This window comes from Bufo bufo, chromosome 3 (genome assembly GCF_905171765.1).
Source record: "Bufo bufo chromosome 3, aBufBuf1.1, whole genome shotgun sequence".
Classification (NCBI taxonomy): Eukaryota; Metazoa; Chordata; class Amphibia; order Anura; family Bufonidae; genus Bufo; species Bufo bufo.
In genome coordinates this window covers 246,722,006-246,794,094 of record NC_053391.1, presented here as the reverse complement: position 1 = coordinate 246,794,094, position 72,089 = coordinate 246,722,006, and the positions used below count along the sequence as shown (strand labels likewise).

General features: G+C 43.6%; 1 protein-coding gene across 1 annotated transcript; it reads right to left on the bottom strand.

Moving 5' to 3' along the window:
- Positions 1 to 14,362: 14,362 nt before the first annotated feature.
- Positions 14,363 to 54,839, bottom strand: SYPL2 (synaptophysin like 2). The gene is made up of 6 exons (XM_040424074.1): positions 54,256 to 54,839; positions 54,098 to 54,166; positions 50,818 to 50,948; positions 34,532 to 34,730; positions 15,547 to 15,738; positions 14,363 to 14,752 (listed from the first exon to the last, which is right to left on the bottom strand). Exons 1-6 carry the CDS (start codon positions 54,319 to 54,321, stop codon positions 14,621 to 14,623), a joined length of 789 nt encoding a protein of 262 aa, XP_040280008.1. The 5' UTR covers positions 54,322 to 54,839; the 3' UTR covers positions 14,363 to 14,620.
- Positions 54,840 to 72,089: the final 17,250 nt, after the last annotated feature.

Genomic DNA, 72,089 nt, shown 5'->3' with positions numbered 1-72,089 from the left:
CTTCAACCTCAGTGAGTGCTCTTGAAGGTGGCCACTGAGATGGGATGGTTGGACTTATGGCGGGAAAGACATCTCCTAACGGTGCAGTACTCTTGCTTCACTCCTTCAAGAGGAGCTTTATCCAGGATAGATTACATCATGGGAAACGCACTGACTCTTACTGAGTTAGAAAGTATTGAGTACTGCCCGCAGGGGCCCTCTGATCACGCACCGCTGTTAGCAAGGTTTTTAGTGGCGGATGGTCTGGCGAGAGGGAACAAAATGCATATACACCCCTTCTGGCTCACCCTCATGGGTTCCAACGATCGGATCCCAGATCAACTCTGCATGTTTTTTGAGGTACAGGGCGATATAACAGATGAGTTACTAATTTGGGAAACGTTAAAAGCTTACTTGAGAGGATGCATTAAGTCGTCCCTAGCATTTATTAAAAGAGAGACCCACCGAAGGGAGGTAGAGCTTCAGGAATCCTGTAAAGAGGCTGAGAATGCCTTTACTGGGAACCCCACTGAATCCAATAGGTTAATATGGCTCCTTGGAGGAAGTCAGTACTTGCAGCACTTGCAAGAGAAGAGCGACCGCAAGCTATTCTTCTTTAAACAGCAGTCTTTTGAGCAGGGAGGTCAGGCAGGTAAGCTATTGGCTCACATTGCCCGAAACAACTCTTCGGCACCTCCGGTTATACATATTAGAGGATTTGATGGAGGGATAATAGAAACGTCACCGGGCATCCTTGCTAGGTTCCAGGAATTCTATCAGGACTTGTATAGTTCAGTGATACATTATTCTTCCCAAGAGCAGGAGGTGACACATCCCCGATTATGTGACGAGGATAGGGAGATGCTAGAGGGAGATTTTACATTAGAGGAGATACAAGAGGCTATGCGGGGACTCACGACTGGAAAGGCACCCGGCTCTGACGGCATCCCAATCGAGGTGTACAATAGATATGGTGACATCCTGGCCCCTAGAATGAAAATAATGTTGCAATCGGCAAAGGCACAACAGAGACTGCCAGACTCATTTTATGATGCCACCATAGTGGTCATCCTGAAACCAGACAAGGACCCTTTAGAGTGTGGGTCGTACAGGCCCATCTCCTTTTTAAACTTAGATTACAAGGTACTTACGAAAATTGCCAATAGATTGAATAGGGTCATAGCATCTATTGTACACCTGGATCAGTCCGGATTCATACCGGGGAGGTCTACATCCACTAACATCAGGAGGACGCAAGTTGTTACGCAAATAGGTAAAGCTTTGGATAAGCCGTGGGTTATGGCATCCTTGGACACAGCCAAAGCCTTTGACTCTGTAGAATGGCCATATCTGCTGGAAGCACTGAACTGTTTTGGCTTTGATCCAGTGTTTGCACAGTGGGTACGTATGCTATATAAGCACCCTAAAGTTAACATACTGGTGAACGGCTCACACTCAGGGCAGTTTAATCTTGGCAGAGGAACCAGGCAAGGGTGCCCTCTGTCGCCCCTCCTGTTTGCAGTAGCAATAGAACATTTAGCACTTAGGCTGAGGCAGGATGGGGTTTACAGTGGAGTTTCCCTAGGAGGCAGGGAGGATCGTGTCGGATTATATGCCGACGATCTGATCCTTTTTATGGACAGGGCGGATCAATCACTGCCCAGAGCGATTGAGCTAATTGAAACCTTCGGACGATTTTCTGGATTGCATATTAATTGGTCCAAGTCGGCTCTGATGCCCCTTAAACCTGAAGGTTGGCCTACAACATACTGCAATCTCCCAGTGGTAGACCGATTTAAATACCTAGGAATCATAATAACCAGAGACCCTCCCTTAGCATATACTTTGAATACGGAGCCTCTAGCCTCTACATTTGCTAAGAAATTTGCGGCATGGCAATCCCTTCAGATCTCGTTGATGGGTCGTCTGAACCTCATAAAGATGGTCCTCCTGCCTAAGGCTCTGTATGTACTGGAGCATGCTAGCACGACCGTCCCGAGACGGTTCTTTGACCGCCTGCACTCCATGATGTCTACCTTCATTTGGGGAACGACTAGAAGGAAATTGGCGCTCCGTACTTTGCAGAGGCTCAAGCTGCAGGGGGGAGCGGCACTCCCGGATTTGTTCCTGTATTTCCTAGCGGGTTAGTTACGTTACCTCACGACATGGGTTTCCTCGCAATCTCTCCCCAATGCTGAATTTTATCTGCAATATTTTTTGCAGATTCAGTCCCTATGGCCAGTACTGGAAGATATTAGTTTGTTCCATGGAAGGGCCCTTCTAATACATAGATTGGCCCACCAGGTATGGGAAGCAGCAAAGCTCAAGTCCTATAATGACCTGCCGGACGCAATACCCCTGTGGGAGAACCCTATGTTTCGGCATTTGAAAGGACATGAAGGTACTGCATTGTGGAAGGAACATGGGGTACAGACACTAGGTGATCTATATGAGGGAGGATTTGTGAGGTCCTTTTCTCAACTCTAAGACAAATTTGAGATCCCGAGGCATATGTTCTTCAGATACCTTCAGATTAGACATGCCCTCTCTGCACAGTTTGGTAGGGGCTCCAGAAAGATCTCCAATTACCCATTAATTGGAGTGTTGTCCACACAGGGTCCTAGAGGCCTCATATCAGCTATCTATACATATCTCATAAACACGAAAATGAGCATGTCCCCCCTGACCGTAGAAGACAAATGGAGGGAATGCATCCCATCCCTCTCCGAGACAGAATGGGCTGAGGCTCTAGCAGCTCCTATAAGAGTTTCTCCCTCAGTTAATAACAAGATGGTACTGCTGCATATTCTTCATAGGAGTTACCTTACCCCTAGCAGGTTATTCAGAATGGGTAGAATGGAGAACAGTAACTGCCTCAGATGTTATCAGGCCAATGCCAACTTCTGGCACATGATTTGGGAATGTAGACATATACAAAGATTTTGGCAAGATGTGACATCATTCCTGTCAGATTTTGTGCCAGGAAATGTCCCTCTTTGTCCCAAGATGTGTTTGCTGGGTATTGTAGATGATGAGCAGTGGTCTCATCACCACAGGATATTCCTGGAGGAAACTCTATTCCTTGCTAGGAAGGCGATTGCACTTAGATGGATGGCCGACAGGATGCCTAATCTAAACCATTGGAAACAGATAGTTAATCAGATCATACCTCTGGAAAAAGTAGTTTACATACATAGGGGATGCCCCCAGAAATTTCAGAAAGTATGGGGGGAGTGGTGTTCGTCCACTAATATGTTAAATACTTGATGAGGCTCCATATATGTATGTTTCGATTGGAGATATGGAATGCTATTGCAATCAAAAGCCGCTTGAGAAAGGGCCCCTGGGATGCCACATGTAATGATGATCAGAAAATGTTCTAATATTTGTCAGAGACCCTGCTGCATTCAGGGGAAAACCTCTAAGAACCATGTACCACGGGTTGTTGTTCCTTTTTGTTTTATGTCAATATGTGTTTTGATTTTGCATTCTCATTTGCTGAATTTAATGTCATGTGACATATGTCATGTAATTTACCTTTGCACCTTTATACTCCAATAAAACGAGTAAAAAAAATAAATGGTGTACAAAGACCTTAATGTACCCTTCTTTGGCACACAAAAATTAGAAACTCTACTGAATTCCAAGAACCGATCTCTTTCCTCTCTGAGCGTCACATTTTCACATTTTAACCGTTCATATTGTGATTTAAAATCTGCTTCATTGATCAAAGACCTTGGCTGTCCCTGGCTTCTCTGCCTTTGCAAAGAACCATGTCTGGGACCATTACCCCACCTTGCTGAATAAACCACTTCACTTCTAGGTGTGGTTCTGGGGTACTTAACATACCTGTGTCTGTTGCCATTAGCAACGCCACAATATCGCGCAATGTGCCCATATTCCCTGCATGCAAAACAACAAATAGCTTGCCTCCCTGCACAATATCTTGTCTGGGCACATGGTGATTTGACTTGGCGCACAACATAAACCATTCCACCATGACTAGATCCCACACTCCTATCTGTATTGAGTCCACTTACCATGGACTCATCTGAGGAATCTTCTGGCCTTGTGTTAATACTTCCAACTCAAGGGTCAGACACATTGTCCATCTCCATCCCTGAGTTGGTTCTAATATCTGAACCACAGTCCTCAGACTTCCCCATGCTTACAGCCCATACATTTCCTCTAATCCCAGACACATTACTCTCCAACGGTTGTTTCAATAACTCTGGCAATTCCCATACAGCACCCTGTGTATGCGTCAGGCTTTCAGATAAACATTCATTTTCCTTGCGCAGCTCAGTATTACACCTCACAGTACATTCATAATTAGCGCTAGCTTCAGCTGCCTGCTGGACAAGAGTTCTCAATTTAACAATTTCCACTTTTAAATCTTCCACTTCTCCTTCCAAACTCAGCTTCAGCATACAAGACTCCTGATATTTATCCGCTATCCACCCAGCAGCAAAAATCAGAGCATACTTGCCTTTCCTTTTGCGCCATTTTTTGGTACCGATCAGGTTTGCTACACAATTCTGATCCTGCAGCCATGGATCAGTAGATCCCTGCATAACTTGAAGAATGGCCGCCGTGTCCTTCAACTTTGCAATTTCTTTAAAAATACTTTCCATTGCACAAGAAAACAAAACACTGGTACCAAGCACCTCCTTTCTTCACTGTAGTACCCGTATTAATTATGCCAAACAAGTCTACAATTCAGTGTAACAGCCACAGATATACAAACATTAAGCAGAATCCTCAACTATAGGACGATTTCACCGCTAAACTGCCACTAATGCTCACACAATGATTCCTGTATCAGACTGGTCACTGCGCTATACCATAACCAAACACTCAACTGATATCCAGCACAAAACTTATCAAAACAAAATCAGACTGTACATAGAAAGATACAAAAATACAAGATAATTATTCTGGACAAAACTAACATTTCAGACAAAAACAACCAAATCGCTTTCCATAGCAAACTAACCAAGATGGCCTACAAACCACATGTCTTAAAGATGGCCGACAAGCCACATGGCCTTCACACAAAGGAAATCAAGATAGTATCTACAATATCCAGCAATAGGAACAGTTTCTATATTCCCTGTTTCCCAAGCAGAAATTTTCTCTGACGCAGCAGACAAAACTACAGTTTACTATTCTCTCCCTTTTACCTGCTGTGCAGAGAAAAAAATCAGTTGAATCCTTCCAAGCTCGCCATCTTTTGTAGAAATATTAATAGTTGTAATCTGCTCTCCAATATCTTTGTGTAAGGAAATGTAAACCCCCTTTCCCTCAGCCGCAGTCAGAGGCAGACACAGGTGTTACCATCTTGAATTCTGAGCAACTCCTCCTTCCCCGACCCAGTCTGTTTCTTTTATTTACTCACAAAAGGTGTAAAAGGGGCTGGCCCATAACAAGGATGCAGGAAGTGATGACACAGGAAGACAAGACACCATCATTTAGAATACCCTAGCCAACAAACACATGTATGCAATAATCTACCATTACCACTGGAGCGAACCTTATCTAGCCTTGCTCAGTGATCAATGCCAGATAAAGTTACTATGATCCTCATGCATGTTTATTTACAGGACAACGTCATTATCTCCAGAGGCTGATCAGGCGCACTAGAGACAACAAACGCACGTTCCTTTCGTTATATTGTTCTCTTAACAAATGCATCCACGCCAAGCCAATAAATACGCGTCTTGCGCGGGGGCCCTAGCCGGCGTCCATACATCAGCCAACAAAACTCTGCTCTGCTGAACCCATCAGTCTCCCCCGGCCCACAGCCCAGTGCCTAGCACATGGACCATTCGCCGACGGAGACCTCTGCGCCCAGCAGCTGTGACAGGACATACACGGGAAGATATCCACTCCAATGGTTTACCCTGACACTGAGAGACATGATGACAATACACAATATATTAAATACACATCCTAATAAAATTTCCACAACACCCTTGACTGACGGGTAAGGTAGTGTACTGTTTAGTAAGTCTAGGTTTCTTCTTGTTCCATCAAGACTTAGAAAGTATTGACTCTAATTTAGTGAAAAAAGGACAGGGCAGATGGATAGGGAGAGTTTGGAGGTAATACAGAACCTTGGGTAATATAATAGTTTTAATTAAGGAATGTCTGCCGAACCAGGATGTGAATGGTATATCCCATGAGTCTAATAAACGTCTGATGTCATCAGGTAAGCCCTGAAAATTCTCTTCATATATCCGGGTAGGATCAGATGTCAGCTTGATGCCTAAAAACTTCAGGCTCGAAGCAGACCACTGATACGGGGTATTGAGCTCCAGTCTCTTCTGCCACTGAATGTCCAGTGTCACGTTTAAGACTTGAGACTTGGTAGGGTTAACCAGGAAGTTAGCTAAATCCCCAAAGAGATCAAATATGGATTGTATAGCCATGAAAGCTACGTCTCGATTTGTCGTCAGCGAACGCTGCTAATTGGTGGTGAACCCCCTGTAGCTCAACACCCCATATTCTGCAATCTTGTCTTATAGCCTGAAAAAGACACTCAACTGTCAGGACAAAGAGCAAGGGTGACAAAGGGCAACCCTGTCTTGTCCCATTGGAGATCTGCAGGGGGGGAGAGAGTGTGCCATTAACCACCACTTTAGCAGAGGGCTTAGAATACATAGCCATGATAGCATTGACGAAATCTGCGGGAATTCCAAACTTTGTCAAAGCCTTTTGCATAAACAGCCAATCAATGCGGTCGAACGCTTTTTCGGCGTCTGTACCCAGCAATACTAAAGGCACAGAACGGCTACTTGCGTATTGAATGATGATTATAAGACGAGTGGTGTTCATTCTCCCCTCTCTCCCCGCTACAAACCCAACTTGTTCACTGCAGATAAGATTTGGCAATAGCGGTTTCAGCCAGAGCGCCAAAAGTTTGGCAAACATTTTCAGATCGTTGTTTAGGAGTGAGATAGGCCTCTAGCTGGCACAGACCGTTTTATCTTTTCCTTCCTTAGGAATTATAGTAATGTGAGCCATCAACATCTGTTTCGGCAGAGATTTCCCTTTGAACGTATCATTACATAACGCTAAGAACTGGGGGAGCAGGACTGTCTGAAACTTACGGTAATAGACCATTGGAAGGCCATCAGGGCCCGTCCTTTTATGCATCGGGATAGATTTAACCACATCTGTCAATTCCTGTAGTGTAAATGGTTTCAATAGAGAGGCAGCCTGCGGGTCCCTAAGGCCCCTTTCACAAGGGCGTTGCAGAAAAATGTGCGGGTGCGCTACGGGAACACCCGCGATTTTTCCGCGCGAGTGCAAAACATTGTAATGCGTTTTGCACTCGCATGAGAAAAATCACGCATGTTTGGTACCCAAACCCGAACTTCTTCACAGAAGTTCGGGCTTGGGATCGGTGTTCTGTAGATTGTATTATTTTCCCTTATAACATGGTTATAAGGGAAAATAATAGCATTCTGAATACAGAATGCATACTAAAATAGCGCTGGAGGGGTTAAAAAAATATATAATAATTTAACTCACCTTAGTCCACTTGATCGCGGAGCCAGGCATCTCCTTCTGTTTCCTTTGCTGAACAGGACCTGTGGAGACATCACTCCGGTCATCACATGATCCATCACCATGGTAAAAGATCATGTGATGGATCATGTGATGACCGGAGTGACGTCACCACAGGTCCTGGAATGAATGCTCACCACAGGTCCTGTTCAGCAAAGAAGGAGACAGACGAGATGCCGGCAGCGCGAGCAAGTGGATTAAGGTGAGTTAAATTTTATTTTTTATTTTTTTAACCCCTCCAGCGCTATTTTACTATGCATTCTGTATTCAGAATGTTATTATTTTCCCTTATAACCATGTTATAAGGGAAAATAATAATGATCGGGTCTCCATCCCGATCGTCTCCTAGCAACCGTGCGTGAAAATCGCACCGCATCCGCACTTGCTTGCGGATGCTTGCGATTTTCACGCAACCCCATTCACTTCTATGGGGCATGCGTTGCGTGAAGAAAGCTGAATATAGAGCATGCTGCGATTTTCACACAACGCACAAGTGATGCGTGAAAATCACCGCTCATGTGAACAGCCACATAGAAATGAATGGGTCGGTATTCAGTACTCAATACTCGCCCGTGTGAAAGGGGCCTAAGTGTGGGAAGGTTCAGAGAAGCTAACCAGTCGTCAATCCTCTTAGATCTTTTTTCCCTTTCTTGTGATGTGTCAGTTGAACGTATGTTATATAGGGATTCGTAAAATTCTTTGAACCGCATCGCTATCTCCCCCATATTTCTGGCTAATGAGGACGTTGTTGTGCGGATCATTTGTATATATGATTTAGCTTTCCGCTTTATAATCTGTGCGAGTAAAAATTTTGAAGCTTTATCTCCATGCGCGTAATATTTAAAGCGCGCAGAAAGGAACAGCTTTGCTGTCCTTTGGTTCAGGATGTTTTTAAGGGAGGAGCGCAATCGATTTAACTGTTCTAGCACCTCCTCAGATCGGTTCTTTTTATGGGAGGCTTCCAAAGATTGTATCTTTTTCATGAGGGATGCCACTTGTATTTCCCTTTGTTTTTTTAGGAAGGAACCCAAACTAATAAAATGACCTCTTATCACAGACTTATGTGCTTCCCAAACTATACCTTGTGATACGTCCGGGGTTGTATTGAGCTGAAAATATTCTTCCAGCCGTTCTGTAGCCTTCTGAACATGCTCCGGTGAGTCAAGCAATGTTTCATTGAGCCTCCAGTTCGACACATGTTTAGGCAAAGACCCAAAACCCATTTCTACATATACTGGAGCATGATCTGACAGTAATAACGTGCCAATAGAGGCGCTCAGACAAGAGGTCAGCTTATGAGTAGGCACAAATAAATAGTCGAGTCGTTGATATGACCTATGCACCACCGAATAGTGAGAGTAGTCCTTATCAGTGGGATTTAGAGTCCTCCAGACATCCACTAGTCCCAAGGAGCTAATAGTTGAATGAACCCGTTTTAAGGCTGTTCGTGAAGTGGAAGAGATGCCCGACGAGGAATCTAGCAATGGGTGTAATGTGAGATTTAGGTCTCCCCCCAGTATCAAGGTACCCTCAGTAAAGTCCCTCAGAAGGTCCAGAGAAGTACATATCCATTTGGTTTGCAACAAATTTGGTGCATACAGGTTACCAAACGTATAGGTACAGTTCCCAATTGTGCCCTTTATGAAAAGGAATCTACCCTCCGGGTCCGCTAACGTAGAGCTCACAGTCAAAGGGAAGTTTTTGTATAGGGCAATTGATACCCCTTTAGAAGCCGAGGAGGGCCATGTACTGTGGTACCACCTATTGTAAGTGAGATGGCTTAACCGCGGCACATGGTCCTTCTTAAAATGTGTTTCTTGTAGCATCATGACGCTCACCTTTTGTTTACGCATAAGTTGAACTATCTGACTTCTTTTGGCAGGTGAGTTTAACCCTCTGACATTGAAGGAGCATATCTTTATGGTAGCCATATCACGCCATCACGGAGGTCCAGTAAACAGCTATCCCGGCCTAGGAGGGAAGAGTATCGAAACGGTTGCTGCAGGGAATAAAATGGAGTGGGGAGGGGAGAGGAATGGAATATGAAATACGAAAAGACAAAGAGAATAACATTAGTGAAAAGATCCAATGATATCTCCAGACATGTAACACTAATGAACGGTAATAATAAGTGAACCATAGTGAAAACAATGTCTCCTTACAAGAGGAGGCACTCTGGGGGGAGAGAATTGGTCTGAGAACGCGGCTAATCCACGCACACGAGCAGGTAGATTTTTCTAATAACACAGAGAGAGAAGGCAGATTGAACATTGATAACAAGAAGGCCTGTATGCGGTGGGCGTGCCTGAGATGCACGTCCGACCCATATAGGATCCCAAGCTCAACATCTCATTGAGGAAGATCTTTAAGCATAAGTTACATCCACTTAAGTAATTCTTAAACCTCAGAACTATTTAAACTATCATATATCTCAAGAAAATGGAGGAACGGGGGCGGGGGGAGGGGGGGAAATAGGGTAAAAGGGAAGAGGAGAGGGGGAGGAAAAGAAAGTGGGAAGTTGGGGGGAGGAAGAGGGAGGGGGGAGGAGCATATGATTCCTTCGTTTTAGTTGGATAACTAGATAACCACCTATAACGTTACCTAGCATTGAAAATATACACTCACCTAAAGAATTATTAGGAACACCATACTAATATGGTGTTGGACCCCCTTTTGCCTTCAGAACTGCCTTAATTCTACGTGGCATTGATTCAACAAGGTGCTGATAGCATTCTTTAGAAATGTTGGCCCATATTGATAGGATAGCATCTTGCAGTTGATGGAGATTTGAGGGATGCACATCCAGGGCACGAAGCTCCCGTTCCACCACATCCCAAAGATGCTCTATTGGGTTGAGAACTGGTGACTGTGGGGGCCATTTTAGTACAGTGAACTCATTGTCATGTTCAAGAAACCAATTTGAAATAATTCAAGCTTTGTGACATGGTGCATTATCCTGCTGGAAGTAGCCATCAGAGGATGGATACATGTTCTTATTCTGTTTACGACAAATTCAGACTCTACCATTTGAATGTCTCAACAGAAATCGAGACTCATCAGACCAGGCAACATTTTTCCAGTCTTCAACAGTCCAATTTTGGTGAGCTCATGCAAATTGTAGCCTCTTTTTCCTATTTGTAGTGGAGATGAGTGGTACCCGGTGGGGTCTTCTGCTGTTGTAGCCCATCTGCCTCAAGGTTGTGCGTGTTGTGGCTTCACAAATGCTTTGCTGCATACCTCGGTTGTAACGAGTGGTCATTTCAGTCAACGTTGCTCTTCTATCAGCTTGAATCAGTCGGCCCATTCTCCTCTGACCTCTAGCATCCACAAGGCATTTTTGCCCACAGGACTGCCGCATACTGGATGTTTTTCCCTTTTCACACCATTCTTTGTAAACCCTAGAAATGGTTGTGCGTGAAAATCCCAGTAACTGAGCAGATTGTGAAATACTCAGACCGGCCCGTCTGGCACCAACAACCATGCCACGCTCAAAATTGCTTAAATCACCTTTCTTTCCCATTCTGACATTCAGTTTGGAGTTCAGGAGATTGTCTTGACCAGGACCACACCCCTAAATGCATTAAAGCAACTGCCATGTGATTGGTTGACTAGATAATTGCATTAATGAGAAATAGAACAGGTGTTCCTAATAATTCTTTAGGTGAGTGTATGTGATAACATAAGAACAACATCAGAACTGACATTTAGTTAATCTCGAGATCTTCCTTGATCTCCTCAGCGCCCTGCTACAGAGCTGGTAAATGCGGTGAATGGTATGAGAAAAGAGTCTCATTCTGGAAGTAGTGATAACTTCTTTGGCGTCATCCTGGGTAGGTTCCTCTTGTGGCGTTGAGGTCTGGAGGACGAGGCAGGAGTCCAAGTAGCTAATGCTGGAACGGCAGGGAGATCAGTAAGATTTCTTACGATGGTCCAGTCCTGAATATCCAGTGGTTCTATTTCCAAGGTGTTGTAAATCTGAATAAGGTCTGGAGCATTCACCAACAGCCCGAACGGGTGAAGCCAGCGATAAGTAATGTTCCTACTTTGTAGAATTTCCAAAAGAGGTTTCAGAGCTCGTTGCTTTTGCAGTGTCATAGGTGTCATAGGTGACAAGTCCTGAAATAAGGTTATTGTAGAACCGAAAGAGGATACTGGGTGTTTGTCCCTTGCAGCTTTGAGCAGCTTTTCTTTCACACTGAAGCTGGTAAGTCGACATATTATATCCCTCGGTAATTCTTGAGGCTTGGGAGGGGGGCGTAGTGCCCTGTGTGCCCTGTCCATTGTAAAATCATCTATGGCGTCCGGGCCTAGTATTTTGTAAAACAATTCCAATAAGGAGGCCATGATAGCGTCTGAAGGCAGGGTCTCCGGGACACCTTTACTGTGCAAATTGTTTCTGCGCCCACGATTGTCCTGATCTTCAATCAGATTATACAGCTGCTTGATATGGGCTTGAGCATGGTCAAAGCTGTTAGTGCTGCTCCTAGGGCTTGTGTAATAAAGTCCCTGGACACTGGGAGGTTATCTCTGGGACGTCTGGCATAGACTTCACTGTCCCTACCTCCATCAGAGTCGACCGAGGCGTCCGTGTGCTCTCCTCGCTCAGAGGCATCTCGCTCCGGCGCCATCTTTGATTCAACTCGTGTCGGCCCGACGCCTTTCCTCAGAAATTTCTCCATTTCTCTGTGGTTAGGGTGAGTCCCACGCGTGCCTGGTGTGTTTCTGGCCTTATATCTGCTGATTTTCCCCATCTCTGGGCTCCGTTTGTGGCTTAAAAAGTTTGTGTGCCCGTAGCCAGAAGCATAGCTCACACAGACATGTGCGTCTCGCTCCGCTGCCAAGCTCCGCCCCCTAGACCTACCTTTTTAAATGGAGGTTCTGCAGCAGCTGGGTTGTTTATCACACAGTACTGTGATACAGCAGCTGCCAGACATCTTTTATAAGAAGTAAGAACTTTGGGGGTCATTTATTATACTGAAATATACCTATATTAGGCGTATTTCAGGTGCAGATGGCAGCACAATGGTTAATTGCACAACTATCTGCAACTTCGGTCCGCTCACGCCAGGTCTAAAACTGTGGGTGTGGTTCTTGGAAGCTGTCTTACATTTAGTACTGGCGCTGGATGCCTGCGCCTCTTATAACTTCAGCAGATCCACCGCCAGCTTAGGGCTTTATTATGTACTTCTTTGTTTCAATCATTGACATAACTTGGATGTAGGCAATTTCACACATGGATTCCTTATGTCCACCAGAGGACCCAAACCCCTATATCATCAATAAAGTCTAATAGGATTTGAATCAAAGAAATAGACCTTAATGTCAAGTGATTAGCTCCAACTGGGATTTTTCTCCTGGAACTTTGGGGCCCACTATGGCTTCAGTAGAGAGGCAGCCTGCGGGTCCCTAAGGCCCCTTTCACACGGGCGTTGCGGGAAAATGTGCGGGTGCGCTACGGGAGTACATTCAGTTTTTTTGTGGAACCATTGAAATTAATGGTTCCATATACGGAATGCAATAAATGGCCCGTATATGGAACGCAAAAAATGTTCGTGTGAACGAGCCCTTAGATGTTGATTTGGCATGGATCGACCTGCAAATTTGACATGGATTTTTGGCATGGATCTGCACATAAAAACTGTGCATGAAACATGAAAAAAAATGCACGGACACATACGGAGCAGTTTTTTTAAACTTCCCATTCATTTCAGTGGGAGATTAAAGGACTTCTGTCACCCCACTAAAGTCCTAATTTTTTTTTGGGCTAGTTAAATTCTTTATACTGCGATATATGAATATATAATGCTCTTACTCACTTTCCTTCAGCAGTTTCTTAAAAAAACGGACTTTTATAATATGTAAATGAGCTCTCTACCAGCAAGTAGGGCGGATACAGCTGCATCCTCCTTTCATAATGACGCCCCCTCCTCATGTTGATTGACAGGGCCAGCGAACGTACTCGTCCTCTGGCTGGCCCTGTCTGCGTTCTAAATCTCGCGCCTTCGCTGTACCTGTCTTCAGTCGGCACAGGTGCACTGAGAGGAGGACGCTCGCTCGGCCGCTCCATCCTCAATGCGCCTGCGCCATTGACGTCACATCTACACCCGGCGCAGGCGCACTGAGGAAGGAGCGGCCGAGCGAGCGTCCTCCTCTCGGTGCGCCTGCGTCGACTGAAGACAGGTACGGCGCAGGCGCCAGATTTTGAACGCAGACAGGGTCAGCCAGAGGACGAGCACGTTCGCTGGCCCTGTCAATCAACATGAGGAGGGGGCGTCATTAAGAAAGGAGGATGCGGCTGCTACCAGCAAGTAGCCACCCTACTTGCTGGTAGAGAGCTCATTTACATATTATAAAAGTCCATTTTTTTTAAGAAACTGCTGAAGGAAAGTGAGTAAGAGCATTATATATTCATATATCGCAGTATAAGGAATTTAACTAGCCCAAAAAAAAATATGACTTTAGTGGGGTGACAGAAGGCCTTTAAGTGTGCATTCGGCCCCAAGATAGGGCATGCTGCTTCTTTTTTCCACATGGAAAAAAAAGTAAGTGCTGCTTCCCATTGAAATGAATGGGAGGCTGTTTTGTGGCATTTTTGGAACTGATTTTAAGGGCAGACGTGCTCCAAAATCAGCGCCAAAAAACTGCGTGACCTGGTACTAATAAATGTCTATGTGTTTTGTCAGACCGGTTTTGTGTTACTTAATTGACTGTTAAACACTTCATAGTTGTAGACCTGCTACAACTAACTCCTCCATTGGAAGCATTCACCTGACAGGTAGACCTGCTTGAGGTAAGAGTCTGAACATAGAGAGAAAGCGGACATCATTTTATTTAAAAGATAGCACCAGAGGAGGTAAAACCTTCTAGACGCATTAATGACTTTGGAAAACAGAAAGATGGAAAAAAATGATTGTATTGGAGTGGATAACTTTGGTTCAAGATGACAACCAAATGCTGGGGAACAGTAAGTAAGAACAAGACAAGAGTCCATTGAGAAGTCCACACTAATGAACAAGTAGAGTGACAGTTAGAGAAAGACATCCCGATCTAGGTGGGAAGTGATGAGGGATCACTGGAGATCTTCAGCCTCCCCACGCTCAGCAGACTCCTCTTTACTGGCCGCTTGTTTGCTCCATGCAGTTTCCTTGAACACAAACCATGCATTGGCTGCCCAGGTGAAAAAATTCAAAAATCCAAAGAGCTGTAGGTGAAAGCAAAGAAAATTAAGTCTAATTGTAAGCTGTTGTATACCAAACGGGCATAACTAGAGTCCTATGAGCATGTGGGGACAGTTGTGACTAGAACAGGCTGTTTTTGCTGACTATAATAAAGAATGCCTCTACTTTTGTGCCATTAAGCAAAAGCATGCTGGGGCACAATAATTTTAAAGGGATTTTCTAACACCATGATTTCCTTTATAAACCGCTTAACATGGTATAAAATAACAAAGACTAACAAAAAAGATGAACAATCACCTTCCCAATCCCCTGCTACTCCCATGTTAAAGCTTTCCTGTTTTCCCGACAGTCACCTGGCTCCAGTGACGTTGCATTGAGATGACAGGAGACTGCTGTAGTGAATCACTGGCAATAGAGGTAACCTCAGTGATATCAACACATCACCAATACAACCAGTGATTGCATCAGTCAAGTGTCAACACACCACGTCGTTGCTGGAGCCTGGTAAGCATAGACTGGCGGGCTACCAGGGAAGCATCAGCATGGGAGAGGCTTTGGATAGGTGAGGTGAGTATTCCTGCTCCTGTTATTTTATACCATTGTAAACTGTTTGTAAAATATTTTATGTGGTTGGAAATCTCCTTTAACTGCTTTCTGCTGTATATCTCTGAGGATAGGTCATCAATATTATGCCACTGCACAACCCCTTTAAGATTAATCATTGTAATGTTCTCTTAAGATTAATAATAATTCTAACATTTTCTTTTCGGTACATTTTTAGGTAGACAGCACTGATTTAATTTTTAAGTACTCTTACCACAGATATATTGGCGAGGCCATAGAATGGTGTAACACCAGCAGAGCAAGATGCGATTTCTAACTGGCACACTGGCATTGATGAAAGGATGCTAGATGGGTGAGTAGCTAATTTCACATCCGTGAGACCCTTTCCCCAGGCTGAAGCAGCTACAAGCCACAAGAAGGTAAAGACTCCTGTCACACAGAAATCCTGCAAAATGATATTAACATAATGAAGGCCTTTGGTCTTGGGTGATAGAGCAGTTCTAGTGTAAATAGGGTATACACAGCAGTGAAATGTAACATACTATACACTGTATAAGAAAATATAACAGTAAATGCAAATAAAGAGATCAAATATTTGTCTTTAACCACTTAAGGACCACAGGTTTATACCCCCCTAGTGACCAGGCCCTTTTTTCCAAATCGGCACTCCACAAATTTAGCGGTTTATTGCTCGGTCATGCAGCTTACCACCCAAATGAATTTTACCTCCTTTTCTTCTTACTAATAGAGCTTTCATTTGGTGGTATTTCATTGCTGCTGACATTTTTACTTTTTTTGTTATTAATCGAAATTTAACGATTTTTTTGCAAAAAAATGACATTTTTCACTTTCAGTTGTAAAATTTTGCAAAAAAACGACATCCATATGTAAATTTTTTTCTAAATTTATTGTTCTACATGTCTTTGATAAAAAAAAAATGTTTGGGTAAAAAAAAATGGTTTGGGTAAAAGTTATAGCATTTACAAACTACAAAATGTGAATTTCCGCTTTCTGAAGCAGCTCTGACTTTCTGAGCACCTGTCATGTTTCCTGAGGTTCTACAATGGCCAGACAGTACAAACACCCCACAAATGACCCCATTTCGGAAAGTAGACACCCTAAGGTATTCGCTGATGGGCATAGTGAGTTCATAGAACTTTTTATTTTTTGTCACAAGTTAGCGGAAGATGATGATTTTTTTTTTTTTTCTTACAAAGTCTCATATTCCACTAACTTGTGACAAAAAATAAAAACTTCCATGAACTCACTATGCCCATCACGAAATACCTTGGGGTGTCTTCTTTCCAAAATGGGGTCACTTGTGGGGTAGTTATACTGCCCTGGCATTTTAGGGGCCCAAATGCGTGCGAAGTAGTTTGAAATCAAAATCTGTAAAAAATGGCCGGTGAAATCCGAAAGGTGCTCTTTGGAATGTGGGCCCCTTTGCCCACCTAGGCTGCAAAAAAGTGTCACACATGTGGTATTGCCGTACTCAGGAGAAGTTGGGCAATGTGTTTTGGGGTGTCATTTTACATATAACCATGCTGGGTGAGAGAAATATCTTGGCAAAAGACAACTTTTCCCATTTTTTTATACAAAGTTGGCATTTGACCAAGATATTTATCTCACCCAGCATGGGTATATGTAAAATGACACCCCAAAACACATTGCCCAACTTCTCCTGAGTACGGCGATACCACATGTGTGACACTTTTTTGAAGCCTAGGTGGGCAAAGGGGCCCACATTCCAAAGAGCACCTTTAGGATTTCACCGGCCATTTTTTACAGATTCTGATTTCAAACTCCTTACCACACATTTGGGCCCCTAGAATGCCAGGGCAGTATAACTACCCCACAAGTGACCCCATTTTGGAAAGAAGACACCCCAAGGTATTCCGTGAGGGGCATGGCGAGTTCCTAGAATTTTTTATTTTTTGTCACAAGTTAGTGGAAAATGATGATTTTTATTATTTTTTTTTTCTTACAAAGTCTCATATTCCACTAACTTGTGACAAAAAATAAAAAATTCTAGGAACTCGCCATGCCCCTCACGGAATACCTTGGGGTGTCTTCTTTCCAAAATGGGGTCACTTGTGGGGTAGTTATACTGCCCTGGCATTTTAGGGGCCCGAATGCGTGAGAAGTAGTTTGAAATCAAAATCTGTAAAAAATGGCCGGTGAAATCCGAAAGGTGCTCTTTGGAATGTGGGCCCCTTTGCCCACCTAGGCTGCAAAAAAGTGTCACACATCTGGTATTGCCGTACTCAGGAGAAGTTGGGCAATGTGTTTTGGGGTGTCATTTTACATATACCCATGCTGGGTGAGAGAAATATCTTGGCAAAAGACAACTTTTCCCATTTTTTATCCAAAGTTGGCATTTGACCAAGATATTTATCTCACCCAGCATGGGTATATGTAAAATGACACGCCAAAACACATTGCCCAACTTCTCCTGAGTACGGCGATACCAGATGTGTGACACTTTTTTGCAGCCTAGATGCGCAAAGGGGCCCACATTCCTTTTATGAGGGCATTTTTAGACATTTGGATCCCAGACTTCTTCTCACGCTTTAGGGCCCCTAAAATGCCAGGGCAGTATAAATACCCCACATGTGACCCCATTTTGGAAAGAAGACACCCCAAGGTATTCAATGAGGGGCATGGCGAGTTCATATAAATTTTTTTTTTTTTTTGGCACAAGTTAGCGGAAATTGATATATATCTTTTTTCTCACAAAGTCTCCCCTTCCGCTAACTTGGGACAAAAATTTCAATCTTTCATGGACTCAATATGCCCCTCACGGAATACCTTGGGGTGTCTTCTTTCCGAAATGGGGTCACATGTGGGGTATTTATACTGCCCTGGCATTCTAGGGGCCCTAAAGCGTGAGAAGAAGTCTGGAATATAAATGTGTAAAATTTTTTACGCATTTGGATTCCGTGAGGGGTATGGTGAGTTCATGTGAGATTTTATTTTTTGACACAAGTTAGTGGAATATGAGACTTTGTAAGAAAAAAAATAATAATTTCCGCTAACTTGGGCCAAAAAAATGTGTGAATGGAGCCTTACAGGGGGGTGATCAATGACAGGGGGGTGATCAGAGAGTCTATATGGGGTGATCACCCCCCTGTCATTGATCACCCCCCTATAAGGCTCCATTCAGATGTCCGTATGTGTTTTGCGGATCCGATCCATGTATCCGTGGATCCGTAAAAAACAAATGGACATCTGAATGCAGCCTTACAGGGGGGTGATCAATGACAGGGGGGTGATCAATGACAGGGGGGTGATCAGGGAGTCTATATGGGGTGATCACCCCCCTGTCATTGATCACCCCCCTATAAGGCTCCATTCAGATGTCCGTATGTGTTTTGCGGATCCGATCCATGTATCCGTGGATCCGTAAAAAACATACGGACATCTGAATGCAGCCTTACAGGGGGGAGATGAATGACAGGGGGGTGATCAATGACAGGGGGGTGATCAGGGAGTCTATATGGGGTGATCACCCCCCTATAAGGCTCCATTCAGATGTCCGTATGTGTTTTGCGGATCCGATCCATGTATCCGTGGATCCGTAAAAAACATACGGACATCTGAATGCAGCCTTACAGGGGGGTGATCAATGACAGGGGGGTGATCAATGACAGGGGGGTGATCAGGGAGTCTATATGGGGTGATCACCCCCCTGTAAGGCTCCATTCAGACGTCTGTATGTGTTTTGCGGATCCGATCCATGTATCCGTGGATCCGTAAAAAACATACGGACATCTGAATGCAGCCTTACAGGGGAGTGATCAATGACAGGGGGGTGATCAATGACAGGGGGGTGATCAGGGAGTCTATATGGGGTGATCACCCCCGTCATTGATCACCCCCCTGTAAGGCTCCATTCAGACGTCCGTATGTGTTTTGCGGATCCGATCCATGTATCAGTGGATTCGTAAAAATCATACGGACGTCTGAATGGAGCCTTACAAGGGGGTGATCAATGACAGGGGGGTGATCAATGACAGGGGGGTGATCAGGGAGTCTATATGGGGTGATCAGGGGTTAATAAGGGGATAATAAGTGACAGGGGGGGGTAGTGTAGTGGTGTTTGGTGCTACATATTGCTGAGCTGCCTGTGTCCTCTGGTGGTCGATCCAAACAAAAGGGACCACCAGAGGACCAGGTAGCAGGTATAATAGACGCTGTTATCAAAACAGCGTCTAATATACCTGTTAGGGGTTAAAAAAATCGCATCTCCAGCCTGCCAGCGAACGATCGCCGCTGGCAGACTTGAGATCCACTCTCTTACCTTCCGATCCTGTGAACGCGCGCGCCTGTGTGCGCGCGTTCACAGGAAATCTCGGCTCACGCGAGATGACGCCAATCGGCGTTAGCATAGCCTGGGAGAGCCGCCGCAATGACGCCTTTCAGCGTTAGGTGTGCGGCAAGTGTGTAACTGTCATTTTTTGTAATTTTTGTAATGTATAGGGGCAGTGATTCTAACCATTTTTGTAATATACTTTAATTACTGAAATTGTACATTTCTATTAGAAAAATAGCTCTAAAGTGGTCTATTTTGAGCCTTAGCAACGCTCCTCTGTCTTCTGTTTACATAACACAGTCAGCCTGGAGAATATCTCCAGTTATGTAAACAAAAGACAGAGGAGCGTTGCTAAGGCTCACAATAGGCCACTTTAGAGCTATTTTTCTAATAGAAATGTACAATTTCAGTAATTAAAGTATATTACAAAAATTGTCAGTATCACTGCCCCTATACATTACCAAAATAAAAAAAGAATGACAGTTACACTTTAACCACCTCCGGACCGCTGTACGCACAGACGCGTCCTGGAGGTGGTTGATTCATTCCTCCTGGACGCGCCGGCGCGTCCTCTCGCGAGACGCGAGATTTCCTGTGAACGCGCGCACACAGGCGCGCGCGCTCACAGGAACGGAAGGTAAGAGAGTTGATCTCCAGCCTGCCAGCGGCGATCGTTCGCTGGCAGGCTGGAGATGTGTTTTTTTTAACCCCTAACAGGTATATTAGACGCTGTTTTCATAACAGCGTCTAATATACCTGCTACCTGGTCCTCTGGTGGTCCCCTTTGTTTGGATCGACCACCAGAGGACACAGGTAGCTCAGTAAAGTAGCACCAAGCACCACTACACTACACTACACCCCCCCCCCCCGTGACTTATTAACCCCTTATTAGCCCCTGATCACCCCTGATCACCCCATATAGACTCCCTGATCACCCCCCTGTCATTGATTACCCCCCTGTCATTGATCACCCCCCTGTAAAGCTCCATTCAGACGTCTGCATGATTTTTACGGATCCTCTGATAGATGGATCGGATCCGCAAAACGCATCCGGACGTCTGAATGAAGCCTTACAGGGGCATGATCAATGACTGTGGTGATCACCCCATATAGACTCCCTGATCACCCCCCTGTCATTGATTACCCCCCTGTCATTGATCACCCCCCTGTAAAGCTCCATTCAGATGTCCGCATGATTTTTACGGATGCACTGATAGATGGATCGGATCCGCAAAACGCATCCGGACGTCTGAATGAAGCCTTACAGGGGCATGATCAATGACTGTGGTGATCACCCCATATAGACTCCCTGATCACCCCCCTGTAAAGCTCCATTCAGATGTCCTCATGATTTTTACGGATGCACTGATAGATGGATCCGATCCGCAAAACGCATCCGGACGTCTGAATGAAGCCTTACAGGGGCATGATCAATGACTGTGGTGATCACCCCATATAGACTCCCTGATCACCCCCCTGTCATTGATTACACCCCTGTCATTGATCACCCCCCTGTAAAGCTCCATTCAGATGTCCGCATGATTTTTACGGATGCACTGATAGATGGATCGGATCCGCAAAACGCATACGGACGTCTGAATGAAGCCTTACAGGGGCATGATCAATGACTGTGGTTATCACCCCATATAGACTCCCTGATCACCCCCCTGTCATTGATTACACCCCTGTCATTGATCAACCCCCTGTAAAGCTCCATTCAGATGTCCGCATGATTTTTACGGATGCACTGATAGATGGATCGGATCCGCAAAACGCATCCGGACGTCTGAATGAAGCCTTACAGGGGCGTGATCAATGACTGTGGTGATCACCCCATATAGACTCCCTGATCACCCCCCTGTCATTGATTACACCCCTGTCATTGATCACCCCCCTGTAAAGCTCCATTCAGATGTCTGCATGATTTTTACGGATGCACTGATAGATGGATCGGATCCGCAAAACGCATCCGGACGTCTGAATGAAGCCTTACAGGGGCATGATCAATGACTGTGGTGATCACCCCATATAGACTCCCTGATCACCCCCCTGTCATTGATTACCCCCCTGTAAAGCTCCATTCAGATGTCCACATGATTTTTACGGATGCACTGATAGATGGATCGGATCCGCAAAACGCATCCGGACGTCTGAATGAAGCCTTACAGGGGCGTGATCAATGACTGTGGTGATCACCCCATATAGACTCCCTGATCACCCCCCTGTCATTGATTACACCCCTGTCATTGATCACCCCCCTGTAAAGCTCCATTCAGATGTCCGCATGATTTTTACGGATGCACTGATAGATGGATCCGATCCGCAAAACGCATCCGGACGTCTGAATGAAGCCTTACAGGGGCATGATCAATGACTGTGGTGATCACCCCATATAGACTCCCTGATCACCCCCCTGTCATTGATTACCCCCCTGTAAAGCTCCATTCAGATGTCCGCATGATTTTTACGGATGCACTGATAGATGGATCGGATCCGCAAAACGCATCCGGACGTCTGAATGAAGCCTTACAGGGGCGTGATCAATGACTGTGGTGATCACCCCATATAGACTCCCTGATCACCCCCCTGTCATTGATCACCCCCCCTGTCATTGATCACCCCCCCTGTCATTGATCACCCCCCCTGCCAGGCTGCATTCAGATGTCCGTATGATTTTTACGGATCCACGGATACATGGATCGGATCCGCAAAACACATACGGACATCTGAATGGAACCTTATAGGGGGGTGATCAATGACAGGGGGGTGATCACCCCATATAGACTCCCTGATCACCCCCCTTTCATTGATCACCCCCCTGTCATTGATTACACCCCTGTCATTGATCAACCCCCTGTAAAGCTCCATTCAGATGTCCGCATGATTTTTACGGATGCACTGATAGATGGATCGGATCCGCAAAACGCATACGGACGTCTGAATGAAGCCTTACAGGGGCATGATCAATGACTGTGGTGATCACCCCATATAGACTCCCTGATCACCCCCCTGTCATTGATTACCCCCCTGTAGAGCTCCATTCAGATGTCCGCATGATTTTTACGGATCCACTGATAGATGGATCGGATCCGCAAAACGCATCCGGACGTCTGAATGAAGCCTTACAGGGGCGTGATCAATGACTGTGGTGATCACCCCATATAGACTCCCTGATCACCCCCCTGTCATTGATTACACCCCTGTCATTGATCACCCCCCTGTAAAGCTCCATTCAGATGTCCGCATGATTTTTACGGATCCACTGATAGATGGATCGGATCCGCAAAACGCATACGGACGTCTGAATGAAGCCTTACAGGGGCATGATCAATGACTGTGGTGATCACCCCATATAGACTCCCTGATCACCCCCCTGTCATTGATTACCCCCCTGTAGAGCTCCATTCAGATGTCCGCATGATTTTTACGGATGCACTGATAGATGGATCGGATCCGCAAAACGCATCCGGACGTCTGAATGAAGCCTTACAGGGGCATGATCAATGACTGTGGTGATCACCCCATATAGACTCCCTGATCACCCCCCTGTCATTGATTACCCCCCTGTAAAGCTCCATTTAGATGTCCGCATGATTTTTACGGATGCACTGATAGATGGATCGGATCCGCAAAACGCATCCGGACGTCTGAATGAAGCCTTACAGGGGCATGATCAATGACTGTGGTTATCACCCCATATAGACTCCCTGATCACCCCCCTGTCATTGATCACCCCCCTGTCATTGATCACCCCCCTGTCATTGATCACCCCCCTGTCATTGATCACCCCCCTGTCATTGATCACACCCCTGTCATTGATCACCCCCCCTGTCATTGATCACCCCCCCTGTCATTGATCACCCCCCTGTCATTGATCACCCCCCTGTAAGGCTCCATTCAGACATTTTTTTGGCCCAAGTTAGCGGAATTTTTTTTTTTTTTTTCTTACAAAGTCTCATATTCCACTAACTTGTGTCAAAAAATAAAATCTCACATGAACTCACCATACCCCTCACGGAATCCAAATGCGTAAAAATTTTTAGACATTTATATTCCAGACTTCTTCTCACGCTTTAGGGCCCCTAGAATACCAGGGCAGTATAAATACCCCACATGTGACCCCATTTCGGAAAGAAGACACCCCCAGGTATTCCGTGAGGGGCATATTGAGTCCATGAAAGATTGAAATTTTTGTCCCAAGTTAGCGGAACGGGAGACTTTGTGAGAAAAAAATTAAAAATATCAATTTCCGCTAACTTGTGCCAAAAAAAAAAAATTTCTATGAACTCGCCATGCCCCTCATTGAATACCTTGGGGTGTCTTCTTTCCAAAATGGGGTCACATGTGGGGTATTTATACTGCCCTGGCATTCTAGGGGCCCCAAAGCGTGAGAAGAAGTCTGGTATCCAAATGTCTAAAAATGCCCTCCTAAAAGGAATTTGGGCACCTTTGCGCATCTAGGCTGCAAAAAAGTGTCACACATCTGGTATCGCCGTACTCAGGAGAAGTTGGGGAATGTGTTTTGGGGTGTCATTTTACATATACCCATGCTGGGTGAGAGAAATATCTTGGTCAAATGCCAACTTTGTATAAAAAAATGGGAAAAGTTGTCTTTTGTCAAGATATTTCTCTCACCCAGCAAGGGTATATGTAAAATGACACCCCAAAACACATTCCCCAACTTCTCCTGAATACGGCGATACCACATGTGTGACACTTTTTTGCAGCCTAGGTGGGCAAAGGGGCCCATATTCCAAAGAGCACCTTTAGGATTTCACAGGTCATTTACCTACTTACCACACATTAGGGCCCCTGGAAAATGCCAGGGCAGTATAACTACCCCACAAGTGACCCCATTTTGGAAAGAAGACACCCCAAGGTATTCCGTGAGGGGCATGGCGAGTTCCTAGAATTTTTTATTTTTTGTCACAAGTTAGTGGAAAATGCTGATTTTTTTTTTTTTTTCATACAAAGTCTCATATTCCACTAACTTGTGACAAAAAATAAAAACTTCCATGAACTCACTATGCCCATCAGCGAATACCTTGGGGTCTCTTCTTTCCAAAATGGGGTCACTTGTGGGTAGTTATACTGCCCTGGCATTCTAGGGGCCCAAATGTGTGGTAAGGAGTTTGAAATCAAATTCTGTAAAAAATGACCTGTGAAATCCGAAAGGTGCTCTTTGGAATATGGGCCCCTTTGCCCACCTAGGCTGCAAAAAAGTGTCACACATCTGGTATCTCCGTACTCAGGAGAAGTTGGGGAATGTGTTTTGGGGTGTCATTTTACATATACCCATGCTGGGTGAGAGAAATATCTTGGCAAAAGACAACTTTTCCCATTTTTTTATACAAAGTTGGCATTTGACCAAGATATTTATCTCACCCAGCATGGGTATATGTAAAAAGACACCCCAAAACACATTCCTCAACTTCTCCTGAGTACGGAGATACCAGATGTGTGACACTTTTTTGCAGCCTAGGTGGGCAAAGGGGCCCATATTCCAAAGAGAACCTTTCGGATTTCACAGGTCATTTTTTAGAGAATTTGATTTCAAACTCCTTACCACACATTTGGGCCCCTAGAATGCCAGGGCAGTATAACTACCCCACAAGTGACCCCATTTTGGAAAGAAGAGACCCCAAGGTATTCGCTGATGGGCATAGTGAGTTCATGGAAGTTTTTATTTTTTGTCACAAGTTAGTGGAATATGAGACTTTGTATGAAAAAAAAAAAAAAATAAATCATCATTTTCCACTAACTTGTGACAAAAAATAAAAAATTCTAGGAACTTGCCATGCCCCTCACGGAATACCTTGGGGTGTCTTCTTTCCAAAATGGCGTCACTTGTGGGGTAGTTATACTGCCCTGGCATTCTAGGGGCCCAAATGTGTGGTAAGGAGTTTGAAATCAAATTCTGTAAAAAATGACCTGTGAAATCCGAAAGGTGCTCTTTGGAATATGGGGTCCTTTGCCCACCTAGGCTGCAAAAAAGTGTCACACATCTGGTATCTCCGTACTCAGGAGAAGTTGGGGAATGTGTTTTGGGGTGTCATTTTACATATACTCATGCTGGGTGAGAGAAATATCTTGGCAAAAGACAACTTTTCCCATTTTTTTATACAAAGTTGGCATCTGACCAAGATATTTCTCTCACCCAGCATGGGTATATATAAAATGACACCCCAAAACACATTCCCCACCTTCTCCTGAGTACGGAGATACCAGATGTGTGACACTTTTTTGCAGCCTAGGTGTAAAAAGTGGCCTGGTCTTTCAGGGTGTTTAAGCACTGGGGGCTGAGGTGGTTAAATTCTTCAAATCCATTACTTTTTTTTTTTAATGAAATATATTTTTTATTGAAATAACATTTTGTCATATACAAAAGATAAAGAAATGACATATATTTGTGTTGATAAATGATAAAGCAAGATAAGAGTACAAATATTGCCCTTTTTCATAAACAGTTGTACAGTGATGTCTATATAAATAGCAACGTACATAAGCCAAACCAGATAAGTCCCCCCCCCCTCCCCCAACAATAACCATGCAAATCCATTACTTAGAATGTCCTATAATGTCTTTTTTATTAAAGGGAACATGTCACCTGGTTTAGGACTATCAGCATGATGTTATGCAGCTGGGATTTAGGGTCCCAAACCTGCGCATGTCAAACCTGTTTGGCTCTATAAAGTTCAGTAAATGAAGATGTACCATATTTTTCGCTTTATAAAACGCACCTGATGGTTTTTGAGGAGGAAAATAAGAAAAAAATATTTTGAACCAAAAGGTGTGCTGGGTTTTGAACTAATGGTGGTCTGAGGATGACGCACTGTTATGGGGATCTGTGGATGACGCACTGTTATGGGGTATCTGTGGATGACACACTGTTATGGGGGATCTGTGGATGACACACTGTTATGGGGGATCTGTGGATGACACACTGTTATGGGGGATCTGTGGATGACACACTGTTATGGGGGATCTGTGGATGACACACTGTTATGGGGGATCTGTGGATGACACTGTTATGGGGGATCTGTGGATGACACTGTTATGGGGGATCTATGGATGACACTATAATGGGGAATCTGTGGATGATACTGTTATGGGGGAATCTGTGGATATAACCCCCATCATCCTAAAGAATACACTGAAGTACTGTAGGTACTGTACATTGGTATATTCTTAAGTATGAGGGGAGTTATAGTGACATTAAATATGAACACTGTCCAGGGACTGTACCAATATAAGCTTACGGTAACTGATATGACTACCGTATAACCCCCCTCATCCATAGGAATGCACCCATTCCTATGGATGAGGGGGGTTATAGTCATATTTCATATATACACATGCCAATTACAGAACAGTCCCTGGACTGTCCATATTAAATATGACTATAACCCCCCTCATCCATAGGAATCCACCCATATACTGCAGTTCATGGGTGCATTCCTATGGATAAGGGGGGTTATAGTCATATTTAAAGGGGTTTTCTCATCTCAGACAATGGGGGCATATTGCTAGGATATGCCCCCATTGTCTTATAGGTGCGGGTCTCACCACTGGGACCCGCACCTATATCGAGACCGGAGCCCCGAAAGTGAAGGAGAGCGCACTGTGCATGCACAGCCGCCCTCGATTCATTTCTATGGGGCCGCCGAAAATAGCCGAGCGCTGGCTTGGCTAGTGCCGTATGCGCGGCACGCTCCCATTCACTTCTATGGGAGAGGCGGGGATTAGCGCTTGGTGGTGGACGGACCCCAGGAAATCTGGGGTCCTCCAGCCACAGCGCTCCCCGCTCCATTCTCGATATAGGTGTGGGTCCCAGTGGTGGGACCCGCACCTATCAGACAATGGGGGCAAATCCTAGCGATATGCCCCCATTGTCTAAGATCAGAATACCCCTTTATTATAGACCAGGCATGCTCAACCTGCGGCCCTCCAGCTGTTGTAAAACTACAACTCCCACAAAGCCCTGCTGTAGTGTGATAGCTGTAGGCTGTTCAGGTATGCTGGGAGTTTTGCAACAGCTGGAGGGCCGCAGGTTGAGCATGCCTGATATAGACACATGCCAATTACAGAACAGTGTTTATTTTAAATATGTATATAACCCCCCCCACATCCATAGGAATCCACCCATATACTGCAGTACATGAGTGGTTTCCTATGGATGAGGGGGGTTATAGTCATATTTAATATAGACATGTAGGGAGCTGATTCGGGGGGGTGGGGGGTGGAGCAGGATGCGCTCACCACCAATCAACTGGATAGCCAGGCAGCACAGAGGAGAAGGGATCCTCCTGCTGCTTCGGCTGTGGTGAGTAAAGGACGTGTGGGCTGGCGGCAGTACAGCGCATACAGAGAGGCCGCCAGCCCGCCCAACAATAGTAATAGTGAATGGAAACGAGGGCTGCTGCCATTATTTCACTTTTAGTGAAGCCGCCAGCCTGCCCAAGGTGATTTATGCGCGGGCTGGAGGTTTCACTGAAGACTAACTTCTGCTGCCAGCCGGCGCTAACTCCCGGCCGCCCACCCACAGTTTCATGGCAGCTCAGGAGCCGTTAGTGAGAACTCCTGAGCTGCTGTAGCCTGCACATTTGGGGTCACCTTTCGTTTATAAGATGCACTGACTTTTTCCCTCCACTTTGGAGGGAAAAAAATGTGTCTTATAAAACGAAAAATACGGTAACTTACCATAAGATGAGTCCAGGACTCATCTCCAGTGGCACTGTGTGCATGCAGATTGCACAGATGAAAAACGGTACATCTTGCTTCACTACACTTGCCAAACTCATCAGAAGCATGTGCAGTGAAGTAAGGGTACCACCCAATTATCCAGGCAAACACAAATGGTCCTACCTGGCTCTTAAATGTGAAAATAAGAAAAAAAAAAGATATTGAATAAATTTTCTAATAAATTATATACAGTATAATAGTGTATTGAAAAGTGAATTTTATGTGTTTGCCTAGAAGATCTGTAAAGGGGTTGTCTGAATGGTTAAAATGTTCTTTTAATGCTCAGAAAATTAAAATGGAGTGCGGTAGCTAAGTCATCCCACTTCTCTTTCATGGCTAGTAAAGAAACTGTCACGGATGGTGTTGCAGAAAACTGGAAGTTATAAATAAACATCCGACTGACTTGATCCCAAACTAAGGAACATATGGGTGAGCCCTATAAAACCCCTAGAGCTCTCCCTGACTGCTTTTCCCATGCAAAGATCTTTATGATAGATGATTGCATGCCCTCGTACCTAGACTGAGTGACACCTGAAAACCCTATAATAGTGAGAAGACACGACCACCGACTCCCTGCACTAAATACGGAGGGAGTCAGGGTCACCTAGAATCAAGCCAGCACGGAAACACAAATAAATGAAAAGACTTATCTGAGGAACCAGCAGTTGCAGCCTCTTGCAGTGAACACAATCCAGGAAGTAGTATAAACCGCAAAGTGAGGCAGTATGGGAGGGAATATAAAGGGAGGCAATCAGTGTAAATAGATGACAGCTGGGAGAAGGAAAAGAGATGACAAAGTGAAACCAAAACAAAGAACATCATGCAAGAGGTACAGAAGAACGTCTGCCACAGCTTCTCAGAGAGTTGGCGGTGACAGTACCCCTCCCTCTACGAGTGGACTCCGGACACTCAGAGCCCACCTTCTCAGGATGGGACCTATGGAAAGCCCTGATAAGACGAGTGGCCTTAATGTCCGCCATTGGGACCCACATCCTCTCCTCAGGACCATAACCCTCCAAATGAACGAGGTACTGGAGAGAACCGTGGATAATGCGAGAATCCACAATCCTAGAGACCTGAAATTCAAGATTACCATCAACAACAATCGGAGGAGGAGGCAAAGAGGAGGGTACAGTGGGTTGGACATACGGTTTTAATAGGGACCTGTGAAAAACATTATGGATCTTCCAAGTCTGAGGAAGATCAAGACGGAAGGCAACGGGATTGATGACGGACAGGATCTTGTAAGGCCCAATAAACTTAGGACCCAACTTCCAGGAGGGAACCTTCAGTTTGATATTCTTTGTAGACAACCACACCAGATCACCCACATTCAGGTCCGGACCAGGCACACGTCTCTTATCCGCCACACGCTTATATCTCTCACTCATCCTCTTCAGATTACCCTGAATCTTTTGCCAAATAAATGACAAAGACGAGGAAAATCTCTCCTCATCAGGTAAACCAGAAGACCTCTCTCCAGAGAATGTCCCAAACTGCGGATGAAACCCATATGCACCAAAAAATTGTGACTTATCCGAGGACTCCTGGCGACGGTTATTTAAAGCAAACTCAGCAAGGGACAAAAATGAACACCAATCCTCCTGATTCTCTGCCACAAAACAGCGCAGATATGTCTGCAGATTCTGATTGACGCATTCGGTCTGGCCATTCGACTGTGGGTGAAAAGCAGAAGAGAACGACAACCGAACCCCCTAGCGAGAACAGAAGGCCTTCCAGAATCTGGAAACAAACTGCGTGCCCCTATCAGAAACTATGTCTGAAGGAATGCCATGCAATTTGACAATGTGATCAACAAATGCTTGCGCCAGCGTTTTAGCATTGGGTAACCCAGGAAAGGGAATGAAATGCGCCATTTTGCTAAAACGGTCCACTACTACCAGAATCACAGTCTTCCCCGAGGAACGAGGCAGGTCTGTAATGAAGTCCATGGACAGATGCGTCCAAGGACAGGAAGGAATGGGTAACAGGAGGAGAGAACCCGATGGCCGTGAATGAGGGACCTTGGCACGAGCGCAGGTCTCGCAGGCTGCCACAAAACCCTCAACCGTCTTACGAAGAGCCGGCCACCAGAATCTCCGAGCAATGAGATCCACTGTGGCTCTACTCCCCGGGTGCCCAGCAAGGACAGTATCGTGGTGCTCCTTAAAAACCTTGTGTCGTAAAGCGAGAGGCACAAACAACCTCCCAGGAGGACAAAGATCAGGAGCCTCTGCCTGGGCTGCCTGAACCTCTGCCTCCAAATCAGGATAAAGAGCAGAGACGACCACCCCTTCAGCCAAAATGGGACCCGGGTCTTTAAAGTTCCCCCCTCCCGGAAAACAACATGACAGGGCATCAGCCTTCACATTTTTAACCCCAGGGCGGAACGTGACAACAAAATGAAACCTAGAAAAGAATAAAGACCATCAGGCCTGTCTCGTGTTCAGACGCTTGGCTGATTCCAAGTAGGCCAGATTCTTATGGTCGGTAAACACGGTAATAGGGTGTCTGACTCCCTCTAGCCAATGGCGCCATTCCTCAAAAGCTAATTTGATGGCCAACAACTCCCTATCTCCCACATCGTAATTTCTCTCTGCGGAGGAGAGTTTCTTTGAGAAAAAGGCACACGGTTGCCATTTGGCAGGAGATGGACCCTGAGACAAGACAGCACCCACACCCACCTCAGAAGCGTCCACCTCAACAATGAAAGGCAGAGAGACATCAGGTTGTACCAAGATGGGAGCGAAAGCAAAACTCTCTTTGATACTAGAAAAGGCCTTAAAGCGCATCTACCGACTAGGAGGAAAAATCGACCCCCTTTTTAGTCATATCAGTGAGTGGCTTAACAACAGAGGAATAATTCAAAATGAACTTCCTGTAATAATTGGCAAAACCCAAAAACCGCATCAGCGCCTTCTGATTCTCAGGAAGCTCCCAATCAAGCACAGCGCGGACCTTCTCAGGGTCCATGCGAAAACCAGAAGCGGAGAGAAGAAAACCCAGAAATTGAATTTCTGGAACCGCAAACACACATTTTTCCAGTTTAGCGTACAATTTATTCTCCCGCAGAATGAGCAAGACCTGACGTAGGTGGTCCCTATGAGTTTTTGAAATCAAGAGAAAAAATCTAAATGTCATCTAGATACACCAGTACAAATTTCCCCAATAAATGATAAAAAATGCTGTTCACAAAATGTTGGAAGACGGTTGGAGCATTGATCAAACCAAAGGGCATAACCAAATTCTCAAAATGACGCTCAGGGGTATTGAAGGCCGTCTTCCATTCGTCCCCTTCCCTGACCCTGACTAGGTTGTATGCCCCTCTTAAATCCAACTTAGAAAAAACTTGAGCCCCAACAATCTGGTTAAACAGGTCCGGGATCAGAGAAAGCAGATAAGGGTCACGAATTGTGATACAGTTCAGCTCCCTGAAATCCAGATATGCTCTTAAAGAACCATCTTTTTTCTTAACAAAAAAAAAAAAACAGCGGCAACAGGTGACTTCGAGGGTCGGCTGTGTCCCTTTCTCAGGCTCTCAGAGATATAAGTACCATAGCGACTCTTTCAGGTTGGGAGAGATTATATAAACGTGATTTTGGCAGCTTGGCGCCTGGGATGAGATTAATAGGGCAATCGTACTCCCAGTGAGGGGGCAGCTCCTGGACACCACTCTCTGAAAACACATCCGAAAATTCAGAGAGAAAAGATGGTACAGTCTTGGTAGAAACCTCTGAAAGAGACGCCGTGAGGCAATTCTCTCTGCAAAAGTCACTCCAACCATTTATTTGCTTTGCTTGCCTATCAATGGTGGGGTTATGTTTAGTGAGCCAGGGTAGCCCCAACACTAGAGGAGTAGGTAATCCGCTTAGGATGAAACATGACATATCCTCAACATGAGCATCACCCACAGTCAAACGGATATTGTGAACTATGCCCTTTAACGATTTTTGAGAAAGTGGAGCGGAATCGATAGCAAAAACAGGTATATCCTTTCCCAAAGTGCATACCTGGAAACCATGTGTTATAGCAAATTGATTATCAATGAGATTGACAGCTGCTCCACTATCTACAAAAATCTCACAAACAATGTTCTTGCTATCTAGCGCCACCCTGGCAGGTAGGACAAAACGGGAACTACAAGCAAATGGCAAACCTTCAATTTCCGCATCAACCTTGCCAACAGTAACAGATGGAAAGTTTTTAGAGGGTTTTTTTCTTTTTGTTTCTTTATTACCCTCAGAAAACTCCCTGAATCTCCTAGAGGGGCAAACATTTGCCAAATGATTTATACCTCCACAACAGAAACAAACCCTCCTCTGAGAGCTGAATCCTCTACTATCAGAGGCAAGCAAACCCAGCTTCATGGCCTCCTCCTCAGAGGGGATTGAGATAGACTGAGCCCCCTGCGCACTGGATGAGACAGTGATCTCTCCTCTCTCTCTAAGACGCCTGTCAATACGAACAGCTCGAGACATGGCAGACTCCAAGGAGGCAGGTCTCTCATGAAAGGCAAAAGCATCTTTCAATCCCTCCGAAAGACCATGGCAAAATTGACTTCGGAGTGCAGCATCATTCCAACCAGTATCAGCTGCCCATCTCCGAAATTCTGAACAATATATCTCTCCGGACTGTTTACCCTGGCATAAAAGACGCAGTTTAGATTCAGCCAGAGCAATACGATCCGGGTCATCATATACCTGCCCCAGGGCTACAAAAAATTCATCCACCGATCGGAGGGGCCGTGCCCCCACCGGCAGCGATGAGGCCCAAGACTGAGCGTTATCCCTGAGCAGCGAGATGATGATCCCCACCCTCTGCTCCTCATCACCAGAGGAATGGGGAAGTAGGCGAAAATTGAGTTTGCAAGCCTCTCTAAAAAAACAAAATTCTCACTACCCCCGGAGAACGTATCCGGAAGCGAGATCTTAGGCTCGGAACAAACTCCATAAACGCAAGCAGAACCAGTCACCTGAAACTGAGACACAGTTTTATGGAGATCTGCTACCTCCAGTGAATGACCCTGCATGTGGTCAATCAAGGCTGAAACCGGATCCATGCTTAAGACGGTTATGGCGGTTTATAATGTCACGGATGGTGTTGCAGAAAACTGGAAGTTATAAATAAACATCCGACTGACTTGATCCCAAACTAAGGAACATATGGGTGAGCCCTATAAAACCCCTAGAGCTCTCCCTGACTGCTTTTCCCATGCAAAGATCTTTATGATAGATGATTGCATGCCCTCGTACCTAGACTGAGTGACACCTAAAAACCCTATAATAGTGAGGGGACACGACCACCGGCTCCCTGCGCTAAATACGGAGGGAGTCAGGGTCACCTAGAATCAAGCCAGCACGGAAACACAAATAAAGGAAAAGACTTATCTGAGGAACCAGCAGTTGCAGCCTCTTGCAGTGAACACAATCCAGGAAGTAGTATAAACCGCAAAGTGAGGCAGTATGGGAGGGAATATAAAGGGAGGCAATCAGTGTAAATAGATGACAGCTGGGAGAAGGAAAAGAGATGACAAAGTGAAACCAAAACAAAGAACATCATGCAAGAGGTACAGAAGAACGTCTGCCACAGCTTCTCAGAGAGCTGGCGGTGACAGAAACAGAGGAAGGGGATAGCTTATCTATTGTACTTAGCCACACAGCCAGCCCCTTCAGGCTTTATTTCTGTGTCATGCACCTGGAAGTGCAATGGGACAGGCAGGCATTGGGGCTACTATATAGCATGATATATGTTACTAAATTTCTTCTAGGCATTATTCACTGAAATCTATCTGTATAGTGCCACCTGCTGTTTGCCCTTTTTCTAAATTCTCTGTCCAGCTCACTGAGGTTGACATACATGCTCAGTTCCATCCTTCAACTGCCATAAGCTGCATCAGAAAGTGCACACCCCCTGAGCTAGCAGAGCAATTGCAGCAATTAATGGGGGATATCTGAATCCATGTCAGGGACATAGCTGGTTCTAAATTTGTTAGAAAGAACTTACATGTAGTATATATCTGCTTTTCATTTTTCACATTACTCATGGAATAACCCATTTAATCTGCCTTGAAGTCAATCGTTTCCAACAATTATAAATGCATCTCATTAGTATTTTTAAAAGTTTCATCCAGCTCTCCCTTTTTTTTTTTAGTTCCCTATTAATAGTTCTTACTAGAGCCACTTACCACAATTGGAACTCTCCGTATCTGAGTGTATCGTTCATGGAAGACCAAGTAAATTACCAGTGCAAACATGGAATACAAGAAAGCAAACACTGACAAAGTAACAAAGAATTCAGCTGGTGCAGAGAAGTCTCCTGAGAGATGCAAAATACGTCTTTCAGTTTCCACACAGTGTGGCATCTCATAGCGCTGTCGATACAGCCTAAGGACATATACAAAAATACAATCAGATATATAATGCAGGAGTAGAAAAAAGTGTATCAAGAGCTACTATTCACATTTTATTATATACGGTAAGCATGTAGTTATGCAATCAAAATAGTAAACAAATGATAAATATAAATGGTGACATAATATTGAATGGCATAACAGCATATGAAATGTCTAGTCTTAAGATTTATATTCTTCAACAATGAAATTGCAATGCTAAGAAAGGAAAATCATGTGATTATGGAAATCACAGAATCGGTGGACATGTAATGATATGTAAAGTACGGTATATGGGGCGGCTCACCCTGATTTAGGATTTCTACGGTCCTCCAACTAAGGTTGATGCACCCAAATCAAGAGATTAGGAATGTGGCAGGATTGAAATATTTAGAAGGGCACTCAACACATGGAGTCACATCGAAATCGGAAAATTCTAATATAATACGATTTATTGAACATAATCTAAAATAGATGACAATGGCAATATAAAATCAGCAACAATGAAACAAAATACGATGTGTCATAGAAGCATAAAATGGTAGTCAATAGAGCAATATAGATAATATAAAAGTGATGTAAAAAAGGGGGGTTTCAATTAAAATGTCCAGTACCACAAAAAACGCAGGTCAACACCACATCCAGATTAGGTTCCTAAATCTGCAGGAACCTATGGAGGACTTTCAATAATATTGTGGTAAATAATGATATGATCTAAGGCCGTCTATGTTAAAACCATTTCGTGGCATCCCACATTTTCGAATGGTGATAAAAAATCGGCACAGCAGCAATATTCGATGAGTTAGATATAGGAGTCTTTACTTATCTTGTATGTATAAGAGCTTGTCTGAAGCCTTCTGCTAGTAATCGCTGTAGCAGTAGTCAGGCTGTACACTGTAGGGTATGAAGATTTTGTGTTTGACGTCCCACGTGTATCGGACTTAACTTTCGGCGTCCCACGTGTCACTACCTTCAAACACGGATTTGGTAGTTATCAACCCAGACACTACGATAATCGAGTCCCGCACATTGGATGGATCTTTTTTCGGGTACAGCAAAAGTAAGTGCTTGCCTCTTCCTCGATCCTGTGGGCGTTACTCTCCAGGTACAGCAAACAGGATCGAGGAAGAGGCAAGCACTTACTTTTGCTGTACCCGAAAAAAGATCCATCGAATGTGCGGGACTCGATTATCGTAGTGCCTGGGTTGATAACTACCGAATCCGTGTTCGAATTTAGTAACACATGGGACGCCAAAAGTTAAGTCCGATACACGTGGGACGCCGAACATAAAATCTTCATACCCTACAGTGTATAGCCTGACTACTGCTACAGCGATTACTACCAGAAGGCTTCAGACAAGCTCCTATACATAAAAGATAAGTAAAGACTCCTATATCTAACTCATCGAATATTGCTGCTGTGCTGTCTTTTTATCACCATTCGAAAATGTGGGACGCTACAAAATGGTTTTAAAGAGGACCTTTCACCTGAAAATGCAAGTTAAACTAAAGATATACCCTTACTTGCCGGCCCCCGGTGATGCTTATTCAGTTGTTCATTTTGCACTCAGTGCCCCTGTTTGTCCGCGGTGCCCACCCGCAATATTTCCCGCCTTCTATGCTAATGAGCCATCCGGCTCAACTGGGTGGGCCTGCAATAGTTCTCCCGGGCGTGTCTTCTCCCTGGCACGGAGCGCATCCAATCAGCGCGCTCCGCTCTTAGCCAGGGAGAAGAAGCTCCAGTTCTCGCGAGATTCTTGCGGCTCAGGATGGATGTTCTTGCAAATCTCGTTCATCGGTGACATGACCTAAGTGCAGCTCAGCCCCTTTAACCTCTTAAGGACACCGGGTGTACAGGTACGCCCTGATGTCCTGGTACTTAAGGACACAGGGCGTACCTGTACGTCCTGTGTATTTCCAATCACCGTTGCGCAGTGGGCGGTGATCTGAACAAGGTGCCTGCGATCACCGCAGGTCAATTCAGACCTGCGGTATGCGACTTTTACGGGAGTTGCGGCGGGTGGTCGGAGGTGCCATTAGGTCCCCCTGCGGCTGTAAGGGGGACCCGATGGCATGGAAGGCAGCGCGATGCCTTCCTTAGGCATCGGCGCTGCCTTCTGGTGACGAACCTGTGAGATCCAGCCCCCTGGATCTCACAGGCCGGAAGCTGTATGAGTAATACACACTTTATTACTCATACAGCCAATGCATTCCAATACAGAAGTTTTCCCCCCAAAAAATTAAGTTTCAAGTAAAAAAACAAACAAACATCATTTCCCCAAATAAAGTAAAAAAAATTGGTAGAAAATAGGAAAAAATAAATAAAGTAGACATATTAGGTGTCGCCGCGTTCATATCGACCGGCTCTATAAACATATCACATGACCTAACCCCTCAGATGAACACCGTAAAAAATAAAAAATAAAAACTGTGCTAAATAAAATAAAAATGGTCACCTTACATCACAAAAAGTACAACAGCAAGCGATTAAAAAGGCGTATGCCCACCAAAATAGTACCAATCTAACCGTCACCTCATCCCACAAAATATTAGCCCCTACCTAAGACAATCGCCCAAAAAAAAATATATGGCTCAGAATATGGAGACACTAAAACATCATTTTTTTTGTTTTAAAAAAGCTGTTGTGAAAAACTTAAGTAAATAAAAAAAAAGTATACATATTAGGTATCGCCGTGTCCGTAATAACCTGCTCTATAAAAATATCACATGACCTAACCCCTCAGATGAACACCGTAAAAAAAAAAATATAAAAACGATGTAAAAAAAAGCAATTTTTTGTCACCTTACATCACAAAAAGTGTAATGGCAAGCGATCAAAAAGTCATATGCACCCCAAAATAGTGCCAATCAAACCGTCATCTCATCCCGCAAAAAATTAGATCCAACCTAAGAAAATCGCCCGTAAAAAAAAAATATAGCTCAGAATATGGAGAGCCTAAAACATAATTTCTTTTGTTTTAAAAAAGCTGTTATTGTGTAAAACTTAAGTAAATTAAAAAAAGTATACATATTAGGTATCGCCGTGTCCGTAATAACCTGCTCTATAAAAATACCCCATGACCTAACCCCTCAGGTGAACACCGTAAAAAAAATATAAAAAACGATGTAAAAAAAGCAATTTTTGTCACCTTACATCACAAAAAGTGTAATAGCAAGCGATCAAAAAGTCATATGCACCCCAAAATAGTGCTAATCAAACCGTCATCTCATCCCGAAAAAAATGAGATCCTACCTAAGACAATCTCCCAAAAACTGAAAAAACTATGACTCTCAGACTATGGAGACACTAAAACATGATTTTTTTTTTGTTTCAAAAATGATATTATTGTGTAAAACTTACATAAATAAAAAAAAAGTATACATACTGGGTATCACTGCGTCTGTAATAACCTGCTCTATAAAAATATCACATGACCTAACCCCTCAGATGAACACCGTAAAAAAAAAAAAAAAAAATGGTGTAAAAAAGGCCATTTTTGTCACCTTACATCACAAAAAGTGTAATAGCAAGCGATCAAAAAGTCATACGCACCCCAAAATTGGGCCAATCAAACCATCATCTCATCCCGCAAAAAATCATACCCTACCCAAGATAATCGCTCAAAAACTGAAAAAACTATGGCTCTCAGACTATGGAAACACTAAAACATTATTTTTTTGGTTTAAAAAATCAAATCATTGTGTAAAACTTACCGTACATAAATAAAAAAAATTGTATACATATTAGGTATCGCCGCATCCGTAATACCATGCTCTATAAAAATATCACATGACCTAACCCCTCGGGTGAATACCGTAAAAAAAAAAAGTGTAAAAAAAGCTATTTTTGGTCACCTTACATCACAAAAAGTGTAATAGCAAGCGTTCAAAAAGTCATACGCACCCCAAAATAGTGAAAAACTGAAAAAACTATGGCTCTCAGACTATGGAGACACTAAAATATGATTTTTTTTGTTTCAAAAATGAAATCATTGTGTAAAACTTACATAAATAAAAAAATTGTATACATATTAGGTATCTCGGTGTCCGTGACAACCTGCTCTATAAAAATACCACATGATCTAAACTGTCAGATGAATGTTGTAAATTAAAAAAAAGGTGCCAAAACAGCTATTTCTTGTTACCTTGCCTCACAAAAAGTGTAATATAGAGCAACCAAAAATCATATGTACCCTAAACTAGTACCAACAAAACTGCCACCCTATCGCGTAGTTTCTAAAATGGGGTCACTTTTTTGGAGTTTCTACTCTAGGGGTGCATGAGGGGGGCTTCAAATGGGACACGGTGTCAAAAAACCAGTCCAGCGAAATCTGCCTTCCAAAAACCGTATGCCATGTGCCCATACAGCAGTTTACGACCACATATGGGGTGTTTTTGCAAACTACAGAATCAGAGCCATAAATATTGAGTTTTGTTTGGCTGTTAACCCTTGCTTTGTAACTGGAAAAAAATTAATAAATGGAAAATCTGCCAAAAAAGTGAAATTTTTAAATTGTATCTCTATTTTCCATTAATTATTACGGAACACCTAAAGGGTTAACAATGTTTGTAAAATCAGTTTTGAATATCTTGAGGGGTGTAGTTTCTAGAATGGGGTCAATTTTGGGTGGTTTCTATTATCTAAGCCTCACAAAGTGACTTCAGATCTAAACTGGTCCTTAAAAAGTGGATTTTGAAAATTTCTGAAAAATTTCAAGATTTGCTTCTAAACTTCAAAGCCTTGTAACACCCCCAAAAAATAAAATATAATTCCCAAAATGATCCAAACATGAAGTAGACATATGGGGAATGTAAAGTAATAACTATTTCTGGAGGTATTACTATGTATTATAGAAGTAGAGAAATTGAAACTTAAAAATTTGCTAATTTTTCCAAATTTTTCGTAAATTTTGTATTTTTTTATAAATAAAAATGATTTTTTTTTTCACTTCATTTTACCAGTGTCATGGAGTACAATGTGTGGCGAAAAAACAATCTCAGAATGGCCTGGATAAGTCAAAGCGTTTTAAAGTTATCCCCACATAAAGTGACACTGGTCAGATTTGCAAAAAATGGCCTGGTCCTTAAAGGGAACCTGTCACCAGGATTTTGTGCATAGAGCTGGGGACATGGGCTGCTAGATGGCCGCTAGCACATCTGCAATACCCAGTCTCCATAGCTCTCTGTGCTTTTATTGTGTTAAAAAACCGTCTTGATCCATATGCAAATGAAACTGATATGAGTCCTGTGTCCGGAGATGAGTCCAATTTTCTGAGCGCAGCACCGCCCCGCGTCCTCCGAATCTCCTCCTTGCTGGCTGACGTCACAGAGCTGGAGCGCCGAAATCTCGCGATGCGCGAGCTAGCGCATGCGCAGTGTCGGCATCATGTTCATTCCCTGTGCTGGCATCAGCCTAGAAACGAACTATGCATGCGCTTGCTAGCGCATCGCGAGATTTCGGCGCTCCAGCTCTGTGACGTCAGCCAGCAAGGAGGAGATTCGGAGGACGCGGGGCGGGGCGGTGCTGGGCTCAGAAAATTGGACTCATCTCCGGACACAGGACTCATATCAGGTTCATTTGCATATGGATCAAAACGGTTTTTTAACACAATAAAAGCACAGAGAGCTGTGGGGACTGGGTATTGCAGATGTGCTAGCGGCCATCTAGCAGCCCATGTCCCCAGCTCTATGCACAAAATCCTGGTGACAGGTTCCCTTTAAGGTGAAAATGAGCCCGGTCCCTAAGGGGTTAAAGTGAATGGCGTTGAATGTGATACCAAGCATAGCTGCTATATAATGTACGGCACTGTTCTTGGTAAGCTGTGAGAAGAACGTGGCACTCACAGGAGCGCCGGTGCCTACTCAAACAGCTGTTTGGCGGGATCAGCTGATCAGAGGATAGGTCATCAGTATTAAAATGTTGAAAAACCCTCTAAAATGTGATTTTATAAAGTACCTACACCTTGTAGAGTGCAATGTATTACTTTAGTTAAGTGTATCAAAGAAATTTTGAGAGCATGAGGAAAATCTCAAAGTTCTGTTTTACAGTGAATATCCACCCTGTTATTTTGGTACAGAATTCCTGATCCTTACTAGGGGGAGCTTGGACAGAACAAAAAATAAATAAAAACATATATTGTTGCAAGAAAAGTAAATAAATGTTTTTGAGTTACCTGGATTTCTGTCTTTATTACAAAAAAATGGGCACAAAATAAGTGAACCTCTTAAAGGGTTTTTCCATTATTTTAATATTGATGACCTATCCTCAAGATAGGTCATCAATATCAGATCGTTGGGCGTCTGACACCTGGCACCCCTGCCGATCAGCTGGATATAAAGAAGGCCGCTCTCCATACCATTAATTTCAATGGGACGACTTCTTTCTATACACTTGAGTAGGAACGAGCTGTCCCTTTGAAATGAATGTAATTAATTACGTCTGTTCACAGCTGCACTGTCAACAGCGAGCAGGTAAACCGTGAAGGGGATTCTGCGCTCGCACATAGCGTGGCCTTCTCTTCAAAGAAATGGTAGGTGGAGGTGCTGGGTGTTGGACCCCCACCAATCTGATTTTGATGACCTATCCTGAGGATAAGTCATCAATATTAAAATCCCGGGAAAACCCATTTAATAGCTTCTCCAAGAGCTAATTGGCTAAAAGTACTTCAATTATAGGGTATCTGTTACCATGAAAATACAATGTAAGCTACAGGTAGCATGTTATAGAACAAGAGGAGCTGAGCTTATTGATACATAGTTTTATGGAAAATATTCAGTATAACTTATAATGCATTCATTTATATATCAATGCTATTTCTGGGCTTTGGAGTCAAGTATGCGGTCCTATCAGTGATTGACAGCCTTCCCTCTATGACTGCTCAGTACATACAGATAGCTGTCAATCCCTGATAGGCCTGCCTCCTTGACTTCAAAGCCCAGAATCCAGTTTTAATTATTACATTTATGTAGAGAATAGGATGTTGAACAATTTTCTAATATACATCAATTTAAAATTTTGCTTACAGACCTTTATTATATCCATACACTAACCTCTTTAGTCCTGTAAAATGCATCCATAGCAGAGCTAGTATCGTGACCTGACTTTCAGTTAGCTGCCCAGGTATATAAGGTGCGTAGTAGTGTATTGGGGAGTAGAACATGTACAGTGTATACACTATTAGTAACTGCAGCAGCATCTCATCATGTCTGTCAATGTTTGTGTACAAGCAGATCTGTGTAGAACATCACCTAGAGACAGGCAGCCATTTTACAACATCACCATCAGCTAGAGGTAGACTGCCATGTAAATACACATAGTAATGTAGTTACTATAATAACCACAATAAAATCATTATTCCAGCACTAGTCCTATTTACTTATCACATGAATGTGTCCTGTGTGCAGACCCAGCACATGTATTTCATGTAACACTATTGCTTACTGAATGTCAGGGATTATACGATGTGAAGAGTGTCACATGACTGATGCCATGTTTCACTTAGGTCATGGATACATTACACAGGACTGATACCATTCTGCTGCATAGGGGTAAACTGCCTTCTATCTTCATTCAGCAGGACCTACGCTGACATCACCACACTCACCACGTGGAGAGCGCAATTACATCATCAAAGGTCCTTTTGCAGGTCCTGAAAGAAGAAGAAAGAAGACATGCCGACTGCGCAAACAAGAGGATGAGGTGGTTTTTTAACCCCTCAAGCCACATTTTACTATGCATTCTGTATTAAGAATGCTATTATTTTCCCTTATAACCATGTAATAAGGGAAAATAATAAAATTAATAGAACACCTAACCCAAACCCGAACTTCAGTGAAAAAGTCCAGGTTCACACATTCAGTTTTTTATCACGTGCGTGCAAAACGGATTGCACTCGCGCAGAAATAAACTGAACATCGGAACGCAATCGCAGTCAAAACTGCCTTCTCGCGCGGGTATCCCGCAATGCACATACAATGCATCCGGAGAAAAGCCGGGACGCCTGTGTGAAAGAGGCCTAAGGGTACCAGCAAAAGACCTGCAAACTGCAAAAATCTCTGTTCATATGTTCATTATTACAAATCCACTAGACAAGAATGGTGTTCATAGAAGGACACCAAGAAGGTATCATATAAGATAGGGAATACTGCAGCCTTGTACTTCCACCCACACCACTTTCCCTACCTACTTGGACGTTCCATCCTAAATGACGGTTGATGGTTCCTAACTTACAGTAAATAAGTACAGGGACCTGAAGAAAAAGAGGTGCAAATACCAGCAGACAAAGACAGAATCAGAAGGTAAAATGTCAGAGCCAAAACAGGATACAATCATGAGTCAAATAACAGGAAGGGTCAATACCAGAATATAATTGGCAGTAACAGTTACAGGCAAGCCTGATTGGCCCGGCGTCCCTGCTCCCTGATAGGCCAATCAACCTGAGGGTACATTCACACGACCATATATTTTATCCTCGCCCGATCCCCATCCGTTCCGCATTTTGCGGAATAGATGCGGATCCATTAATTCCTATGGGTGAATAAAATGTGCGGACAACGTTCAGTATATTGTCCGCATCCGTGCTTCCACATTTCTAGTCTGCAAAAATATGAAGCTTGTACTACTATTGTCCGCACAGATCAGTCCGCAGCCCCATTCAAGTCAATGGATCCGCAAATTGCCGATGACATACGGAATGGTTTCCGTATGTCATCCGTCTTTTGCGGATGTGTTACCGTTTTATTGAAGGCCTTAACAATTCTTTTATTTTTTCTCTCTCTCTTTTTTTTTCCTTCAGTTTTTTTGCGGACAGTAAAAAACAGAAGACATACGGAACACAAGCGGTTGTGTGACTGTACTCTGACTGACAGAATGACTCCAGCTATGCCGCAACAGAGAGGCAGATAAGTAAATGACAGAAGTAACTGTAACTCTTGCTATAAAAATAAAAAATAAAACTGTGCGGCCTGTCTCAAGTTTAACCTAGACCACCTAAATGTTCAAAAATGGTTCTGGTACAATGTTCTATATAGATAGATAAGACAAAAGTGGATTTTTTTTTTTACCACAAATTTACAATGCTATGTTTGGTGGAAAAAGGTCCACCATCAGGGCAGTACTTGCGTTACTGCAGACAGAGGCCCGGCCACCTAGGGTCTGTGACATGGTCAGTCTCATAAGAATTCATTTCACTGCAGTGAATACTAATGATGCTGTGTGGGTTGGGTTGGTATGGGGACCCTCTCCCAACACAGATATTTACAAAAGAAATTATTTTACAGGTCTCTGTTTGGAATTGAACCCTAGACCTTCTGAATTTATAGGCTCAAATATTAGCTTCAAAATAATAAAAAAATAATTTTTTTAAATGTTAAATGTTAAAGAAGTTTCAATCACCCCCCTTTCCGTATAATAAAAAAATAAATACCTGAAATAACAATAAATCACGGGTCATCATCATGGGTATTACCGCGACCGAAAACGCCCATACTATTAAAATATTTTTAAAAAATTCAAATACGGAGAATGGCGTAACGGAAAAAAGGGTAAAAATGGCAGATTTGCAATTTTTTCATTGCTTCTCTTACCCAAAAAGATGTAATAAAATGTGATCAAAAAGTCACACACACTCCAAAATGGTATCAATAAAAACTACAGCGTGTCCAGCAAAAAATTAGCCCCTACACAGCTCAGTAGACATAAGTATAAAAAAGTTATGGGGGTCAGAATATGGTGATGTAAAAAATTTTTTTTTTTAAGTTTTATTTTATTTTTACACTATTTAGAGCTATAAATCCTATACATATGGGGCATCGTGGTAATCGTACTGACCCAGAGAATGAAGGGCATGGGTCAGTTCTGCCACAAACAAAATGCAGTGGGAACATAACCCGTAAAGCGGTTGCTATAAAAATGTAAACTGTTGCTATAAAAATAAAAAATAAAACTGTGCGGCCTGTCTCAAGTTTAACCTAGACCACCTGAATGTTCAAAAATGGTTCTGGTACAATGTTCTATATAGATAGATAAGACAAAAGTGGAATTTTTTTTTTACCACAAACTTACAATGCTATGTTTGGTGGAAAAAGGTCCACCATCAGGGCAGTACTTGCGTTACTGCAGACAGAGGCCCGGCCACCTAGGGTCTGTGACATGGTCAGTCTCATAAGAATTCATTTCACTGCAGTGAATACTAATGATGCCGTGTGGGTTGGGTTGGTATGGGGACCCTCTCCCAAAAAAGATATTTACTAAAGAAATTATTTTACAGGTCTCTGTTTGGAATTGAACCCTAGACCTTCTGTAGGGCAGGCAGCAGATTTACCGCTATACCATAGAACTGCACTGTTATAAAGGAAGGATTTTCTGTGCTTGATTATCTGAAATGATGTGCGAACATGCTGCCTGCTCGCACGTGCAGTGGGCGTCATGGCCGGCAGGTCTCTGCTGATTCAAACAGCAGAGACCTGCGGCTAATTACCGTGACCGGCAATAATGCCGATACCGGTAATTAAGGGATTTAGCTGCCATGATCAATTGAGATCACGGCATCTAAATGCGCAAAAACCCAGAAGCTCGCGCTTCCAGGCTTCCTACCGACACCTCTAGCGGCCAATGGACTGTCGGTAGTTGCTCTGAATACTATCAGACTCGCTGAAGAGGTTGATAGTATTCATGCTGCAATTCTTATTTTGGCCACCAGATGGCAAGCCAACATAAGACATGAGCAATTGACAGTCACAAACTCATTTTAAAAATCCCCGATTGTACAAAATGAAAAATAAAAAAAAAATGAATTTATAGGCTCATATATCAGCTTCAAAATAATATAAATTTTTTTTTTTTAATGTTGAATGTTAAAGAAATTTCAATCACCCCCCTTTCCGTATAATAAAAAAATAAATACCTGAAATAACAATAAATCACGGGTCATCATCATGGACATTACCGCGACCGAAAACGCCCATACTATTAAAATATTTTTAAAAAATTCAAATACGGAGAATGGCGTAACGGAAAAAAGGGTAAAAATTTCAGATTTGCAATTTTTTCATTGCTTCTCTTACCCAAAAAGATGTAATAAAATGTGATCAAAAAGTCACACACACTCCAAAATGGTATCAATAAAAACTACAGCGTGTCCAGCAAAAAATGAGCCCCTACACAGCTCAGTAGACATAAGTATAAAAAAGTTATGGGGGTCAGAATATGGTGATGTAAATTTTTCTTTTTTCAAAGTTTAATTTTATTTTTACACTATTTAGAGCTATAAAACCTATACATATGGGGCATCGTGGTAATCTTACTGACCCAGAGAATGAAGGGCATGGGTCAGTTCTGCCACAAACAAAATGCAGTGGGAACATAACCCGTAAAACGGTGGAGGAATTGCGTTTTTTTTTCAAATTCATCCATTTGGAATTTTTTTACTGCTTTCCACTACATTGTATGCCATAATTAATGGTAGCATTAGAAAGTACAACTTGCCCTGCAAAAAGTAGGCCCTCAAATAGCTATGTGAACAGAAATATGACTAGGTTATGGCTCAAGGAAGATAGGAAAGAAAAATGAAAATGCAAAAACGGAAGGGTTAAAGGGCTAAAAGGCTACTAAATAGTATTACTGTTTTCTTTACAGTCATAATATTAAATAAATAGTGTAAATAGTATTACTGAATACGAAATTGTGATATTTTTATTGACACTATTTACCGATCATCATAAATAATGTGTTGCTGTTTTGTGATATGTTGTGTTCCATTATTTTTTTTAGTAAAATTAACTACTGCAGAAAAATTTAACTTTTACTTTCCAGCTTTTCTTCTACCATAAATGGAAAGCTGGAAAGTAAAAGTAACATTTTTTATTAACCTCTACTAAAGAAATTATTTTACAAGTGGGAATTGAACCCCAGCCCAGACCTTTCTGTATGGTAGGCAGCAATTTTACTACTACACTACAGAATGACACTGTTATAAAAGTACTAAAAAGCTACTATACAGTTTTACTATTTCATGTTAAAAGAAAAAGTGCAGGGTTTGCCTGTATGGGGCCCTGAAATTCCTTATGGCAGCCCTGAAAAAGACTGCATTCTTGCAGTATACACTGCATACCAACAACTAAACCTTATACCAACTGTGAAGAATGGTGGAGGGAGCATCATGTTTTGAGGCCTCATTACTACCTCAGGGCCTGGATGCTCTGCAATCCTTAAGGGAACACTGACTTCGAAAATGTACCAGAACATTTTACAGGAGAATGTAAGTATAGCAGTCCATGTTCTCAAGCTGAAGAGATATTGGGCGATGCAACAAGACAATGACCCAAGACACACAAGTAATTCAGTCAAATAATCATTGAAAAGATTTTTGTTTTGGAATGGCCTTAACCCGATCAAGATACTGTGACATGTCTTGAAGAGAGCTGTGCGTGCAAGACATCCCAGACATATTGATGAACTGAAACACATTTGTAGGGAGCAGTGGTCTAAAATTCCACCCGACATTGTGCATATCGTATTTGCAGCTATTGGAAACAATTGGTGGGATTCATTTTTACTAAAGGGAGTTATAAATTCAAGGGTTCACTTACTTTTACTCCCTGCACAGTGGTTGTTTACTCAGTGTGCTGAATAAAATAAATGAACTGTACAACTATTTGTGTGTTATCAGTTTAATTAGAATGTTTGTCTATAATTGTAGCTCCACATACCGTATTTCCCGAGGGTTACTTTTTTTTATTCATGAGAGTGGGAATTTACATAACATGATATTTTACATAAAATAAAATAAAAACTTATCTCTAAACTACTAAGAGGTCATAAACAAATATTTAAGCCACATTCTTATCAGTAAGATAAGAACTGAGCTATAATGAGTGTTTATAATGTCAGAGAGCAGAGATAAGGAGCCCGTCAGTTAACCAACTGACGGAAAAGAGAGAAAAACCGAAGTCTGCTTCTAGAGCATCTAAGCTATGTACAGAAAATAGGACTCCATATTTTTAATAAAGACCAATTGAAAAAAAGATTTTTAGCTCAAAATAAATGCAATAATAGTTAAAAAAAAAATGCCCCCCAAGGTGTACATAGCCTTTAAGCCTCATCAATAGAGATATATTATGGCTCCATTTTGCATGGAGCCATAAAAGAGCACACATAGAAGTGCATGGGACCTTTGCAGTATCTCTGTTCACCTGATTCCATACAAACAGATTTTTTATTTTTTATTGAATACTAATCTGACTGGAAACAATTGTAGAGTGCTCCATTGGATGCCTTTTTACAGCACATACAGAGATATTCTACCCAAGAAGCAGTGCTTTAGGGAAGAACAGCTCCCTGGTACATGCATCACATGCTGGACCACTGTAGCTCTGTAATACAGAGTGATGCGTACTCTGTGTCACTGTACAGACTCTGTGCTACAGTTGTGTTCAAAATTATTCAACCCCCAATGCTGTAAAGGGTTTTAGGGAATTTAGTGTACATTTGTAATTGTGTTAAGAATGAAATCTTACAAGGACTTTTTAAAGAACCAAATGCAACTAAAATAACATCAATTGTTTTTGTAATACAGTATTAAATGTTTTTTTTGTGATTTCTTCATTGACACAATTATTCAACCCCTTAAAGACTACCACTCTTAAGAACAGAGGTTCATTCAAGTGTTTTCGATCAGGTATTGAAAACACCTGTGGATGTCAAGGAGCAGCAATCAAGCATAATAAGCACCAATTAGGCAGATTTAAAAGGACTGTGATACTCAGCTCCTTCTAGACATTTACTGGTGTGTTTACAAACATGGTGAAGTCAAGAGAATGGTCCAGGAAGACAAGAGAAGAGGTGATTTCTCTTCACAGGAAGGGCAATGGCTATAAGAAGATTGCAAAGATGTTAAACATACCAAGAGACACCATAGGAAGCATCATTCGCAAATTCAAGGCAAAGGGCACTGTTGAAACGCTACCTGGTTGTGGCAGAAAGAAGATACTGACTTTGACTGCTGTGCGCTACCTGAAGCGCAAAGTGGAGAAAAGTCCCCGTGTGACTGCTGAGGAACTGAAAAAAGATTTGTCAGATGTGGGTACTGAAGTTTCAGCTCAGACAATAAGGCGCACACTGCGTAATGAAGGCCTCCATGCCAGAACTCCCAGGCGCACCCCCTAGCTGTCTCCAAAGAATAAGAAGAGTCGACTGCAGTATGCCAAAAGTCATGTGGACAAACCACAAAAGTTTTGGGATAGTGTTCTGTGGACTGATGCAACAAAATTAGAACTGTTTGGGCCCATGGATCAACGCTATGTTTGGAGGAGGAAGAACAAGGCCTATGAAGAAAAGAACACCTTGCCTACTGTGAAGCATGGCGGGGGGTCAATCATGCTTTGGGGCTGTTTTGCTTCTACAGGTACAGGGAAGCTTCAGCGTGTGCAAGGTACCATGAATTCTCTTCAGTACCAGGAGATATTGGATGAAAATGTGATGCAGTCCGTCACAAACCTGAGGCTTGGAAGACGTTGGACCTTTCAACAGGACAATGTTCCCAAGCATACCTCCAAGTCCACTAGAGCATGGTTGCAGATTAAAGGCTGGAACATTTTGAAGTGGCCATCGCAGTCACCAGACTTAAATCCGATTGAGAACCTCTGGTGGGACTTAAAGAAAGCAGTTGCAGCGCGCAAGCCTAAGAATGTGACTGAACTGGAGGCTTTTGCCCATGAAGAATGGGCGAAGATACCCGTAGATCGCTGCAAGACACTTGTGTCAAGCTATGCTTCACGTTTAAAAGCTGTTATAACTGGAAAAGGATGTTGTACTAAGTACTAAGATTGAATGTCACTTGGGGGTTGAATAAAACTGATAATGATGTGAGCAAAGACATTTGTGGTTATTTCATTATAAATGTTATGTTATATTCGTCTGACTTACAAGTGCCTCTTTGATTCAATTGTAAACAAGATGAGTGAAATGATCAAAATCAATGTCAAACTGGCCAAAACACTCAATTTCAGTGGGGGTTGAATAATTTTGAACACAACTGTATGTCCATAGGGTCCTCACTTTTTTCTCCTTTTTCCAGGATGCTGTACAGTTATCTGATATAAAAGAAATATCTGAACTAAGAACTCTCAGTAGAAATACAACTTGGGACTATAACACAGCCTGTAATTTAGGATCATTATACGTCAAATAATACATTATATGTACAAAGTTATTCAACTTTTTATGTAGAAAAAAACATTGATTAGCCATAACATTGAAACTTGTGTAGGTGCACCACAACACACTGGCAAAACTATTTTCCCTATTGAGGCATGGAGTACACAAGATTTCTGAAGGTGTCCTGTAGTATATGGAACCAAGACAAATCTTATAAGTTGCAATATGGGACATCCATGGATTAGACTTCAGACCTCCGTTAAATCTGTAGGCCAAGTCAACACTTTCAAATTTTACTCATGCTTTTTAAACTATTCCTGAACAATTTTTACAGTGTGGCAGGGCACATTATCCTGCTGAAAGAGGCCATGATATTTGAGAATATCAGCTCCATCAATGGGTGTACTTGTTCTGCAACAGTGTTTAGGTAGTTGGTATCAAAGTAAAGTACATATGATGCCAGGGCCCACCGTTTCCAAGCGGAACATTGCCCATAGTGCATCCTCGTCCCGTCTCATGCACCTGGCTATCCACATGATGTAACACAAAATGTGATCCTGCAGGCAAGACCACCTTCGTCCATTGCTTCATTGTGCAACGTTCATGTGCACTTTTGCTGTTGGACAGGGGTCAGACCCCATCTTCTAGACATCACAATTTTACCCTTGTCACAACTACTCAGATCCTGACATTTGGCCATATTTCCTGCTTCCCACCCATCAACGCATCCTATTACTTGACAGAAAAGATAATAAATGTTATTAACTTCACCTGTCAGTAGTTTTAATCTTATGGATGACTGGAGTGTATACATAAACTGTTAAGTGGATTATCACATACTCTTCATTAATAAAGGGACAAAAGGCAGAAAAAAAGCTCTGGGAATTCTACTATGGCAGAGAGTCAAGTGAAGATACAAAGGTATTACCTGAAAGGGTAAGAAAAGGGCACAGATATTAGATCTGTGTCTGTCTGTGTATCCGAAACCTTACACATCACGACTACTGCTGTCTCTCCAATGAAAGAACCACAGGTTCCAAAGGCCAAGATGGCAAACAGCTGGGAGTCAGAAGAAGAAACAAGGAGGACAGGAGGTTAAATAAGCAGTAGATTTACAACGGAGTTCTTAAAAGGTTTCTACAGCTTCAATGCCCATTTTAACTAGGGCCAAGACAGAACTGAAAAAAAAGGCACTCACCTGCTTCTTGTCGCTCCATTCCAGTGCCGAGGTTATGGTCCTTCTGGTCCCTGGCATGTAAACTTTTGGATGGAATCAACTGCTCTACAGCAGCCAATCACTGGCCTCAGTGTTGGTGTGTCCCAAGTGGCATGTTATGTGCCACAGGAGACCACTACCACTAGGGATTGGCTGCAGTAACGCACGTGACCACATCCCGATGTTTACACACAGGAGACCAGAAGAAGCTTGACCCTTGGTGCTAGAACAGAGCAGAGGGGAATAGATTATTGCAATTTTTACTTTAGGTACCATGGTGTCCTGGCTCTAGCTAAAATCAGGCTTGAAGCTGGAAAATCCCTTTAAAGGAAATGTGTGCATTACAAAACATGACATCTAAAAAGTGAACAACATATTACTTATTTATTGCATGATGTCAGAGCCATACACAAAGTGTAAAGGTATTTGTGACCAAACTGAATCAAACATATTAAATATTATTCATTAACATATGACCATATAGTTACATAAGCTGTATTATATTTTCATGGGAACCAAATATTGTATGTTTTCATATGAAATTACTACATTTGTTAAGCTGTGGCTAATAGGGTTAGGTTTCCTGATGCAGTTTTGAGAGCCAAAATGAGGAGTGGGTCAAAAAAGGACAGATACTACTTCTCTTTTTTTATGTCACTCCTGGTTTTGGCTTCCAAAACTGCATCAGAAAATCTGATAGTGTGGCTGCACCCACAGGTGTCTGTCTTTCACAAATGGATTATGCAAGAAAAACATATCATTATAACCAGTCAAAAGAAAAAGTGGGCTCCACTAATGACTGCATCATAAGCTAAGCATACCACCACCATTCAAAGACCACTGTTCACAACTTCAGCCAACAATGGTCCCTATCATAGAAACAATACTATAATACCCAGCAAGATTTAGAGCATACTCATTTTAGGAAGATTATGTCATAATACCGTTATTCCCCATGTTATTACCAGGGCAGGATTCTTGAAAAATGTTTCTGCATTCAAGGAACCCTACTCCTATTTCAAAGAAGCTTAATGAGGGATGAGTGAAGCATCTATTAGGCTACACTCTATTTCGGCCTAGATTTTTTTTACTGATTTCCCTGCCCTCATACCAAGCACCTTTGTGCAGGTTGAAATGGGTTTGCCATCTCTACTGTAATACTGCTGCTGTCCTCTGAGGAACCCCTGACCAAGTTCAGGGGAACACAGCCATAATGCTACGAATATGAGGCTGTATCCTCTATTTATGCATCAGATATGAAACACTAGATAGATAACGCCTACAATCATAATCACCTACAACTTGCATTGTTATTTACGATACCTTCGGCTGATACACGTACATTTTGGCTTTGAGAACATACTATTGGGCATGCTCTGCCCTTTTTTTCACCTGCCATATGCAGAACAAACAAAAGCCGAACGTTTCATACACATTAGACGGTAGGCTACTGTACATCTAATGTGCATGGCCATCTTAAGAATTAGAATTATATTTCATATATCTATAGAAACAGTCATTTACATTTATGCATTGCAAAGGAGAACAAAAAAGCACAGCCACCATGGATAATGACACATTCATCACCTATTACATAGTCAACCAAATGAACACATGTGAATCCACTGCTGCACATCTTTTTTGAGAAGTGTTGAGATGAAACTTCCCTGCACAGGCCTCTTGGATTGCGTTAGTGTCTTGGAACCACCATTTCGTACTGCTGTGTTGGCCTAGGATGTTCACAGTGGGGCTTCTAGTGTGGCTATATTAGATGGTTACTTATGCTGTTTGCATTTTCCCTTCTGTGTGACATCATATGTACATTATATTTGCATCTGAAATCACTGTTTGCATAATTTCAGTGTTGTAGATTATCCCGGTACTGGGGCATCACTGTGTGTATTATGCCAATATTGTGACATCAATGTATGCACTATCCCTATACCATGACTTCACTGTGTACATTATCCCTGTACTATGACATCATTACGTGCATTATTCCTGTACTATAATATCATTGTGTGCCTTAGCCCTGTCCTTTGGGGAGACCAGTCATAAGCATCTAAGAAAATGTTGCTGAAAGTGGTCATGGTCCAAATTTTGCTGGGGGGCCCCGTGGTTACTTGTTATGCCCTTGACGTTATATCATTTAATATATTTGAGTCATCTACTGAGATCATTATCTACATAATAACAATTTTATCCTAGTTATTAGATGTTAAAGATATGTGTACAAGACAAAATATACGGTTGAAATATGAACAGTCTTTGGCACTGAGCTGAGTGATCCCAAGCATGTGGGGCATGGAGATGGTAGAAAGGTTACTGACTGGGAGAGATTCCTAAACGGCAGTGAAATGTGAGAGCAGCTATTTGTGATTGGCATACAGAGCCATCCAAGTTGGGGGCTGGGAGTAGAAATATATAATATTGTGTAAAAGAAATACTAATACATACAGAGTAAAAAATAATAATAATAGTAGGTGATAGAGGATCCCATCTCAAGAAGGTTGCACTCCTTAAACAACCATGGCTTATAATGACAGAAATATACAGGCAGAGTTATTGTCACCATCCACATACAGCAACAGCTGAGGCTGTCAAAGGCTGACGGAGATACGGTTGTGTTGCCATTACCACCTACAATTTAACTGTATGAATGTAATCCGAATGATATCAGTGGATGTCCGTAAAACATTTCAATCCAAGATATGTCATGATATAAGCCGACATGGAAAGGAAAGTAGTGACATATTTGATTGTAGTTGCTATTCTAAAAAGTGCTGGTAGGAAAAGCCCAGCCATTCAGGATCCAAAGGTTTTGGATTGTGCATTTACATGAATATTTCAATATAACGTATATGAAGAACTCAATGCCAGACCTAAATGTATCATTAGATTGTGATGCCACTTTCAACCAGCATCTAGCTATGATAACAGGTTAGGAAACACTTCTAAAATACCCGACAATAGTGTACATAACTTTTCTTACCCATTCCAGCAATTTAATGAATCCAAGTGGCTCTTCCAGTCGTTTCCAGCGCAGACCTGTCAGTGGATTCTAGTGAATCAGGGGTGACATGTCATTATCTAGATCATTCACACTGAATAAAGACTACACCATTCATATTGTCCACTCTCTTGCTCTACCTTGAAGGCAAAGCCCGTGTGGCCCCCTTCTCTGTCCATTGTTGAGGATGACATTCCTGTAGACATGTTCCTGGATCACAGTTTTCCAAAGCAGATGAATGAAGTCCAAATGTCCCAAAAAAAGTGCCTCCACTTCCCAGATATTGGTTGTGTGGCCAATCTTCAGACTCTGCGGATTGATTTTACCTTCAGCCCTCTCAGTCTAACTAGATAACCTTGTCTGAGAAGTCTTCTGGTTTCAGACCTACTTTGATTTTATCTGCTTCTACAAATCTTTTTTTTTTTTTACATTTGAACTTCAGTATTCTTCTTCCACTTTTGTGTTCTGTAATTTAGGTTTGGCAAATAGGGATATAATCTTTCCGCTAATGTGTATTTTTATATAAATATTAGATTGAGTGTACACCCGTAAATTTGACGTGCACTCCTAGCAGATTTTCCCCAGAAAATTGTATCCAGCTATCTCTAAACTATTGCGTTGTCCCTCTACTCCTGGCTCAGTGCCCTTCCTATGGATCCTGCCCCCTCCCTGCCCTCTCTCCAGCACTCACCTACTTGCTCCCTCTCTCCCTCTGTGCACTGATAAAAAAAAATCCTAGTTTAGAGTGGAGCAGTGTGAATGCAAAGGACACTTGATCCCCATCCCAAAACAGGACATAAGCAGTCATCAGTCCAGCTGGTGGGAGGTGACACACATGGCTTCTTTACTTGGAACGGGGGGCTCGGCAGGCTGCAGGTTTAAGAAGAAATGACATATTAATGAATACACAATAGCTAACTTTACGATATAAAAGCTGCTCTTTCACATGAGTGATGTTCACGTGTAGACCCAGACTGAACTCTGACACATTCAAGTCAGTGGGTCAATTCACGTGTGATTTGTTTTGTTCCCATAGGTTCTTACAGAGAAGATTGCAGTATGCTCTATTTTGGTCCAATTTCTTTCAAGACTTGCCATTCAAGTGAATGGGTCTGCGAGAGAAACAAGCAACACACAGACACCATCCATGTGCGGTCCGTGTAAAAAAAAAAATCTTTAGTTTTAGATTGTTTGAACAGAAAACATTTGATACGTTTAAAAGTAATCTAAGGTGAAATCCGGTGTTTCCTATTGTAATTATTCATTAGTGAATCCTTCGGGCTCAGGCTGTTTGTTGCCTAGCAACAGAGCCAAAAGCCAGGGGTGACCACAGAGCAATCCTTGGTATTGTATTGTTCATCAGCTATAGAGCAGGTATTCTATTGTTCATCGTAGGAACAAGTGGCAGACAGATACACACAGCACGGACGAGCTGCTAACTTTTTATCTGGAGAAAATGCAAAAAAAAGAGTATGTGGTCTATGGGCCTACAGGCATAATGAGCGTAAAGAGCTGTAGGTGAAGAATTCTTACGCCTGCACGTTACATCTGTGGGAAAGTAATAAGTATTATACTTGCATTTTACAGCATTTAAAGGGGTTTTCCAGGAGGAAAATATTGATGACGTATCCTCAGGATAGCAGGTGGAGCTTCGACACCTGTCACTGCCATTGATCAGCTCTCCACAGCTTACAAAGCGCAGTACTGTACACTGAATAGCAGCTGTGCTCGGTATGCCATTAGACCGATGAATGTGACATCACTGCCTAAGAAGAGGCTGCGGAACTTACTGGAGCGCCACAGTCTCTTCAAACAGCTGATCAGTGGGGTTGCTGGGAGGCAGACTGATCAGATATTGTGTGACGGCGGTCTAAATAACGGCCGTCACACGGCCATTTTATTTTTAGCACCAATGAAAGTCTATGGGGCTATTCATATGGCCGTTCTTTTAACAGCCAGTGAATAGCTTCCGTCCAAAAATAGGACATGTCCTATTTTTGGCAGTTTTCAAGATCAGACAGACCCATTGAAATCAATGGGACCGTTTTTAACGGCCAATTGACAGGAGTGCACCCGTCTAATGGCCGTTAAAAACGGGTATACTTTACCGAGGCCATTTAGGGATTAACATTTCGGGGTTAAAAAAAAAAACTCACCTCATCCACTTGCTTGCGGTGTGGCACTCTCTTCTCTCTTCATTGAGAAGGACCTGCGATATATAACCATGTGGCAGCGTGCAGTGACGTCATCGCGCACCTTCGGCAGGTCCCGTTCAGTGAAGAGAGAAGAGACTGCTGCAGCGCGAGCAAGTAGATAAAGTGAGGTTTTTGTTTTGTTTTGGCTGTGGGACACTATGCTATTTTTCAAAACCAATGTTAAATTGTTGTTATCTCTTTCATTTTTAACAGATCTGCTTTCGGACTATGACGGATTCACTGGACTACAAGAAAGAGTCATGTGGAGTTTATTGAATAAAATGGTCAAAGAGGGCTGTAGTCGGGGCGTGTTTATTTAAATAAAGATTTTTTTTCATTGTGGTTTGATTTATTTCCATTTAATTGCAGTGGTAGTAATGTAGGTATCACATAACTATCACTGGGTCTTATTGTCAGCCAGTGGTGTTCTTTCACCCCAGAGCTGACATTAAACCCCCCCTCCATTACCCCGGTACCCAAAGCCTCAGGGTTGCCGAGAAGAGCCGGGTTGCCGTCTGGGGTGGAACACTTTTATATGATGGTTCTGTTCTTGAGGCACCTGCGGGCTAGTATTTTTATGGTGAGAAGGGACCAAGAACCATGGACCTTCTCATCCTAATAATGTCAGCCCCCAGCTGTTGTTTAAACTTTGGCTGGTTATGAAAAAGGGAGGGGGGGGGGGGGCTGGGGTGAACTCTATGTCATTTTTTTAAATTTTATTTGGGTGGTTAAAAAATGTGCGACTCCCCCCCCCCCTTTTTTTGAAAAAATAAGTTTTAGAGATGAACGAGGCAAGCTTCTGTCTCAGTACAGCATTAAAATGCATAGGCTGTGTACTCTGTACATTGATGTGCCCTCAATAGTGGCAGAATACTGTAGTGAATAGGTACACAGCATAGAGCTATAGTTGCTCTGAGAATATCAATAATTAGAATTTTTTGTTTCTACACACAAGACCAGTGACAATTTACAGGATTTACCATCAGAAATCCCACTGGAGGAGGAGGCGGAGGTAGTTGGGGGTGAACAATGTTTGCTGCCACATCCAATACAGGAGCATGCTGTTGAAGATCACCTCACCAGCACACGTGACGAAAGTGCCACAACGTCTCGCAGTGCCTTATGCCTCAACGCGTCATAAGCGTCGACTACCACCTTCTGCTATGGTCGAGGATGCTACCAGGGCCAAAATTCATGAGCGGGTGCTGAATTATCTTGAGAAGTCCTCTTCTGAAGGATATGAAGAGGCCTTCTTAAGATCTCTGGCACCCCTTTTAAGGCAGGTTCCAGAGGCGGTAAGTTATCGGGCCCAAATGGTAGTTGCTACTGTACTGGAGGCATTTGTACCACCTCATGATCCCTCTCCCATACTGTGTACTGTGAATATGTGGCATATTCAGCAAGATGAGGCCCTTTTCTTTTTCCACCTGGCTTATCTGCACCACGCACGCAGTATTGGGAGGGGGGGGGGGGATCAACACCCCTCCATTACAATCAGGACTACCATTTGTGGCCCCGTAACGTACTACCGTCTCTTGGGGTGAACTCTATGTCATTTTTTTAAATTTTATTTGGGTGGTTAAAAAATGTTCGACTCCCCCCCCCCCTTTTTTGAAAAAATAAGTTTTAGAGATGAACGAGGCAAGCTTCTGTCTCAGTACAGCATTAAAATGCATAGGCTGTGTACTCTGTACATTGATGTGCCCTCAATAGTGGCAGAATACTGTAGTGAATAGGTACACAGCATAGAGCTATAGTTGCTCTGAGAATATCAATAATTAGAATTTTTTGTTTCTACACACAAGACCAGTGACAATTTACAGGATTTACCATCAGAAATCCCACTGGAGGAGGAGGCGGAGGTAGTTGGGGGTAAACAATGTTTGCTGCCACATCCAATACAGGAGCATGCTGTTGAAGATCACCTCACCAGCACACTTGACAAAAGTGCCACAACGTCTCGCAGTGCCTTATGCCTCAACGCGTCATAAGTGTCGACTACCACCTTCTGCTATGGTCGAGGATGCTACCAGGGCCAAAATTCATGAGCGGGTGCTGAATTATCTTGAGAAGTCCTCTTCTGAAGGATATGAAGAGGCCTTCTTAAGATCTCTGGCACCCCTTTTAAGGCAGGTTCCAGAGGCGGTAAGTTATCGGGCCCAAATGGTAGTTGCTACTGTACTGGAGGCATTTGTACCACCTCATGATCCCTCTCCCATACTGTGTACTGTGAATATGTGGCATATTCAGCAAGATGAGGCCCTTTTCTTTTTCCACCTGGCTTATCTGCACCACGCACGCAGTATTGGGAGGGGGGGGGGGTCAACACCCCTCCATTACAATCAGGACTACCATTTGTGGCCCCGTAACGTACTACCGTCTCTTTTTCAAGGAAATCCTCATGGCCCATCTCTATCTGGACCTGGCCTGTATGCCCCACCTTCTCCTCAACAAAGTCAGTATGGGCATTGGTCACAGCCATCCTCCTCCGGTAATAGTGGACAACTATCCACATCCCCTTTGTGTTCCAGCCAAGGCGGCCAAGAAGGATCACAAGACACCTCAGGGTTGCTTTCCACCTCTGGCCATTTGATGGACTTATAATTTCTCTTGCTGCAGTTTTGGCTACATTTTTTTCCCATTTATTTAGTTTTAAAAATTCAGCTATATTTCCTACTTTTTTCAAACCAGCACCTGGATCGGAATTATTTTGGAATTGCATGTATTTAAACATTTAGGGGGTCATTTACTATTCTGAAATCCGCAGATATAAGGCTTATTTCCGTGCGCAGATGCGACGCAATAGTTAGTTGAGCCTCTATCTGCGACTTTGTCACGCCAGGTCTAAAATTGTGGGCGGGGAAGGTGACGGGCCAGGAGGTCTGTCTCATTCACCTTTTTCTACGCCTGTTTTAGGCATAGAAAATGGTCTAAATGTAAGACAGCTAGTAAGCTGTCTTACATTTAGAAGTGGCGCTGGACTGGCCGAAGTTATGGAGAGGCCGGCGCCTCTTCATAACTTCAGCGGATCCTCCGCCAGCGCAGGGGCTTTATTAAGACTGGTGTCTAAAATGCTGGTTTTAATAAATGTGTCCCTTAGTTTAGCCCCTCAGTTATTCAACAAAATATATCTGTATATCGCCACCTGCTGTTTGTTCTTTTCAGTATTTCTCTGTCCACCTGGGGTGGATGCACATGCTCAGTACCACACATAGTAAAAGTTTGGAAACTCTTTAATTTATGATATTAAACAAGTTAACTTTTGCATCCCTGTGAAGTGTATCAATGGGGGTTTGAGAGGCAGTGGTGGGAGGTGGGCCTAGCATCTACCATTTTCTGTCATGGCAGTCAGTATTTGCCATGATGGCGTCAATAAAGTATTGACTGCCATGAGAGAAGTTGCACGCTGAGCTCTGGAAATGTGTCACTATACTAGGCTGGCGTCAGTGAGAGCAAGCTGCTTATTTGAGACAGGATCCCTTTAACAAATTACAGCAAACAATTATTTTTAAATTATTTTATTTTGGAATTTAGGTAGCATGAACTAACTGTAGCAAAACCAATTAAACTATGGAAATCCTGTCCAATGGTCACAAGAGTGCAACCAGATGAGGTCCTGTTGACATGGTACAGAACCCTCTAGGGTCATGAAGTAATCCGCATACAAATCCCAAACTTCTATGCCAGAAGATCCCGGTTTTCCATGCAATGTATTGTCTAACTGAACACCTGGGGAAGGGAAACTGTTATCAACATCCAAGGTGGCATCGTAGATCCGAGTGAAATTGTGAAGAATGACGCAAGCCTTGATGACCCAGTCCACATTATTTGGTTGTCATGCCCTGCTCTGACTATGTGTGGAGGTCGGCCAGAATAGCAGCACGTGTTTAGTTTTGTTTTGGAGTCGTGCTGGACCCGCCTCCCATCAGGTGCTTTGGGTGGGGTCACTGGTTTAATTATCACTCTAGTCCAGTGTTCTGAGCGGGTTATAGAAATCAGTCTGGCCTTGGAAGCAAGGAAGGAAGGTTGTCTGTTCCAGCTCAGAAAAGATAAGTGTGGTTTCAGTTTTTGTTGATTGCTGTCTAGGTTGTGTTTGTGTCATCTTTCCCATCCAGGTTCTGTGCGAGCAGGCTGCTCCTTTTCCCCTTTTCACCATCTCAGGGAATCTAGGGTGTTTTAGCCCAGGCACGAGGACACATCATTCCTATCTTCAAGGTCTGTATGTGGGCTGAGCAGTGCAGGGAAAGAGTTCAGGGTTTAGCTAGGAGGTGACCCTTCCCCTGCTTCTCGCCTAGAGCCTGGTTGTTGGTTTATCTGTGTGTCTGAGTTCCCCGTCCGCCGTGACATTATAACCCGCCATACTGTGACTGCCATTACTCTGCGGTTTTGTGATGGCGTCAATTGATGCACTGGTTGATCGCATGCAGGGATTATCCATAGAGGTTGCGGATCTGCGTAGTTCGGTCACACAGTGTCAGAATGCTCTGGCATCAGGTGCAGGTCTAATTTGTGTGGAGCCAAAAGTGGCTCTTCCTGATCGATTTGCAGGGGGTACGGATGACTTTATCCGTTTTAGAGAGTCTTGCAAATTGTATTTTCGGCTGCGTCCATCGTTGTCAGGTGATGAGAGTCAGAGGATAGGTATAATCATCTATCACAGAGGTAAACCACCTAAAATATAGCTTTTAATAGTAAATATTAAAAATTACCATAAATCCCTCACGTGGGGACAATAGAACAAGACAGACAAACACACCAACACACGTGGGCTGGGTCAAGGACAGGTGGGAGGGATGGTATGACAGGGAAAAGGCAGGCCAGAAGGGTCCCTAGTATCACCCTAAGGTGTCCCTTACTGGTGCTAAGCCCAGAGATGCACCCAGATGGTGGGAACACTCTGTCCTCGTGCCTGCCCTGTCTGTCCTTAGAACAGCCCTAAAACACACAATAGACCCTTATGGATGCCCAGGTCATATGATATAATAAGATATATACCGAAAAGATTGTCAAGATTCAATTGAAGGTTCTCGTCTCGACGCGTTTCCCCATTAGATTTGGTTCGTCAGGAGACCACTAGAGAAAAACCAACGCAGTGCTAAACACACCGCTGTAGCTATACATATACAATCCACAAAAAGGAAAATAAACCAAAATGCTGGAGCACCAAAGAAAAACACCTTCAAACCGCCTGACACATTACCAAATATACAAAGACAATGCAACAGACAGGATGGTGTAACACCAAAGCATGCGACAAACGAGTACAAACATCCACCTAAAAGTTAGTCAACGGTGCTGTATTTGTCAATTAAGCAGAGCATGCAGCGGAGGGGAGTACCTATAAACTCCAAAAAGAGATAAATCATGCTGTACTTATCTTTGAGAAGTGTGTCCAGGCGGTTTGGGGTGCTCCAGGGGGCACTAAGATGAGGCTCTGCTTAAAGGGGACGCTTAAAGGGGACGCGCAATCCTGGGCCTTTTCTCTGCCGCCCGGTTCTCGGGCCCTCCGGTCGGTGGAGGAATTTTTTAAGGCCCTGGGATTAATCTACGATGACCCAGATCGGGTCTCGATGGCGGAATAGAGATTACGTAATTTATTTCAGGGTGAACATACTGCAGAGGCTTACTGTGTTGAGTTTAGGAGATGGGCTACCGAATCAGGGTGGAATGATCCCGCGTTACGTAGTCAGTTTTGTCAGGGGTTATCTGGGAGATTGAAAGATGCCCTTGCTTTTCATGAGTACCCAGATTCTTTGGAGAATGCAATGTCTTTAGCAGTACGGTTAGATAGACGTATTAGAGAAAGGTGTAGGGCTCTCTCCACGCTAGGGATCCCTTCTGTGAGTGGTTTCGTCTCTACTGCTTCCCAGGGTGATGTTACAGGTAGCTCTGGGGTAGCGGAGGAACCCATGCAGCTGGGTCAGGTTTCTTGCCGTTCTGATAGTAGAGACTTTAGGAAATTGCACAAACTGTGTTACTACTGTGGGAAAAGTGGTTATTTTATTTTTGCTTGTCCTTTTGTTAAACCGCAGGTGGAAGAGAAAAAGAAAAAAAAAACTTTCCTGACTCTTGGTGGCGTGAATGGTGTGGTGGAGCAGGCAGGTATGCAAGCTCCCTGCAGTTCCCGTTTTCTCCTTCCAGCTGTGGTGGCGCTAGAGTCAAGAAAGATTTTTGTTAAAGTATTCCTTGACTGTGGTGCTGGGGTAAACCTAATTGACTCTCTTTTTCTTCAAAATCTGGGTCTAAGTACTTGCACTTTAGAAAAAGAGATTCGGGTTTTTGCAATTGATTCTTCCCCTTTTTCTCAAAGGAGTCTTACTCACATTGTTCATGGTATTCACTTAAGGTTGGGTGATTTACATGTTGAGATTATGTCTTGTTTTGTCATGAAGGATTTGCCAGCTCCTATAGTTTTGGGGTTTCCATGGTTGACTAAACATAACCCAATTATAGATTGGCAAGCGAGACAAATCATTGGTTGGAGTGAGTTTTGTTCGGATAATTGTCTTGGCACATCTATCGCTGGTGTGTCCACTACGGCTTTACCTCAGTATCTCTCAGATTTTGCGGATGTCTTTTCGGAGGGTGGGGCTCAGGAATTGCCCCCTCATCGTGACTATGATTGTCCAGTTAATCTCATCCCAGGGGCTAAATTGCCAAAGTCTCGGCTTTACAACCTTTCTCAACCCGAAAGAGAGGTCATGCGAAAGTATATCGCCGAGAGTTTGGCAAAAGGTCATATTAGGCCATCTAAGTCTCCGGTGGCAGTAGGCTTGTTCTTTAAAAAAAAAAGGATGGATCGCTGAGACCGTGTTTGGATTTCCGGGAATTGAACCGTATTACGGTCCGGGATCCATATCCCCTGCCTTTGATCTCTGACCTTTTTGATCAGATTGTTGGAGCCAAGGTGTTCTCCAAGTTGGATTTGAGAGGGGCCTACAATCTGATCAGAATCAAGGAGGGGGGTGAGTGGAAAACGGCCTTCAATACGCACGAGGGTCATTTTGAGAATCTGGTTATGTCTTTTGGGTTGACGAACGCGCCAGCAGTATTTCAGCGATTCGTAAATGACATTTTTCATCATTTGGTGGGGAGATTCGTGGTGGTTTATTTGGATGACATTTTAATTTACTCTCCTGATCTGAAGACCCATCATGTGAGACAGGTCTTGACGATCCTTCGGGAGAATAAATTATATGCTAAATTGGAGAAATGTTTGTTTTCGGTGCATGAGCTTCCGTTCTTGGGATATCTGCTTTCTGACCCTGGTTTTCATATGGACCCCGAAAAGGTCCGGGCGGTTCTGGAGTGGGACCGACCAGAGAATCAGAAAGCTTTGATGAGGTTCCTGGGGTTTACTAATTATTATAGAAAATTTATTTTGAACTATTCTACCATTGTAAGACCTTTCACTGATATGACTAAGAAAGGCGCCGACGTCTCTGTCTGGTCGGATGAGGCATTGCAGGCCTTTTCGGCTATTAAGGAGCGTTTTGCGTCTGCTCCCATTCTGGTGCAGCCCGATGTGTCTCAGCCATTCGTAGTGGAGGTTGATGCATCTGAAGTGGGGGTTGGAGCGGTGCTGTCGCAGGGTCCATCTCCTGGCAAATGGGTCCCGTGTGCTTTTTTCTCCAAGAAGCTCTCGGTCGCCGAGAGGAATTATGATGTTGGAGATAGAGAGTTGCTGGCTATCAAGTTGGCCTTTGAGGAATGGCGTCACTGATTGGAGGGGGCGTCTCACCCCGTTACGGTATATACAGACCATAAGAATTTGGCTTACTTGCAATCTGCCAAGCGTCTGAACCCTAGACAGGCCAGATGGTCACTGTTTTTTACCAGGTTCAATTTTGTGGTTACCTTTCGCCCAGGGGTTAAGAACGTCAAGGCGGATGCCTTGTCTCGCAGCTTTCCTGGGGAGGTGATTCAGAGGATCCTGCTCCGATTTTAGCTGATGGGGTGGTGGTCTCCGCTCTGTACCCCAAATTGGAGATGGAGGTGTTGGGAGCTCAGGAGGGGGCTCCTGGTTCTTGTCCCCTAGGGAGGTTGTTTGTTCCTGAAGGCCTGCGATACAAGGTATTCAAGGAACATCACGATACTGTCCTTGCTGGACATCCTGGTGGTAAGTCCACCTGTGATCTGGTGTCTCGGAGGTTCTGGTGGCCAGGGTTACGTAAGAGCATTGAAGATTACGTGGCAGCTTGTGAGACCTGAGCTCGGTCAAAGGTTGCTCATACTTGACAGGCTGGTTCACTTCTTCCATTGTCAATTCCGTCTCGTCCTTGGACCCACTTGTCTATGGACTTGTCTATGCCGAGTTCCTCCGGGAGAACAGTCATTTTGGTGGTAGTTGACCGTTTCAGTAAAATGGCTCACTTTATATCTTTAACTAGTCTGCCTAACGCCAAGACTCTTGCGCAGATTTTTGTGGATAATATTGTGAAATTGCATGGTATAGCTTCGGATGTGGTCTCTGATAGGGGCACGCAGTTTGTCTCCAGGTTTTGGAGGTTGTTCTGTTCTCGGCTGGGCATTCAACATTCGTTCTCTTCGGCTTTTCATCCGCAGTCGAATGGACAGAGCGTACTAATCAAAACCTGGAGATCTACTTGAGGTGCTTTGTGGCTGAGAATCAGGAGGATTGGTCCTCATTCTTGTCCCTGGCAGAATTTGCTTTGAATAACCGTAGGCAGGAGTCCACGGGTAAGTCGCCATTTTTTGGTGCATACGGTTTTCATCCTCAGTTTGGTACCTTTTCTGGGACTGGTTCCTCTGGGATGCCAGAAGAGGAGAGATTTTCTTCTGCCTTGTCCTCTATCTGGGGGAGGATCCAAGGGAATTTGGAGAAGATGGGTGAGAGGTATAAGCGAATGGCTGACAAGAGACGTGTGACTGGTCCGGACCTGTATGTGGGTGATCTGGTGTGGTTGTCCACTAAAAATATTAAATTGAGAGTGCCATCTTGGAAACTGGGTCCAAGATTTATAGGTCCGTACAAAATATCTGCGGTGATCAATCCAGTAGCGTTTCGGCTGGATCATCCATGATGTGTTCCACAGGTCTTTACAAAAAAAATACCTGAAACCGGTGGAACTATCACCATTGCCTCCTCCTCCCGTTCTGGTCGATGGAAATTTGGAGTTCGAGATCTCCAGGGTTCTCGACTCTAGAGTTCTTCGGGGTTCCCTTCAGTACCTGGTACACTGGAGGGAGGGGTACACTGGTACATTGGAGGGGATACGGCCCTGAGGAGAGGACCTGGGTTCCGGCGCTGGATGTCAGTGCCAGCCGATTGGTAAGGGCTTTGCATAGATCCCATCCGGATAAGGTTGGTCCAGGGTGTCCGGAGGTCACCCGTAGAAGGGGGGGTACTGTCATGCCCTGCTCTGACTATGTGCGGAGGTCGGCCAGAATAGCAGCACGTGTTTAGTTTTGTTTTGGAGTCGTGCTGGACCCGCCTCCCATCAGGTGCTCTGGGTGGGGTCATTGGTTTAAATGTCACTCTAGTCCAGTGTTCTGAGCGGGTTATAGAAATCAGTCTGGCCTTGGAAGCAAGGAAGGAGGGTTGTCTGTTCTAGCTCAGAAAAGATAAGTGTGGTTTCCGTTTTTGTTGATTGCTGTCTAGGTTGTGTTTGTGTCATCTTTCCCATCCAGGTTCTGTGCGAGCAGGCTGCTCCTTTTTCCATTTTCACCATCTCGGGGAATCTAGGGTGTTTTAGCCCAGGCACGAGGACACATCATTCCTACCTTCAAGGTCTGTATGTGGGCTAAGCAGTGCAGGGAAAGAGGTCAGGGTTTAGCTAGGAGGTGACCCTTCCCCTTCTCACCTAGAGCCTGGTTGTTGGTTTATCTGTGTGTCTGAGTTCCCCGTCCGCCGTGACATTGGTTCCATCTGAATTGCAGAATGGAAAAACCTCCACTTTGCTGCAAGTATGCCGAAAGCACATTCAAAATACCTGCAGGCTCTGGTGAGATGGTAGTTAAATACACCTTTGTGGATGTCCAATAAGTGCCTTTGGAAAGGGCGCATCAGAAGAGCCCAAACCATTGTCTGCCACAATGACGAATGGGACCGGTGGTCCTGAAGAGCCAGGAAAGGGCCGGGCTTCAGGTAGGGACAGCTGGTTGTTACGAAGTCTTCCCCCCATTCTTGAACCCTTGAAGATTCCAGAATTTGCAGTGCTCCCAAAAGCTCCAATATCCACACTCACAAAGCTATAATTGCTGTCTGCCAATTCCAGCAACACCACTGAGAAATACTGCTTGTAATTATAAAAACAGGAGCCAGACTTTGCACGCTTCTTTACATGGATGTGCTTTCCGTCTAGTGCCCCTATGCAGTTGGGAAACGGGGCACCATCCTGAAATCCATCAGCTATTCGCAGCCAGTCTTAAGGTAAAGGTTGAGGCATCACCATCTCCCTGAGGGTCTTCCAAATGAAGTGGCAGGTAGACCGGATAATCCCACCAATTGTAGATGTTCCCAGCAGGAATTTAAAATGGAAAGACGCATAGGAGTTTCCAGTAGCCAAAAATCTGCACAAATTAAGAAAAAGTAAAATGAAAAGATCTTAATATAGTATACATTTTTGCTTCTTATACCATTTTGATACAAATGTGTAGACCCCACAGTATGGTGATGGCTGTCATGGCCAGGAACGCAGGGGCATTGCAATGTAGCATTGATACCACATTGAACTCTGGAGTCTGCTGGATTTTATGAGATTAAGGGGGCGTTGTTGCCGCAGCCGTGTGATTTGCGTTCAAACCCAAGTCCTTTCTTTGGGATTATCGGTACATTGTGATGTTCCTGAGAACCTGGCTGCAACAAGTGTCGCCATGTATCCGTACCCTTAAATTTAACATATTTATTATGAACACTTGGATTTAAAAAGGGGAGATACCATAGTATATTTTATTAGGGCATATTTGACAGAATTCTTTAAAAGGGACACTGGGGGGGGGGGGATTTTTCAAACTGGTGTGAAGTAGAACTTTCTTAGTTGCCCATAGCAACCAATCAGCTTTCACCTTTCATTTTCCAAAGGAGCTCTGAAAAATGAAAGGTGGAATCTCATTGGTTGCTATAGGCAACTAAGACAGTTTTCCTTTACACCTGTTTGGAAAATCCTAGCCCACTATGTTTTGTTTACCTCAAGGTAACGATGAGCTGTTTTTCAGCAGACACGGAACGTCGCATGTTGGTGTCTTCATATGTCAAACCAGCCCGCAGAAACTACAAGCAGCCTGTCAAACGTTGGAACGGACATCCGACAGAATGCAATAAATTTGTCCGGGTGCTGGCGCAGGTCCTAGTAGAGAGTGCTGAAGTGTCCTTTCCAGGCCCGTTGAGAGACTATGGGGTGAACCCAGTACCGCCGCCTCTTCCTCATGGGTTCTTCTTCAAGCATTTTTGGACACTCTGCAAATTGCTCAGAAATCAGCCAAAGAAGCAGCACACGGTCCGTTGGTTGTGAGGACATACTGCTCTCAAAACCATGCAATAAAGATGCAAGAAACCACTGAAAACAAACTAAGAAATCCTAACCCTAGGTTCACACCTGAGCGTTTTACAGCGCGTTCCCACGCACTGTAAAACGCTCAACAGGCGAGAACCAATGATTCCCTATGGGAATGGTTCTCGCCTGAGCGTTTTACAGCGCGTACGAACGCGCTGTAAAACGCCCTACGCCCCAAGAAGTACAGGAGCATCTTTGGGGCGTAGTGTCGCGCGTTCCCGTACATAGACTTCCGGGAACGCGCGACAATGGGCGTTTTGATTAGTTCCGGAGCCGCGTATGTGACGCCCCGAGAATCACGCATACAGAGCGCTCAGGTCAGTACGCTCAGGTCTGAACCCAGCGTCAAGGCTCTCTATACTCCTGGTTTGATCATGTGACCATCCTGTGGGTGTTCTCAGAAGGGTGGGTCTAGAAATAACTACAAATCAAATTCATCCATTTTTCATGTCCGTTTTTAACGTCGTGTGCATGTAGCCTAATTGTACTTCAGTTACCATAGAAACATCTGACAAAAGATCTAAAAACACTGAAAAAGCAAACCTTGTAAAAACCACAATTTGTATCACTCTAAAAACTTTTGGCCACGACTACTTAGTAATGCCACAGCGTTAAGGGCGTTTATAGTAATGCTCATTAGTGATGACCGGGTGGTCTAATTGTACCCCCAATTACCTGATTGTTTGTGCGCACGCAAAAATGATTGTTTACCACCAGCAGATTGTGCTGTGTAAACGAGTCAGCATGGGAAAGAACGATGACATTAGCGATCGCTCCTCCCCATACTCTGGAGGAGATCAAGGCAGCCGTCTCCTTCACCAGCAATCAGCAGATTGTATGAAAGGAATGCTTCCTTCCCGACTATCTGCTCTAATATTGTCCCGTGTAACGGGACCTTAACAATATACTGTACAGGTGTGTGACCTTGATAGATCCTAGCATAATCCGATCTTATTAATTAAAGGGGATGCCGTTTTTTGCGGTCCGCAAACCGCGTATCCGCAAAAAACGGAAGCCGCCTGTGTTGCCTTCCGCAATTTGCGGAACGGAACGGGCGGCGGCAATATAAATGCCTATTCTTGTCCGCAAAGCGCGGACAAGAATAGGACATATTTTTTTAGCGGGGTTGCGGAACGGAGCCACGGATGCGGACAGCACACGGAGTGCTGTCCGCATCTTTTGCGGCCAAAACGGCGGCCCGGATGCGGACCCAAACAACGGTCGTGTGCATGAGGCCTTAGGATAATGATAAGATTAGTGTTTGCATGCTGCAGTGGTGATCTAGTTGTATACAGCATATGACTGCAGCTGGCAATCAATGGCCTCAGCGGTAGATGGCACTGTGTGCAGCCGTCGTGCCATCTAGATCTAGCAAGCGCCAACATCTGTGGGTTACAGCATTAACTGGACAGTGTGCTGTCCGCATCCGCATTTTCTGCCCCGAACTTCCGGTTCGCGGCTCCGCAAAAAATAGAACATGTCCTATTCTTGTCCGCAATTGTGGACAAGACTAGGCAGTTCTATGGGGGATGCCGGCCGGGTGTATTGCGGATCCGCAATACACTACGGACGTGTGAATGGACCCTAAAGGTGCCGACGCTTTCAATCAAGAGGGAGGGGAGGGAGTCTTTTGGGCACAGTGGCCAGCGCCTCACAGCTCCAGAAGCGTTAGAATCGATTTGCTCATCTCTAGACCCAGGTTTATCACGCCATATATTTTACCCCAGTCTCCCATGCTGATTTTCCCTGCCTGTGTTACATAGTAACATAGTACATAAGGCCGAAAAAAGACATTTGTCCATCCAGTTCGGCCTGTTATCCTACAAGTTGATCCAGAGGAAGGCAAAAAAAACCTGTGAGGTAGAAGCCAATTTTCCTCACTTTAGGGGAATAAAAAATTCCTTCCCGACTCCAATCAGGCAATCAGAATAACTCCCTGGATCAACGACCCCTCTCTAGTAGCTATAGCCTGTAATATTATTACACTCCAGAAATACGTCCAGGCCCCTCTTGAATTCCTTTATTGTACTCACCATCACCACCTCCTCAGGCAGAGAGTTCCATAGTCTCACTGCTCTTACCGTAAAGAATCCTTTTATATGTTTGTGTACAAACCTTCTTTCCTCCAGACGCAGAGGATGTCCCCTCGTCACAGTCACAGTCCTGGGGATAAATAGATGATGGGATAGATCTCTGTACTTGACCCCTGATATATTTATACAATAGTCTTACTATAACCTATTTTTGTACACTAACAACAATGCACCTAAATAGCTTAGGCAAGCAGGACCTAATAGACTGCCTGTCAGTGTACCAGAAGTATCTAAATGTATAAAAGAAACAATCACACAATTTCAGCGTTAAGTTCCCTAATGGGTCCAAAAAATATTACACTGCATCCCATTGAAATCAATGAACTATCTAATGTTCCACTCTGACTAATTAGAGGAAGTTCCAATCAGAACATTTTACAAGGGGTTTTCTGAACCAAAACCTCTGCTATTTTCCATCATGCTATACTGAAACAAGCTGAAATAAAGTGAATGCTATATACTGTAGTCTAATAATGGCATTTGTAAAGGAGAAAGTGTCTAGTAAGGATTGCAGTCTGCATACAAAGGATGTATTCACATCTTGCATTATTTTCCGATGATTTGTTAGTGGCATGTCTAGTTTAATTGCTGCAGTCAGTCAGTACACAGACTAGTGTAAATGCTGCAGTCAGTGCACAGTCTAGTGTAAATGCTGCAGTCAGTGCACAGTCTAGTGTAAATGCTGCAGTCAGTGCACAGTCTAGTATAAATGCTGCAGTCAGTGCACAGTCTAGTATAAATGCTGCAGTCAGTGCACAGGCTTGTGTAAATGCTGCAGTCAGTGCACACGCTTGTGTAAATGCTGCAGTCAGTCAGAGTACACTCTAGTGTAAATGCTGCAGTCAATGCACAATCTAGTGTAAATGCTGCAGTCAGTGCACAGTCTACAGTAAATTATGCAGTCAGTCAGTGTACAGACTGTGTCTAGTGTAGATGCTGAAATCAGTACAAATTCTACTGTAAGTGCTACAGTCAGTCACTGCACTGTCTAGTGTAAATGCTGCAGTCAGTGCACAGTCTAGTGTAAATGCTGCAGTCAGTGCACAGTCTAGTGTAAATGCTGCAGTCAGTGCACAGTCTACAGTAAATTATGCAGTCAGTCAGTGTACAGACTGTGTCTAGTGTAGATGCTGAAATCAGTACAAATTCTACTGTAAGTGCTACAGTCAGTCACTGCACTGTCTAGTGTAAATGCTGCAGTCAGTGCACAGTCTAGTGTAAATGCTGCAGTCAGTGCACAGTCTAGTGTAAATGGTGCGGTCAGTGCACAGACTAGTGTAAATGCTGGAGGCAGTGCACAGTTTAGCGTAAATGCTGCAGTCAGTGCACTGTCTAGTGTAAATGCTGCAGTCAGTGCACCATCTAGTGTAAATGCTGCAGTCAGTGCACTGTCTAGTGTAAATGGTGCGGTCAGTGCACTGTCTAGTGTAAATGCTGCAGTCAGTGCACTGTCTAGTGTAAATGCTGCAGTCAGTGCACAGTCTAGTGTAAATGCTGCAGTCAGTGCACTGTCTAGTGTAAATGCTGCAGTCAGTGCACTGTCTAGTGTAAATGCTGCAGTCAGTGCACTGTCTAGTGTAAATGCTGCAGTCAGTGCACTGTCTAGTGTAAATGGTGCGGTCAGTGCACAGTTTAGAGCAAATGCTGCAGTCAGTGCACCATCTAGTGTAAATGCTCAAGTTAGTTAGTACACACTATGGTGTAAACACTCCAGTCTGTCCACATCATAGTGTAAATACTGCAGTCAGTTCATAGTCTAGGGGTACTTGTAGTACGGTCAGGGAACACGAAAGACTGCACTAGCATTCAGCATCCTCAGGATTTCTATACACTTTACTGAGGTGGGCCATGGAAGCCGATGGCATCCTGCCCAAGCAATCGCCCTCGTATAGTACAGGCCACTGGGCTTAAAGCCTATGAGAGGACAGCGCAGACAACAAAATTATATCATCGTGACCGCCTTAACCAGAATGCACGAAGCTCAGGACACATGTTGGATGAAGCAGAATGGAACAGGAATGAGGTATTTTATTTTTTTCTTTGCCACTTTGGGGGAGCATACTAATGGGGGCACTAGAAGGGTGCCTTATTACTACTTGGTGCACTATTGTGGGCATTATAAGTACTCAGGGCACCATAGTGGGGCACTAATGGGGGATTATTACTACTG

Excerpts from the sequence above, each read along its gene's own strand:
- SYPL2 (XM_040424074.1), bottom strand. The coding sequence starts at position 54,321 with ATGTCTACAGGAATGTCATCCTCAACAATGGACAGAGAAGGGGGCCAC. Across the intron at positions 54,167-54,255 it reads ACACGGGCTTTGCCTTCAAG|AATCCACTGACAGGTCTGCG; the intron begins GTAGAGCAAGAG and ends CTGATTCACTAG. Across the intron at positions 15,739-34,531 it reads TACGGAGAGTTCCAATTGTG|GATTTCTGTGTGACAGGAGT; the intron begins GTAAGTGGCTCT and ends ATCATTTTGCAG.